The sequence below is a fragment of the Lytechinus variegatus genome, chromosome 19 (genome assembly GCF_018143015.1).
Source record: "Lytechinus variegatus isolate NC3 chromosome 19, Lvar_3.0, whole genome shotgun sequence".
Lineage (NCBI taxonomy): Eukaryota > Metazoa > Echinodermata > Echinoidea > Temnopleuroida > Toxopneustidae > Lytechinus > Lytechinus variegatus.
Window position 1 is genome coordinate 16,257,437 of NC_054758.1, and position 72,089 is coordinate 16,329,525.

Below are 72,089 nucleotides of genomic sequence, written 5' to 3' on the forward strand. Positions count from 1 at the left end.
AACTTGATATTATTAGACTTGAGGGAAAAATTGACATCAGTTGACTGGAGCGCACACTGCAAAAACTCTGATGTTGATTTAACACCAGCCCGGAATCTATATATGTACACACCAGAGAAGTATTGAAACAACACCAGTTTGAAATCAAACCGATGCTGTTTTAATACTAATTGGTGTTGTATAAACACTTGTCTGGTGTGGACATATATTGATTCCGGACTAGTGTTAAATCAGCACCGGAGTTATAACAGTGCAATATTTGATATACAAAACCTTAATGATTGTTTGAGAAGTTTATGGACATATTAATGTCAATTTACCAAGAAGTTCTAACATTAAGAAAATTTTCACGATCTAATCATAAAAATGCCCAGACTTCTTTAAATTTCTAATTCACCCCTCAAGTCGATAAATCGTAAAAACAACTTATACTGTAAATATTAAAAAGGATTAAGAAAATAGTCATTTGAACGCACTTTCATCATTCAGAGACAATAGTCATTGAACATGTTGAAGGACCCATACAGGTTTTGGAACAATCTTTCCAACGAAGTGGTAAAGTACCTCTTTGAATATTTTCAAACGAAAATTGAAATTGACGTTGATTAATTCCTATCATTTTCCCGTTTAAGTTATATTGTAAATTTGACTGTGCGCTGGCTGAGTAATATAGTTGCAAATAATGGCAAACACGTTTTTTTCTCTCTCTCTCTTCTTTTAATGTACATTCCCAATGCCGACAGTTGCAATACATTGGAATTTCTTTATGTAATAGTTTCATTTTATCGTCCTCTCCTACAAATCAAGACTTCATATTTTGGGATCCTGCAGACTCAACAAGCTTTGCCTTTATATTCAGGTTCCCTAATATTTAACCATATTTTAAATTGTCTTTAATTTCAAATCGCTGAATTATTCAATTTAGATACACTGTAAAAACTGCGGTGTTAACACTGACACCAATTGGTGTTAATAGAGGACCATTTAGGATCCGTAAGACTATTCTATAATACGTGCCGTTACTCATCAACGCCATTAGTATACTGCGTGTGACACCTCGAATCCTCAAAGGCTCTTTCTTGATAATCCATGTCCTCGAATAAGCCATCAAATTCGTCTTCTAGATTTGACAAGCTCTTAGAATTTTCCACTTATCAGATTATAAATCTAGATTAATTATACAATTAAGGGAGATTACGTATTGATGGATCGAACACGCATTTTTCCATCTTCTGGCGCAAACACGTTGGTTTCTAATAAAAAAACATATACATCAAGGATAAAAATAAAAATGATCGAGTCAAGATCCGACATAGGTGAATAGTGTATATGCTTCCTAAGAAAATGAAATCAAGTGAAATAATTACAAACGATCTTTGTTGTATATTTCTTTTAATAAAAATAATGAATATTCACACACAATAATCCAGACTCTGGTTGAAATAATACGAAACATTCATGACATTGTTCATGCTTTTAACATGGGCACATTAGGCTGTGATAATACTCCGTCATGAAAATTTGTGTAATTGTACTGGGGTCTGTTGCAGAAAGAGTTGCGTTTAAACGCAAGTCAAAAAAATCAATCGCAAGTCCCAAATACGCGCTGTTGATTGGTCCAAAATCAAGTTGCGCATGATTTTTAGAGTTGCGATTGATTGCAACTCTTTCTGCAACGGGCCCCAGAACTGTACAATTTCACAAATTTTCATGACGGAGTATTCGTCATAGAGTCTGTGTACAAGACTAACACATCGATCTCAATATGTTATTTACAATAATAAACATTCATGATTATATATTGTGATATCGACAAAAATAAATATTTGTATCAAAATACTGCACGGTATATATCTTTGGTTATAAGTTACCAGTAGTGTTGACTTTGACAGGCACACAGCAAAAACTTTGGCGTTACCATGGTTACTGAAAAAGTAATTTTCCGACCCATTTTACAGTGAAAATAGCGTTAAATTTACGAAAGGCCACATCGATCATGATAAAGCTCGAAATCGAAATCTACGATAAACCGTAAAATTTCTAGGATGAAAAATCGCGCAGCAAGTTGCCAGGACTTTACCGAAAGAAAACAAAAATACATTAAATTGCTAAAAATTTATAATGTAAAAATGCCGTTAAAACGGCAAAAATGTGCTCCCCCCTCCCTCCTTTGAAAGTCAACACCCTTTTTCCCCCTTCCACAGCGTTCTTCGTTTTCAAAAAGCATATAAACATTTACATTTTTTCAGACAATCAGTAAATAACCATGGTATATACATAATTCCTAATTCATAGACATATAGTCAAACTGACTTATCATACAATCAATAAGTTGTCACAACCAAAGCAAATTCGGCAAAAAAAGAGAGATCTGATACATAAATCTAAGAAACTAGAAATTTGACGTGTCCAAAGGACACGGATGCCCCCGCTTAACGCGATCAGAAATTCATTTAATATGATTGAACCTATATCGTGCAGTCGGGAAAATGTGCCCCCCCCCCTCCTTCGAAAAATCTTGGATCCGCCCCAGGGGAGAAAGAATAACGAAATGTAAAGTCACGCCTGCTTAGGTGAACTTCTGTATTATTAGAGAAGGAACACACCCCTCTTTATCTGTACAATTTGTATCATGCAAAACAAAAATCTGTTCACAACGATAAATTTTATTGTCTCTCTTGGACAGAATTTTGTACAAAAAAAGTTGACTGTAATTTGATTTTTTTTTGTAAATAGAAATTAAAATATAATACATATTAAATACATATATAAGTTTTTATATTGTTTTTTTAACTCTGAAATCACGAATATATTAATTTCTTTATTTTGTTTTATTTTCTTTTTTATTTTATCTTTTGTTCTTGTACAAAATATGTGCGCAGATATCAAACAATCAATGATTATAAAGGAATGGATATAATTATGTGCATTGGAAAGATGAAAGAGAAAAGGAGAATAAAACATTGCAGTATCATGTTCTGTTCAGTGTTACATATTGTGTCATCTATTTACATTGCAAATATTAATATTCAAACAGTAACGCCATCGCCAAGTTACTCATTGTTCTTCAATGTTATTATCAGGAGCAGACAGTTTAATGAGCGAATTTTATTTTTCCATTCTATTACGCTAAATAACGATTTTACCATTGTCAATACCCCGGAGGGGCCACTTACATTGACGGGTGGATACCATGCGCGACCAAAAAAAAACACGTAAAAAGGATGTCTTTTTCAAGATAGGGCACGTTACGTACGTAACGTGATAAGGGTGTCAAAAACACAAAAATAATGAAAAAAAGGTATCTATTTCGCTGGAAAATTACCTGTTTAGGGTCGAATTTGCGGGGATGATGAAACAAAATTAAAATGTTTTAAAAAGGATGTCCTTTTTGCCCCAACACTTCATGTTTAGAGTCCGATTTGCGCGAGGTGTTGAAGGTGGGATCGTACTAAACCAAACTACTGTAAAGCCGACGACCGAAGGACCCGTAATAATAAAACATTCCTGTACTCGTTTAGGGGTTCATTTCAGGGACTATTTGCCAAGAGTATCTGTTTCCAAAACTTGTTAAGGGTAGGGTTTCACACACCAATGCTTGTTAAGGGGTGCATTTTCAGAATATGGAAATTACGTGTTTAGGGTGCTTTTCGAGACCCCATGGTCGCGCATGGTATCCACTCGTGAATGGAAGTGCCCCCCGGAGTCAATACCCTATTCTAGAATCAACTCTAGAACTCCTCACGACCCAATATCCTGAACAAAATATAAATTAGTAATGTCGTGTATATTACATTTTACTATCCACACACCAAACACTCGATTGGCGAATCATGTCCATAACGTTGCATATATTGTTCAAGAAGTTCATCGTTGTAATAAAATCTAGACAGTATAAGCTAGTTCCTAGTTCCTTTCTGTGCATGATCAAAAGATTCTACGCATGATCAGAGGAAGGTAATTTGGACTAAAGTGACATGGTGGTTTAAAATCTAATGAGATAAGCACCAACTTTGATGTCTTGATTATTCATATATTCTTTTGAATTATGTTTTTCACTTTCATCCACAAAAAAAGCAACAATGAGTCCACGAACGACTGGTATTTCACAGTTTGCCAAGTACAATGTGCAACATGCTATGATATGCATTCAAAGTAGGAATGCAACAAAAACCTTCATTAAGTGTTCATTGGCGTGCTATTCTGGTCTATTCAATTTCTTCATCCTGCTATGTAAGGCAAGCTTACATAATAATTTGAAATCTGCCTATCATGATGAAAGAAAAGAACGGTCATTTGACCAAAATTGTCCATGAACTGATGAAGTAACTACGAACTGGACTTATTCATTATGCGTACAGTGCCCCCTCGAAACACTTTTATTAGTAATGGGCATTCTGTTCGAATGAAATGAAATTCAGCTTACTCCTTAGAATTGTCCCAGTACTTTTTTTCTTTTAAATATTGGAAATTTAACGAACCCCTAAAATTGAAATTAAATAAAGCGCTCCAACGTCTTACAAATCAATTATAAACATAACCACATCAATTTTTTGAATCGCTCATCCGTTAATGATACATGATACTAAAAGCTGACGTGAATATCTGCAACGAATTCATATCAGGGACCGCAGGGGAAAAAATGAATGTGGGCTGAACCAAAAGTGGTGGGAGGAGGGGGTGGGGGTGCAGACATGCATTAAATTAGAATTTGATGGTTATGTTCATGCTTACTGCAAAAAAAGTGTGGGGGCCTGGCCATTCGCAGCCCCCTCCCCTAAAAAGCTGTGCGCTATGAACGCCTAGCTTAGCCGGGTAATATAGGAGCGCCTTGAGCACCTAACAAGGTGGATATGTGCGCAATATAAATACCCTATATTATTATTATTAAAAAACTTTGAACTACTAGCACGGCCGATCCGGTTTAAGGGCCGTGGTGTATCATTAAGAAGGATTAATTGAAAAAGTTTCCGAAAAAAAAATCCTCGTAGAGAAAAAAATGTTTTTTTTTCAAAATGTAAAGTGCCATTTTTCATAATGATATACCCTTTTTGGTTAGAAAATCACAAAAATTTTGGCTCGCATCAATTATTGTTAAGGTACTAATTTTGTTCTTGGTTACAGTAAGTGCTTAGAATTTAAATATCACAAAGTTAAGACTGGCATTTCACGCTCGCATGCATGTGTTTATAATAAAATACTCATTTTGTTCTTGGTTACAAATGTGCTTAAAATGACCAGTTTTCAGGTTGGATTATCACAAATTTTCAACTTGCGCTTCGCGCTCGTATTATTCGATTGGTAAGATATGTATCCTATTAATCAGTCAGCAAATGCAGTCTTAATCAGGTCCCTTTTTCTGGTCGCGTCAATTCTTTAGTTACATGCACAACTTTTAATGATAACAAAAACTGCTTGGAATGTTTAATTATTAAATGAAATGTCCAAAAATTTGAACAGTAATCACTTTAAAAAGCCTTTGCTCAACTTGATGCAAAACACACAACTACCTCACGCAGCTCATGGTGAAAATATCCGTTTGCACCAAAACGCCAAGATTGACTTCTTTTTTGCCCCCCCCCCCAAAAAAAAAAAAAACGAAAATACGTTCTGCCGCCCCTGGCGTTAGGCCAGTAGGCCTATTATATGATGGTAAGATATCATCAAGGTAAGATATCTAATCGATTGCTGTTATCGGGTAATTCAACTGCCATTGATGACGGGAAGCCGCTTGTCTCATCGCCGCTACCAGACCCATCGCGGATGTCTTCTCTCCCGTTACTCTGCGCCGTGTTGTTTCCGGGCTGAGGGTGCACTCTCGAAGGATTCCCTCGCATGCTGTTTATCCACCAGACGAGCGAAGTCTCGGTCGTAATCGAGAACGCTCTCTTCGCGGCGACGCGGAATGTTTCACTGCGCAGCGCGTAGATGAATGGGTTGACCGCGCTGTTGAGGTATGTGAGCCAGCTCAGGACGGTGCGGGGAACGAGACCGGGCGCGTACTGAGGCGTGTAGAGATCAATGAACACGAGCGCGTTGCTTGGGATCCACGCGATGCAAGTAAACCCGAGGATGATGACGAGGGTTTTGATCGACTTGAGCTCAGAGCGTGGTCGATTCGCTTGCTGATTGCCCACCTGAGGCATGATGCGACGATCGGACTTAATCTTCTGCAGGACTATGATGAAGAGGTGAAAGTAGAGGACGATCATGATGATAAAGGGGATGATACCGTTGGCGATGAGGAAGAAATGGAGGTGGATGACATCGAAGACGGCACCGAACTCGAAGCAGAATACTTGCCCGGGGATGAGGGAATGGATGCCGGCGAACGGCAGCACCATGGCGATGAGGATGCTGTATATCCACACGCTGACGATAGCGATGAGGGCACCGCGCTCTGTGCCGATGGAGCGGTAGACGTAGGGGTGTGCGACCTTGATGTAGCGATCGAGTGTGATCATGGTCAGTGAAAGGCACGATATACTTGTTGAAAATATGATAGGGCACCACACCAGCAGACACGTGTACACTCCATTCGCAAAGGTAGGGTGGAGGGTTAGGTACACCCCTGGGATCATCGACAACGAGACGAGAACGTCGGCGAACGCGAGACTGACTACGAAAAAGTTCGACATCGTCCACAGCTGTTCGTTCTTGGCGACGAGGATCACGACCAGGGAATTTCCGAAAAATATCACGATGAGGAGAGTGATTTGGACGGCGATAGAGACATTGGTCATGATGATGATGTAAGCCGGTAGAACCCAGCCGACGTTGGCACCGTAATCACTGATGTCGGTTGAAGTGACATGTTCAGGAAGCACTGTTCCATTCATGACGTCGATAAACGGTGTAGAATGACTTTCCATTTTTATAGGTAAGAAGTACCCCGAAATACTTTCATAGACGTTGATATTAAATAAAAAGTCAAGTCTGGCAAATATACAAGATGTAGACAGACGTTCAGAAAGCATATAGGCCCCCTAAATTAAATACGAATCGAGACAGTAACGAATCTCCTGATAATGGTAATGCGAAAAACCCATTCAGCAAGTGATAAGGAATAAACGTATGATACCAACTCGGATGTCGCAAAGAAAAGAATGAAATCTGAAGAAATGGAAATAAAGATAGAGAGATTTGTCAATATTTATGTCGATTTATCTAGTTGAAAGTATGTCTTGCACGGCGGAGACCTCAATTCGTTAAAACTTGATTCATGGCGATGATGTTACAAGTGAGAAGCGCGACAAACACCGGCACCTATATTGGCGTATTGACAATGTACCGGTAATCAAGACGGGCATTCTCGTGAGGAGAGAAGTCAAGGGATATCGCGATTGGTCCATGCGATATGAATATATAATTAGCTAGAGCTAATTATCCAATGACAGGCGTCAGAAGAGTGAGGTGCCGCCCGCTTTGGCAAGATGGAGCAAGAAAGACAGACGAATTTTGCAGTTTTTAAGGTTTACCGGATATATATCACTTTTCTGTCACTTATTTTTTTGCCAAATTGAGAAATCGTCTTCAATGTACGCCCATCTCACTATTTAGTATATATCTCTCTATCACATTCTCTCTTTTCTCTTTTTCTCTCCACCACTACTGCATCTAATACTATAAATACTTATTCTTCTTCTTCTTCATCATCTACTTTTACTACTACTACTACTACTACTACTACTACTACTACTACTACGACATGTACGGCTACTATACTGCTGCTGCTGCTGCTTACTAAATTGTACTACTACTACTACTACTACTACTACTACTTCTTCTTCTACTACTACTACTACTACTACTACTAATTCTACTACTACTATTACTACTACTACTACTACTACTACTACTACTACTTCTACTACTACTACTACTACTACTACTACTACTTCTACTACTACTATTACTATTACTACTACTACTTCTACTTCTACTTCTACTACTACTACTACTACTACTACTACTACTACTACCACTTCTACTACCTTTGCTACTACTACTACTAGATTAAAGGTACATATTATGATAATTATAATGATGATGATAATGAGTGTGATGTGTACACCCTTCTGTGCCTCCTTTTTTCCTTCCTCTGTCTCCTACCCCGGCCTTCACCCACCATTACTGGTCAGGAACACCGTAAACAAGTTCAGAAAAGGTCCCCTAACCTCGCATCAGAGCATCACAATCTTCCACACTCAGGAATATTGTCTACCCAAAACAGGGGCGGCCCTTATTGATTGATTGATAACGAATTTATTCATTCCAAAATTTCAACAAGGTTACAAAATAAAGCAAAATATGATATAACATTATGAAATGAAATATAATCGTTCTGAAAAGCAAAGCTTGACTTTATTGAAGGTTTCCTTGTTATTTGAACGGGAGGGGACCTATAATGTTTTTTGTTAGTTTTCATCCTCCTTTGAATTGCATTATTATGGAGCGTTGTGGCCCAGTGGATTAGACTTTGAAACAGAGGGTCGTGGGTTCGAATCCCAGCCATGGCGTAATTTCCTTCAGCAAGAAACTGATCCACAGTGTGCTGCACTCAACCCCGCCAGGTGAGGTAAATGGGTACCGGCAGGAAGTAATTCCTTAAAAAGCTGTGTGCGCTATGACGCCTAGCTTTTAGCCTGGTAATATAGGAGCGCCTTGAGCACCTAACAAGGTGGATATGTGCGCAATATAAATACCCTATATTATTATATAGAATTACATCATCTACCATTTGTATCTTTTCTCTCTCTTCTCCATTTTTCTTTTCGATTTCTTCCCATTTCTCTCTTTCTCTAGTCTGAAAATCTTCGGGGGCGGGGAATAGTTGCCCCTGTCCCCACCCGAAGTGCCGCCTCTGAGCCAATACCTTTTAGTACCTGTCTGAAATATTCAAATATTCCGGAATATGGAGAAAAAATATCCTGCAGTAATCCGTAATCCGTCTACTTGTACACTTATCTGGTGTATTGAAATCAAATATGTATGAATTTCTTGAATAAGGGCGATCAATGAATACTTAATGAGCTGTACTTTATGAGAGGTTCTTATCAAAGGTAATTTCTTCAAGAGACGTAGATGACCGTTTTCTTTTTCGATATGATCCCCCAAATGAGTTCTTATAACAATCATGTCTGTCAAAATATAATACGACACTCCAGGCACGTCTCGATATTGTTACTCCGACTCTGCACTTGAACCATGCAATGTCTGGCCAAACATGCTAAGAGTCTTCAGTGCAACAACGAGAATTTGAACCCGATATAGGCTAGTTTTCTACTTAGTCTAATCAAGCTAATAGCAAATGGTCTCATGCTCAGATGGGCCTACCCTACCAGCAATATTGCCTTACAAAGAGTGGAGTACTTCGGGCTAATACTGGTTAATTTTTCTGTATACACGTATACCAAGATTATGGTCCACTATATAAAAGGCGAGGGTATCGACTATCATATAAAAAAACAACAACAGGTTTCCATGGTTAAAATGACTTCAGCACATCGAGCAATTTGCAGAGTGTATACGTGAGCTCTGTAAGTTGCTTTATTAGCATAATAATAATTTACCATTTCTTTACTCTCGCGCGAGTGAAGCGAGCCAGCCAAAATGACTAGGATGCCGAAACTTTTCATAGATCGTCTTTTGAATAATTGATTGATTGATTCTATTCGTCAAGAATATCACAGGAGACTACATTGAAATTGAAGAATACCTTGACAGGATAGCCCATGAAAGTCGAAAGGCTTATTTCCAATATAAAACATTTAACAAAAAGTATAAACTACGACAAGTACTGGAATATGGTAAAAAATGACAAAAAATATTACAAAATGCTACCCTCAATAATTCGTCTAAAAATTGTTTTCCCGTCATCACCTTGATCACTTTCAATATCGTAGGCCTATTGTAGAACATTGTTTTAATGAAGAAATTGTGAAATGTGTTTCCTGGAATGATTCTAAAGCCACGTCCGTCCCCCAAAATATATGTTTTTGCAAAGATGGAAAGTAATGTTCTATTAAACTTTAAAGGACTTGCCAGGTATGGCGGCCCTGAAGGGACATCGCAAATAGACCGAATTGCGAATATTGACGACGAAATTTGCGACATCGTGCATTTCGTCGCCATTTTCGTCGAGAATTATTCATGACGTCGCGAATTTCGTCGTGACTTTGTTTTGCTTGCATTGGCGGTCCTCGTACAAGCGCCAGAAGACCATGATTTCGAGTATAACACGTGCATTTTGGCATGGGCTTGGCATTGAATTAAGAAACGAGACATATCGATCTATAGCCTACCTAAATCTTCAACAACTTACTTAGAATTATATAATATATACACGGTATAGGTGGTGGCAGCTTTAGATCTAACAAATCTATAACTCATTCCACTTAGTACAAAAGGGTCGAAGATTTGAAGTTAATAACCATTTCATTTTCACAGAAAGCATGGTTAAAAGTCTCGGCAAGACTTCCATATGCATGTACTGGAAGCGTCGTGGTGTAGCGGTTCTGACTCTCGCCTTGATTTTAGAGGGTCGTGTGTTCGAGTCCCACCATGGCCTAGCGTCCTTTGGCAAGGCATTAATCCACACTTTGCCACTCTCCACCCAGGTGTTAAATGAGTACCCGGTATAGGATGTGAAAGCCTATATGTAGTATGCCTAGCATTGAGTCTTGGAACTCTTGTTAGAATGCTCCCCAGGGAGTGGAGAAGGTGCATACATTGTATGCGGGCATGCAAAGATCCGATGACCGGGGTAATAACATGTCTGTAAAGCGCTTAGAGACGCGTCGTTCCGATGTACTATTAAGCGCTATATAAATGCGGAATATTGTTATTTATTATTACCGCCCAAGCAAGCAAAATAAATTATCGACGAAGTTCGCGACAGCCAGTAAAGTCTGCCCATAAACTTCATATCAAGAGAAGATCCATCTTCTAGTTCATCAGCTAGAGTTTGCATGGATAGATCCTATTTTTAGCAAGGAAGGGGGTCCAGATCACCCCCCCCCCCTCCCCCCAGAAAAAATTATCTGATTTGGCAAAGATGGAAAGCGATATTTTATGAAAGAAGAAGTTTGAAGAACTATAGCCGCGGAAAGCTGCTCTACTGCACACAAACTTAATATCCAGAGAAGATCGCAATGTTTATCATGCAGCTAATGTTTACATGATCCAATTGTCACCGGAGCACTTCATGGAACCCTATTCTCGAATGGTAGGGTAGCGCGATTATACTAGGCGCGTTGTAGAGACCCGATAGAACGAGACAAGTGTGGAGAATTATTGGTCACAGTACTGGAGTCCTTTGCGGAAAGAGTTGCAATCAAACTTAAAGGACAATACCATCCCCCCAAAATAATTGATTTGAATAAAAAGAGGATAAAATCCCCAACAATCAAAACACTGAAAATTTCATCAAAATCGGATGTAAAATAAGAAAGTTATGACATTATAAAATTTCGCTTAATTTCACAAAACAGTTGTATGCACACTCCGGTTGGTATATAAATGAGAGAACTGATGACATCACTCACTCACTATTTCTTTTGTATTTTATTTATGAAATATCAAATATTCTAATTTTCTCTTCATTTTCTTGTGATTTTTTTTTCATTTCTCACTGTGAACATGTGGAATTACCATTATTTAACATCATATGGTTCAGTCAAGTTGGTCCTCATTGTCAAATCTGTAATAATTGAAATATCATATAATTCAAACAATAACAAACAAAAGAAATAGTGCATGAGTGAGTGATGTCATCGATTCTCGCATTTGCACGTGACTGAATCGCGCATGTATACTATTTATAATAAAAAAAATAAAAGAAACTCAAAAATATCATAACTTTCTTATTTTACATCCGATTTAGATACAATTTTCAGTAATATGCTTGTCTGATTTTTCTCTATTGATTCAAATCAACATTTTTCTGAGGTGGACTTGACATTTAATTCCAAAGATCGAACGAAAGTTGATTTTCATCAAATGAAGTGCGAGTATAAGAGACGTCCGCTTCATTCCATCAGGGCCCCGTCTTACAAAGAGTTGCGATTGATCCGATCAATCGTAACTATGGAAAGCCAGCTATGTCAACATTTTTACGCATGTTTATACAAAAATATTTTCTAACTATTATGTATATTCATGAATTTATTGTTCGCTGTGTTTCTCTTTGCATACAAAGGACATTGTGCAAAAAAATGTTCATAGAAAAAATTATGACACTGTTGGATTTCCATAGAGTTACGATTGATTGGATCGATCGTAACTCTTTGTATAAGACGGGGCCCGGGTCTTCTTATCGCGGATCGTATAATCGCACAACCCGACCATTCGAGAAAATGGTTCCATGACATTTGCTCCGACGACAATTGCTCCGCTGTGAATTCAAAACGCTAATGGAATGACCAACTTCAATCCTGGATTTATACCCTACCCTAAACCTAACATAAAACCCTATTTCAACACTAACCCTATATCTTAGACGAAATAAATCCCGGAGCAAAATGTCACCGAGAACAGTCCCCATAATTTCCCAATGGTCGGAATAGTTAAATAAATATTGGGATGAGGCAAACCAACTATCCCTTGTGCTACAGTCACAGAAGCGGATCTAAAGGGGGGGGGGGTTGGGGTTGCACCCCCCCCCAAAAAAAAAAAAAAAAAAAAAAAAAATCCGGGACAACTTTTTTAAATCTTTTTTTTTTTTAAACTTGTAATTTTATTTTATTCTATTTCTATGTATTTATATTAAAATTATAATTTTTTTTAGGCTAACAGTGATTATTCCAAGGTTCCCAATTCTTTGTATCTGTGTTGTTAACTGGCCTTACATTGCAGGAAAATGCAACTTAATTTTACAAATTTTCATGGGGGTTAATTTGGCAACGACCTCTATGCCAAAAATAGTGTTGTTTTAGATGCAAGAAAACGCCATTTTCACACACAGATTTTCAAAAATTTTCCCTACTGAGAGAGGGGGGGGGGGACACCCCCTCCCACATCCTCCCCCCTCACTCGCTCCGCTCACTTGGAATCGGTCGCTACGCTCCCTCGCATACCACCCCCCCCCCTTTATAAAAAGCTGGATCCGCCCCTGAGTCACACCGCTGGTGAAGCCTACTCCAGACCGATCAAAGGTTTTATATGTGCAGGTGCCGTGGCCGAGTGGTCTAAGGCGCCTGGCTATACATGGAAAGTCCGGAGTGCGATCCTCGCGGCACCTATGCCCGTGAGCAAGGCATTTAATCTACAACGCTCTTTTATCCTGCTTCCAAATAAATGGAAATGCTTTATGCATTATTGGTAACTAGGTGTGCACTTAAAAAAAAAAATATATATATATATTATTTTCAATGACATATAATCGGTCGGTTTGGAATCGGATTCGGTTACAGTAACATCAACGAAACCGACTCCAGACCCATCAAAGCTATTGCGTTATTTCCAATGACATAACATCGTTCGGTTTGGAGTCGGTTTCGGTTACAGTAACATCAACGAAACCGACTCCAGACCGATTAAAGCTATTACGTTATTACCAATGACATAACATCGGTCGGTCTGGTTTCGGTTACAGTAACATCAACGAAACCGACTCCAGACCCATCAAAGCTATTGCGTTATTTCCAATGACATAACATCGTTCGGTTTGGAGTCGTTTTCGGTTACAGTAACATCAACAAAACCGACTCCAGACCGATTAAAGCTATTGCGTTATTTCCAATGACATAACATCGGTCGGTCTGGAGTCGTTTTTTTCGGTTACAGTATAACATCAACTTAACCGAATCCAGACCGATTAAAGCTATTGCGTTATTTCCAATGACATAACATCGGTCGGTCTGGAGTCGTTTTCGGTTACAGTAACATCAACGAAACCGACTCTAGACCAATTAAAGCTATTACGTTATTACCAATGACATAACATCGGTCGGTCTGGAGTCGTTTTCGGTGACAGTAACATCAACGAAACCGACTCTAGACCAATTAAAGCTATTACGTTATTACCAATGACATATAATCGGTCTGTTTGGAATCGGATTCGGTTACAGTAACATCAACGAAACCGACTCTAGACCAATTAAAGCTATTACGTTATTACCAATGACATAACATCGGTCGGTCTGGAGTCGTTTTCGGTTACAGTAACATCAACGAAACCGACTCCAGACCGATTAAAGCTATTGCGTTATTTCCAATGACGTAACATCGGTCGGTCTGGAGTCGTTTTCGGTTACAGTATAACATCAACTTAACCGAAATCAGACCGATTAAAGCTTTTGCGTTATTTCCAATGACATAACATCGGTCGGTCTGGAGTCGTTTTCGGTTACAGTAACATCAACGAAACCGACTCCAGACCGATTAATGCTATTACGTTATTACCAATGACATAACATCGGTCGGTCTGGAGTCGTTTTCGGTTACAGTATAACATCAACGTAACCGAATCCAGACCGATTAAAGCTATTGCGTTATTTCCAATGACATAACATCGGTCGGTCTGGAGTCGTTTTCGGTGACAGTAACATCAACGAAACCGACTCCAGACCGATTAAAGCTATTACGTTATTACCAATGACATAACATCGGTCGGTTTGGAGTCGTTTTCGGTTACAGTAACATCAACGTAACCGAATCCAGACCGATCAAAGTTATTACATTATTACCAATGACAGATCATCGGTCGGTTTGAAATCAGATTCATAAGTGTGACTGTATATAGTATTGATAAGGGTCATCAGAATTTTGATAACGATAATATATACCTGCTGGGTGTTTCATAAAGCTGTTTGTAAGTTAAAAGCGACCTTAAGAACGACTGGTGATCCTTTATTATACGCGCTAAGCCATCGCCAATGAATATACCATTTACAACAAGACGGGATTACCAGTCCTTCTTAGAGTCGCTCTTAACTTACACGAACAGCTTTATGAAACACCCGCCAGGCTTTTAGAAATTATTGTTGGAAATCATACCCTCATCAATCTAGATCGTCACGAGAACAGTTCAAGCAAGAAAAGAACATATCATACATACCCACCCACTCTCACACATTTTGAATTTATACAGTGTAACTCCTTCGATTATAATAAACCCAAACTGAAAAGGCTCTATAAAAGATAAATCTCTACCCTGTTTCATGAACATTGTTGTTATAACAAGTTTTATGAAACGGGCCATTGCTTTCTGAGTTTATGTATTATCTAAAGAAGGCGTCGAGGGGTCCAGGGGGAACTATATAAATAGTCCTTTATCTTACATACTATAGTCATTTTTTTTTCGTAATCAAAGTAAAGAATTTTGCTCTCAACATCAGCTAGATTCAGAGAGATCTTTCATAAATCCTGTTCTGTTTGGCGAGTTAATCAAACGCCCAATAATTTATCAAGGTGTCTTCAAATAATCCTGATGACGAGGAATATGAATTTATTTTGATGGTTTAGCTGCACACTTGTGCAGAGTAATGTATGCCAAATTAACAAAATTGTCTTCATATTTGTAATGATATGTTTTGGTTTTACCGTTCTAATGGTAAAGTGGTTAGAGCATTGGACTCATAATCGCAAGGTTGTGAGTTCGAATCCCAACTCTGCCATTGTCTCCACTTTGATAAAAAGGCCCAAGAGTGATATCTGTCGTCTATTACGTCAGCCACTATGACTGATTAACCTAGACGTGAAATGTTTCCAAGGTAATTGGTTATATACCAGCTTGGCGTTTACCAGCAAAAAATGTTGTCCTGCCGAGTTCCTACGGGAGTTACCACAAACAGAAACAGAAATAAACAGGTTGTAGGCTTGTTGTTCAATGTGATAACCCGATAACACTGAAATCGTAGCGCATTGATAATCCCAAGCAACGTCAAGAAACTTACCAGGTTAATTTTGATTTTTCTAAACCTAGGGCGGCCTCACTCTCAATTTTCGATTGAGGGGGGGGGGGCGTCTTTCCTCAACTGATTTGCAGGCACATGATAGAGGTAACAGAGTTAGCGACCTATTTTTCTCTTGTTCCTCTTGTGTCCGATCATCCGACCGTCATTTGCTTGGTGAAAACACACTCTCTTCCTTCCCCCCCACCTCCTTTTTTGGAGGGCGGGGGGGGGGGGGGGTGCGGGGGTTCACGATTTCTGCGAAACATGATAAATGAACGCATCCGCAATAAATTGAAATACGAATCAATGATAAACGAAACACTCAATTGAATTGACAACATCGATTTTCAGATAGAAAAAAAAATAATGAGAAATAATTTTATTCATTCATTTCATTCATTGCAAAATTTGGAAAGCATTTACTGATTTGATAATCAAGCTCCTTCTGAAAACTGCATTCCAAGGAAAATATGGAATAAATTAAAACAGTTGTACATAAGACGGTATACGGCATATTGACTTAGTTAAACATTCACAATGTGTTTAAACATAATTATCTGGGGCTCGTTGCGGAAAGAGTTGTGTTTAAACGTAAGCCAAGAAATCAATCGCACGTCCCAAATGCGCGCTGTTGATAGGTTGAAAATCAAGTTGCGCATGATTTTTAGAGTTGCGATTGATTGCAACTCTTTCTGCAACGGGCCCCTGATCTAATGCAGCAAAGGAGAAACAGGACGGCACAATGGAGATAGAAGGGACCACCAAAAATAAAGATCGTGATAATTATTTTAAGGGAACAAAGCAGGGGCGTCTGAGGGGCATCAACCACCTGCACTATACAAGAAAAATTGGGTACAATTTTAACTAGCATGAGGGTAAGTATATGCCCAACCAATTTGGGGCAGTATCATACCCAATGCGGGAAGCATATTATCCAGTAAGGTTAAAAAATAAGCAGTAGTTACTGTAGAATTGGCAAAATGTTCATCCCACTAGATAAATTTAAAAAATGCCCAATGTTGGTTGAAGACATTATTACCCTCAGGGAGCATTTTTTGCCCAATATTTTTAGAAAGTGTCGCCTCACTATTTTATCAATAAACTGATAAACCTGAACAAAATCGTAGGAAAATCATCTGCTTCGATTTCATAATAACCCCCCCCCCATCGCACACACACTTTTGGCCCTTTTGAAAGTCCCCTTTCTAAACCGTTTCACAGCCCCTTCAAAGAAGATATTTTAAAACAATATTAAGGTGGGTCTGTAGAAGAAACTCGCTCACAGTGATCGGGAAAATTATAATCAATTTGAATTGATTCAGTTGTGCTCAGATTCACTTTGCAGTGAATCTTATTGTATTCTGATACAATGTATCTTGCTAATGATTCACTTGCTCATATTACCTCAACTTTTCCATAAACATCACACTATAGAACTCTTGTTAGAAACCCCATGACCTTCGTTGCACTACCCAACGAGAGTTGTAGGAAACTAGTAGCAAAGGATTATGAGATGAGGGTCGTTTATGCAGAGTAAGCAAATGTACTGTCCAATTATGGTTTACTGAAGTACGGCATTTTTCAATCAATCAATCAATCAGGTAGAGAAAAGAAACAATAAGCTTTAAAATCATTTTGTTTTAATTTCCCTTTCGGAAACTATTTATATGCTTTGTTCTAAGATGTGATAAGAACTCCTTGGATGTCATTGCAAGTCGCCTACACGTACTGTTTCTCATTTGACTTTGTTTAACCACGTATTCCGCTAGACCAGTATATTTCATCGAACCTCGCGAGATCTCGCGAATACTCGTCCCGTCCATGCACTGATCTTTCACCTTGTCGCACATGTCTTTTAATTCGGCCACCTCCGCCTCCATTTTCGTCTTTCCATACGCGTCAATCTTCTCCCATAGAGTTCTATTAAAGTGCGTATAAAGATTCACATCTCCTCTATTCCACCAATCCAGACGCTTTACTACATATTCCGCTGCTCTCTCGTCGTCAATAGACTGCGCTGCTGAATGTGGGTCCAGCGAAACTTTAATCTTGTTATGTACGTGTACAAGACTGCGCATATCCCAACAGAACAGATTCTTCAGCAGAATCAACGACTCGAAGAAGTATTCCATGATTAGGACCAAATGGAATTTCGAGTCCAGGAACTGGATGTAGTCCTGGACCAGCTTAGGGTTCTCGCTGAAACTACGCTCCATCCCGAGGTCAAAGAGCATCGGGTCCCGTCCATTGTGACGTTTGTATTTAACAGATCCGTATTTTTTGTAGAAGAATTCCGGATTGAGTGAGTACTGTTCCAGCGTAGCCATGTAAGTGTTCTCCATTACGAAGTAAGAATACATGCTCCGGAACTGATCGGCGGATTTCCGGATAATCGTGATGTATTTGGTATCCGGCGGCATCACATTTTTTATACCTGCCAGACAGAAAAGTAAACAGATTGGAGTCAAGGGCAATCAATAATAAAGTAGTTTGTATAAAGTGAGAGAGTCTATCTAAATCATCAAAATAGCGCATGCATACACATCAATCAACCGCGAGCGTAACGATGAAAGTGTAATCAAGCAATTCAATAAAGCGACAAATCACCAGAAATTATTTACGGAACAGTGATGGCCTTCCGATGACAGAGTAAATATGCAACACACCACAAATTATCGGATTATTTATTTATAAACATTATTTACGAAACGATTGACAGTTATCTTTTCTCCGTAGGCCTGGGGAGCGTTTCATCAACATTTTTGTCCCGACAAGTTGTCAGTTCTGACAACTTTCCCTGATTGTGATTGGCTGACAGGTACTGTTACTATGGTAATTGTCGGATAAAATCCTTTCATGAAACGCTCCCTAGATTGTAGAATCACAAAACACGATTAATGAATCCATTAAAGGCATTAATTATTGATCTACATAATTGTATTGATCAAATTTGAATCAATTTGTTTTGTTTTTCTATTGATTTTGACATAATATTCAGAAGATAATATAATAATAAAATAGGGTATTTATATTGCGCACATATCCACCTTGTTAGGTGCTCAAGGCGCTCCTATATTACCCGGCTAAGCTAGGCGTTCATAGCTTCTTCAGGAATTACTTCCTACCGGTACCCATTTACCTCACCTGGGTTGAGTGCTGCACACTGTGGATTAGTTTCTTGCTGAGGGAAATTACGCCATGCCTGGGATTCGAACCCACGACCCTCTGTTTCAAAGTCCGAAGACAAATCCACTGGGCCACAACGCTCTACATTTACCTCCCTTTTTCTTTCATTTTCTTTTTTGTTTCGTTTTGGTCATGGAGCTTTTAGGGTCCATGAGCGTCCATGATCCAAAGCTGGCTATCTGCACGCCCTATGCCAGGGCTCAAAGCCTCAAACCATGAACGCTCATGGTAAGTGAAAAGATGATCCCAACGAATTCTCTCGATTTTTCAGTTTTCCCAGTGGCCTTCGTAATTATTTACCACATTGTATGACTCACACACCAGACATGGCAAATATTGTCTGGCTTTGTGATGACCTTGTATTGCGTCAGTTTAGAGTATTTTGAAAACATCCCTTTATATAGTATTTAGAGAGTTTAAAGGCGACCGCACACCTTACGATTAGTCTGCGACTCGATTTTGGAATATACGTACATGTAGTAGAATTTGATGCCAATATTGAAACTTGGAATATCTTACTGTGTAATGTTCGAAATCATCTTACGAATAGTTATATTCAAATCTGTGACTATGCTATCATCCTTCTTAGAATAAAAGCAAATTTAATATCTAGTCGTAATGACGTCATATAGCAGTCGTACGATTGGCTAAGATTTGAAACTAATTTGGCCTCTACTCCAAAATAAAGGATTGCAATCATTCAAAATGGTTGTATTAGTATTCTTTCAATTTATTTTAACCTTAAATAAAAGCATATGTTTGTTACTCCTTGTATGAGGGGGCCCAGGTTCTGAAAGGAAATGTATTCATACAAACACAAAAAATAGACACGACTTACTCTCATAAAAGAATCTCTGATGGTTGGCCATGATGTTGAATGATTTTCCCTGACGTACTGGCAAGATACTGTTTGGTTCAAACTCGCGCACTGATTGGATGTAAACACCACGTGACGGGAGTGCAAAGGTCAACCTCCTCTCATCCCCATAACGGTATATAATATTCTGTAGCGTCGAGCTACCTGTTTTATGAGTCTTTACATAAACTATATTTGACTGGGGCTTGCACGTTCTTTGGTCATCTGTCGAGTAATCTGTTCGCTTTTCCTCAACCATTCTAGCACCAAAAGAATCGTCTCTGATAGATATCATGTTTACCCGGCTACGATCCGTGTTAGATTCGTACACCGGTTTGAAGGCGATTTTAGACTTGCTCCTGTCCTTGGGATATATCCGACGAACGGCCGGAGCCGGATGCCCGAACGGATGTGAGAAAACCGGGTAGGAGGATTCGTCGTCGCCCGCGTTGTCACCGCTAACCGAAGATTCTCTGTCGTCTTCGCCCGCGTCATAGATGACGTCATTCTTAGTATTGGACTCGTCGAGGCGATTTTTGGAGCGATGGATAATCGGCTGAGGGTGAAGATGGTCTAGCCACCTGTAGAAGAAGAATAAGGACAATGTCTGGTATGAAACCTACAAAGTTGAGTGTTCAGGTATCGGGTACAAATAACCGAGGGGAAAAGGTGGATAATGATGTTAGGGGGTTTCGCGCATCGACGTACGGAGAAGGGTTGAAGAACGCAGAAAAAAGTGTTGAAAATGTATGTCAAACAACAAAGAACAGCTGGGAGGTCTTTGTCGAAAATTGCCGAACCGGAACAGCAGTTTCGTCCTAAGTTTCGGGGCTAACGAAAAAATGCAAATAGGTGATTTTTCCCAGAGTGAGTGACAAAACTGCTGTTTTTAATTCCCCAACTTAAGAGAAAGACTTCTTCGTTTCTTCTTTGTCATGAAGGACAATTGACAATTTTCTCTATTCTTAAATCCTCTGGACGTCTCGAAGCAAAACTCCGAAATGAATCTTTGTGCCGTGGCCCCCACCACAGGCGACCACCCGCTATCATTTTTATTTCAAAATGTGAGAAAAAAACGAGGAAGGAAATTGGAAAGAGAAGGACGAATAACATGAAAAAGGAGGTCGGGATCGTACATAACTTTATTATTACCCAACTAATAAAACAAGAAAAGAATGATGTCACCTTGAAATCACCTTGCCCCCCTCCCCATATCAAAATGTCCATGAGCCGCCCCTGATCACGCGTATCCGCTCCCTATAGTGTCAGCTTTAATCCGGCTTAACCCGGTAGCCACCCGGACGCAAAACTGTATCAAGGAATGGACTAAATATACACTTCCAGGTAACCTGTATGATTTAATAGCTTAACTATGTCTCGACTTCATCTGCAGAACCAGAATAGAATTTAAGCCTGACATATAGAACAAATTTGATCTGCTGGGAATTAAAAGTGCTTGGTTGAAGTAAGTTGATGGAGAAGGGGAGGAGAATAATGATAAGTTCAAGTAGAAGTAGCAGCAGCAGCAGCAGTATAGTACATGGAGAAGTAACAGGTAAATGTGAAGAAGAAGAAGCATAAGTAGTAGTAGAAGTAGTAGTAGTAGTAATAGTAGAAGTAGCAGTAGTAGTAGTAATATAACTAGTATTAATACCAACTGTGGTAGAAGAAGTAGTAGTAGTAGTAGTAGAAGAAGTAGTAGAAGTAGTAGTAGTAGTAGTTGTAGTAGTATTCAGTGGCGGATCCAGAGGGGGGCGCCCCGGGCGCGCCCCCCCCCCTATTTTCGCCGGATTTTTTTTTTTTTTGGATGGTTACTGGATTGGTACAATGTAGTCAATTTCAAGGGCTAGATCTAGTCAAAACTATATTTTAACTTACGCTCATGGCCTTTGTGTTCGCACAAATGCACTTCTGTCATATTGTATTGCAATATGTAAATTCCGGAATTCCAGGGCGCGCAAGTCGATTGGTTGGAAAGTTGCACCACTTGTAATCGGGAGTTGCAGTGCAGTGACCAGTGTGAAGATGTTGGATTGGATATCATTTTTTCCAGAAATTTTGTGTTTTTTGTAACATGCGTTTGTCCGTCTTTATGGCAAATACATGTAAATTGTAAGTAACAGATCGCGAGAGAAAGTGTCAACGATGCGAATGATAATGTCTATCCCGAGATTATTCTTCACTCAAAGATGAAGCCCTATATCGGGCGCCACGTGCGCAGCATTATCATTCTGCCTTGGTCATGTACGTTTTCACTGAAATGTATAGGTCAGACATATTTGTATTTAATGTAAACTAACTTTTACACTTTCTGGTAGATTCAGAGGCATATTATCCAGGGCGCCCCAACTAAGTTTCGCCGAAGCAATCATTCCAACGAATTATCAAGGAGCAAAATTGTATTAATGATGAGAATCCCCTTAAGAAGCATTATATTACTTTCAGGTTGTGCAGAATGACTGGATTATTGAAGATGATTTGAAAATAATACAAGGGAAAAGGTTGATTACCAGAAGATGATGTCGTTTTTTCTGTAGTTTGTAACAATTTACTGTGCATTTTGTGGAAAAAAGAACCAAATTTTATGCATGTTGCCATACGACTAAACAATTCTCGTTTGAAACACACAATGTAAATACACAAATGACAATAAACAGAATGGATTATTCGGAACTTATCGATTACAAGTCTCAGTTTCGTATCATTTAAATTTGACGTTTCAATCACACGATGCAAGCAAGTGAAGAGCCTTTGCCAAATGTATGTTTTGAATGACCGCTTATACGGTGTGTGACTGGAAACCAGCTCCTAAATGAGTCAGTATGTGTCTTTTATTCATGAAGTTACAGTGATTTAAGTGTGCATTTTTCTTCTAAAGGTGCTCTCAAAATACGACTTTTGGACATGATTTTTTGAAAAAGTCCTTGCCGTGGGAGGGGGTATCCCCCTCCCACACCCTCCCCCGCTCGGTCGCTTCGCTCCCTCGCCGCTGGCGCCCCCCCTATTTCAAAATCCTGGATCCGCCCCTGGTATTAGTAGTAGTAGTAGTTGTAGTAGTAGTAGTATTAGTAGTAGTAGTTGTAGTAGTAGTAGAAGTAGTAGTAGTTGTAGTAGTAGTAGTAGCAGTAGTAGTATAGTAGTAGTAGTAGTAGTATTAGTTGTAGTAGTAGTAGTAGTAGTTGTAGTAGTAGTAGTAGTTGTTGTTGTAGTAGTAGCAGTAGTAGTAGTATAGTAGTAGTAGTAGTAGTAGTAGTAGTAGTATTAGTTGTAGTAGTAGTAGTAGTAGTAGTAGTTGTAGTAGTAGTAGTAGTAGTTGTAGTAGTAGTAGCTAGTAGTAGTAGTAGTTGTAGTAGTAGTAGTAGTTGTAGTAGTAGTAGTAGTAGTTGTAGTAGTAGTAGCTAGTAGTAGTAGTAGTTGTAGTAGTAGTAGTAGTAGTTGTAGTAGTAGTAGTAGTAGTTGTAGTAGTAGTAGTAGTAGTATAGTAGTAGTAGTAGTTGTTGTAGTAGTAGTAGTAGTAGCTGTTGTAGTAGTAGTAGTTGTTGTTGTTGTTGTTGTTGTAGTAACATTGGATTTCCCGGCGAAATTCACGCGATTTTCATTTGAATCCATATTTTTGGCATTTAAATTTAACATAGGTCGGATTTGCCGTGCAAATTGTCATTTAGTATATTTTTTCCTTAAGATTTAGGATGTCTGTCGAAGGTTTGTGTGTTCTTTTAATCTAGAAACGAGCCAGTTAGCATTCAAAATGTCAGTGATTATCGAAGCGTCACATCGAGCTTTTAGATTAGAGATTGGAATTCTTTTTTTTTGGGAAGGGATCATTCAAGCTAAGAATGCAGGAGAATAAATGCTAGAAGTGTTTACAAATTTAAGAATGTGCCGAAAATGCCTGTTTGACGTTGTGATCTACTATGTTATTTCACCTATTCGTTTGCAAGAACCAAGTATATGGGTCTATTCAGAATTTTAGCTCAGAATAAGGGGAGTAATAAATGCACATTCTGCACAGACATGTCGATAGCATATTGAGTCAGAAAATTTGGTCACATCTGCGTTACCCTCAACTGCCCCCTCCGTTGTACAAACCACAGTCTCATGAATCACAAATATATAAATAGATAGATCATTTTTTTCCTTTCATTTTATGTGGTGATGGATTAAATAACATTAGATAAATTCTTAAGTTGAGCATTATAATTGAGAAACCGAGCATTAATCACACATTGTATAAGAATTCATACAAAAGGAAAAACCAAAACAAAAATGAAATAAAGATGAAGAAAAAAAAGAAGAACACTCTCTAAAATAGATGAAGAGATAATAAAAATTAAAGGAAAGAAATCGATGAGCACTGCAAAAAACGGCTAAAGGCAAATTATAATGCACATTGTGCCAATTTGATTGAGCACTTTAAACGAAATTAAATGATAAAATCATGCCGTCGCGAGAACCGAAAGCCGATTTGTGCTAAATAGAATGACCAATACTCTTCCGGGTAACCTATGTGATTTAATAGCTTATCTATGTCTCGACTACATCTGCAGAACCAGAATAGAATTCAAGCCTGACATATATAACAAATTTTATCTGCTGCTTATGGGAATTAAAGGTGCTTGGTTGAAGTAAGTTGATGGAGAAGGGGAGGAGGAGAATAATGATTAGAAGTTCAAGTAGAAGTAGCAGCAGTAGCAGCAGTATAGTACATGCAGAAGAAAAGGGTAAATGAGAAGAAGAAAAGGCAGAAGAAGAATAAAAAGTAGTATCAGCAGTGGTAGTAGGAGTAGTAGTAGTAGTAGTTGTTGTTGTAATAGTAATAGCATACATGGTATAAGTAGTAGTAGAACTAGGAGCAGTAGTAGTAGTAGAACTAGGAGCAGTAGTAGTAGTAGTAGTAGTAGTAGTAGTAGTAGTAGTAGTAGTAGTAGTAGTAGTAGTAGTAGTAGTAGTAGTAGTAGTAGTAGTAGTAGTAGTTTTTCTTTCATTCTTACCCATCGGCGTTGAATTCTCGCCGAGTCCACGGGCCGTCACGTGACCCAAAGCTAGCGTGCTGATTGGATGACAGAAGAAGAAGGACGTAGATGCAAAGTCCGATAGAAGCGGAGAGAGCTAGGATCTTCCCGCTGGTCAACTTACGGAGATACCTCATTCTGACGAAGGGCAATTATCTTCACCTATACAAGAATTCAACAAACAGACAATATTGTTTTTGTTAACTGAAATTAGATAAATGTTGTTAAAGGACAAGTCCATCCCAACAAAAAAGTTGATTTGAATAAAATCTGAAAAAGCCAACAAGCATAACACTGAAAATTTCATCAAAATCGGATGTAAATAAAGTTATGACATTTTTAATTTTGGCTTAATTTCACAAAACAGTTATATGCACATCTTGGTCGGTATGCAAATGAGGAGACTGATGACGTCATCCACTCACTATTTCTTTGATTTTGATGAAATTTTAAGTGTTATGTTCGTTTGATTTTTCTCGATATATTCAAATTAACGTTTTTTTTCTGGGACGGACTTGAACTTGAAGTATTGGCAAAAGACATTGAAAGTAAAACGGCGTTGATGTGAGATGAAAAAAAAACGTGTAAAAAGTCTTTTGGAGAAACATAGAACTATGTGTACTGTGCGATAATACAAGGCTGATACGCACAATATTCACAAGGAGCATACGATTAAAAAAATGCATTCAAGTTGATCGTGTTAAATCATTATGCACGATAACACGAATAAGGTGATGTCGTGGTAAATGAAATAATACACTATCACGCCATTGCTGATGTAAAAGCGTGTATAGTTTGCGCTATATCCCCGTTTGCAAGCAATCGTCAGATAAGTCGGATAGCCGAGTATCCGACTAATGTATAACCGGGATCGTGACATGATTCATAGAGTTCATTTTCAAACGTTTAATCCACTTCTGCTAATAATTCAGCGAAAGGCCGTTCATTCCTCTAATCAATGAGGAATTAGTAACCGTAGTCTGGAATATAGTTCCGTACAAAGGATCCCGTTTCATACAGACCTTTTAAGGCCAATCAGCCAATCAGAATGAAGGATTTCAGTAGCTTTTAACTGTTATTGAAAATTTGTCATTATAACACGTTTTGTGAAAATGGCACCAGTGATAAGAAATGCACAATAAATAATCAAAGAGTCCTTGTTCAAACTTCGAGACTCCTGACATAAGAGGAAATCCGAATCAAGAATCAAGTCAATAATAAAGATACTTCACACGATCACCGGATAGATTACATACCGGTTTCCTTCCTATATATCCGGATCGAGTAGCTGATGATATAACAGGATGAGAAGCAAGGTGTCATATTGAGGGTCAGTCATTCACCTTCGTCATATACATTGACAAGTCTTTGCCACAATTGCCAAAATCAAATAGTAGAATCAAATTACGGTTTTCACTCATCTTCAATTCAATTCGTTTTATTCAATGATTTAAAATCAATACACATCAATTTATTTAAAATCAATGTTATTCACCGTTGGTTGTTTTTATAATATGTTATTTCTATTACGGTATTTCTATTTTGGTTTCCATGTAGCCTTCTCTTTTCTCCTGGCTGCTATTATTTCAAGCTTTCAGCTTACGATAGCTGGCCTCTGCATTTAAATTGACTTATTATTGTTTACATGAATTATGTCTATATCTACTTAACTACTACAATTGTCACCTTTGTAATTTGATTATTATGTGTGTTTGATGTTATATCATTGTTATTAATTTGCAATTTTGATTTATTAATAAATGCAGAAATACCTGTTAAAAAATGTTGGTTATCTGAATCAGGCCTGCCTGCTGTTTTTTTTCTCGAATGTATATGTGGCAATTAATGTAAAGGTTATGAAGGAATCTGCAAGATAAGAGAGGAATCAATGCTCTTGTGAGATAAGTAAGGTTTTAGGGTGTAGTGAGGGCACCAGCAACGGCAAGCGTTTAATTTATTGGAAAATAAGTACATAGTTCATCATTTATAATTATAATAGTATAATTGCTGGAAAGAACAGTGTCACAAAGTGTGTTCACAGTGTTTATAGTGTGTTTATAGTGGTAACAGTGTGTTCACAGCGTCCACAGTGTGTCCTCAATGCGTACACAGTGTGTTCATTGTGTGTTTATAGTGGTAACAGTGTGTTTACAGCGTCCACGGTGTGTCCTCAATGCGTACACAGTGTGTTCATTGTGTGTTTATAGTGGTAACAGTGTGTTCACAGCGTCCACAGTGTGTCCTCAATGCGTACACAGTGTGTTCATTGTGTGTTTATAGTGGTAACAGTGTGTTCACAGCGTCCACAGTGTGTCCTCAATGCGTACACAGTGTGTTCATTGTGTGTTTATAGTGGTAACAGTGTGTTCACAGCGTCCACAGTGTGTCCTCAATGCGTACACAGTGTGTTCATAGCGTCCTTGGTGTGTCCTCAATGCGTACACAGTGTGTTCATTGTGTGTTTATAGTGGTAACAGTGTGTTCACAGCGTCCACAGTGTGTCCTCAATGCGTACACAGTGTGTTCATTTTGTGTTTATAGTGGTAACAGTGTGTTCACAGCGTCCACAGTGTGTCCTCAATGCGTACACAGTGTGTTCATTGTGTGTTTATAGTGGTAACAGTGTGTTCACAGCGTCCACAGTGTGTCCTCAATGCGTACACAGTGTGTTCATAGCGTCCTTGGTGTGTCCTCAATGCGTACACAGTGTGTTCATTGTGTGTTTATAGTGGTAACAGTGTGTTCACAGCGTCCACAGTGTGTCCTCAATGCGTACACAGTGTGTTCATAGCGTCCTTGGTGTGTCCTCAATGCGTACACAGTGTGTTCATTGTGTGTTTATAGTGGTAACAGTGTGTTCACAGCGTCCACAGTGTGTCCTCAATGCGTACACAGTGTGTTCATTTTGTGTTTATAGTGGTAACAGTGTGTTCACAGCGTCCACAGTGTGTCCTCAATGCGTACACAGTGTGTTCATTGTGTGTTTATAGTGGTAACAGTGTGTTCACAGCGTCCACAGTGTGTCCTCAATGCGTACACAGTGTGTTCATAGCGTCCTTGGTGTGTCCTCAATGCGTACACAGTGTGTTCATTGTGTGTTTATAGTGGTAACAGTGTGTTCACAGCGTCCACAGTGTGTCCTCAATGCGTACACAGTGTGTATATTATGTGTTTATAGTGTTAACAGTGTGTTCACAGCGTCCACAGTGTGTCCTCAATGCGTACACAGTGTGTTTATTGTGTGTTTATAGTGGTAACAGTGTGTTCACAGCGTCCACAGTGTGTCCTCAATGCGTACACAGTGTGTTCATAGCGTCCTTGGTGTGTCCTCAATGCGTACACAGTGTGTTCATTGTGTGTTTATAGTGTTAACAGTGTGTTCACAGCGTCCACAGTGTGTCCTCAATGCGTACACAGTGTGTTCATTGTGTGTTTATAGTGGTAACAGTGTGTTCACAGCGTCCACGGTGTGTCCTCAATGCGTACACAGTGTGTTTATTGTGTGTTTATAGTGGTAACAGTGTGTTCACAGCGTCCTTGGTGTGTCATCAATGCGTACACAGTGTGTTCATAGCGTCCACAGTGTGTCCTCAATGCGTACACAGTGTGTTAATAGCGCGCTCAACGTGCGTCCACAGTGTGTTCACAGTGCGTTCATACTGTGTTTACAGTGTGTTCACAGTACGTTCATACTGTGTCAACAATGTGTTCACAGTGCGTTCACAGTGTATTCACAGTGTGGAATATTGGAAAATGTTCACTTTAGCCACATGTTACAATCATAATCACCTATTGAGATTACAATGTCTTCATGATCGGTTTTTTAAAAGGTCCGTATGACATTAATTTTTCTGTTTTACCCCTCATTTTTCACATTCATGTAGACCAGATGGTAATATGCTAATTCAAAGGCGGCGGAAGCGGGGGGATGGGGGGACGTGTCCCCCCTAAATTTTAGGACGGGGGACGGTCCCCCCCCCCCTTTTTTTTTTGGCTTGTCAATTTTTTTCCTGCGTCCCCCCTAAATTCACGTGGACCCCCCCCCCCCTGAAACGTGTGTTGTCCCCTAAAATTTAGGTTGATGACCTTTTTTTGGGGGGGGGCTTGTCCAAATTTTTACCTGTCTCCATCCCAAAATTTCAGGTGGACTCCCCCTAAATTCTTTGGCTTCCGCCGCCATTGCAATTCATCTATTGCCACAAATCGTCCACTCATCGCATGGTCGAACTTTATTTAGTCTAATGCCATTCCGTCCATCAACATTTCCTCTAAAAACTATTTAGTCCAATCATCACTGGTCTAATCACCAATTCGTCTATTACAATTTCGTCTCATAACCATTTGGTCGAATACCCATTTCATTTTCCTTCATTAAACACTTATTCAAATTAGACTAAATGGTATATGGACTAAATGGCTATTGGACCAATTGGTTATTAGACAAAATTGTGAGTGGACAAAATGGTAATTAGACCATGTAGATAGTGGACGAACTGATGGTAGACCAAATGATAATAGACGAGTTGGCAATCGGACGAATTGGCATTAGACCAATAAATAATAAACAGACCAAATTATTGTCTCACTTTGTAGAAATAACATGATTTTAAAATTGATATAAATAAAATAAAATCAGTCACGTCCCCCTTAAAGAGGAATGAAACATTTTGGAACGTTTGGACTTGTGTGGAAACAGAAAAAAATCAAGGAATAAGAACCAAAAAATGACAAAAATCAGACATTAATGAAAAATTATGAGCATTTGAACATTGCGATCACTATGAGACGAAAATGTGTGATGTCACATGTGAGCAACTTCCCTACTACTTTTGCATATATTTCATCAATCACATGTATTGATCAGTAGATCATTTATTCTTTCTATAAGAGGGCATGTACAGCTTTTCAAATAATGTATTATGAATAAAGGGTTTGTGTCACCAGAAGAAAGAGCAAAAAGAGACATTTGGGGGTACTTTATATTCCATTAAAGGGAAAGCTGTTATCACACATCATTGTCGCATTGTCAATTGGAGGATCTCCATAGCAATAGTGATCGCAATATTCAATTGCTCATAACTTTGTCACTATTTGTCATATTTGTCTGATTTTTCACACGCTTTCGTTGACCTCTAACTACGTTTTTTTTCTGTTTCCACACAAACTCTCTTGTTCCAAAAGTTTTGTTTTCCTTTAACAAAGTCATCTTCACTTGACATGATCAATATGCATGCCATGATTTTCTTCGTTTATGAATTTGCGCTTGTTGATCTTTTATTTAATCTCGTTTTTCGATTCGTTTCATTTCATTCTTATTGTTGAAAATTTGCACTGTCAGGATCAGCTCATACTCAAGGCTAAAGTATACTTGATGTGAGAAGAGAAATCATGCACTTCAACTAATTTCTTTCTCTCCTTTTATCCATATTTCACAGTCCGTTTCAACCGAGATTAATGTAAATCAAAATAAACCATACGTGCGTAACAGATATCGGGGTCGGCGCAATACAAACGAAAAAGTGAGCTTGATAATTCATCAAATCATGCCAGGTATAACTTTTTTTTAGAAATCAGCATAACTGTAAAATATCATAACTTTCCAATTCAACACCCAAATTTTATAACAACATCATTACTATGATTGTCTGATTTTTCTCCGTATTTCATTCAAGTCAACCTATTGTAGCTATGGACCTGGCCTTTAATCAAACAAATTCGAGCCCAACAATCGACCGCTCAGGTTGCACAAAACCATGAAAATGGATGAATGAATACCAATAGTTATTGTTTGTATTGATCAGGCGATAATCACATTTCAGCTGACACGCTGTCAGATAGAATATTGAATACAGTAAAGCGTGTAATATTGTGAATACACGCATTTCGCGAATGTCTCCCAGGGATTCTTAAAGGGATGGTCCAGGCTGAAAGTTTAAAATTTTAAAATTTAGCAATATTTTGTGAGAACAGACGTCATTAATATTCATTAGGTGGGCTGATGATGTCACATCTCCACTTGTTCTTATATATTTTATTATATAAAATTAGGTTTCTTCAAATTTTTTCCTCCAAGAACTAGGTAAATTGGATTGAAAACTGATATAGTGCATTAGATATTTATTGCTGCAACTTATTTCTTTATAAGGGTGACATATTATTCACACAAGTTTGAATTAATGAAAAATTATGATTTTATGTAATAACATAAGAAAACGGAAAGTGGAGATGTGACATCATCAGCCAGAATATTTATGATGACTGTTTTCACAAAGTATTGCTGAACTTTAAACTTCAATAACTTTATTATTTGTCATCCGATTTTGATGAAATTTTCAGCATTTTGCTCAGTAAATTCTACTCTATGTATTAAGGTATAAATATTTTCAGCCCGGACCATCTCTTTAAATGCTATTTATGGAAAACTAGATTTCCCGCTTGAGCTTATGAATATGGGCCAACGTGAAACGTTAAAGGGAATAGTTCACCCTGACATGTTTTTTTTAAATGCCGGGAAAAGATACAAAATCGGTGAAGGTTGGAGGAAAATCCATCAAAGATTCAGAGTTATTAGAATTTGGAATTTCAGTTTGTGACGTAATATACGAGCGCTACCATATACCACCGGAATGCATACTTTGCACATAATCGAAGCCCCCCCCCCCCCCCCGTAACCCGTTTGAGATCTCGGCCTTCGACTGAACCGTCGCGTCGAAAATTGGCACGCACGCTGCCCGTGACCTAATCAGCAAAGATGTATAGTTATTTCTACCATGATAACTAATCTTGGTTATTAATGTATGCGAAAACATATATTTTTGGCTTCAACTCTTAAAGAGAAAAATGTAGGATTTTTTTCAGCAGAAACCCCTTGTGATGTTCTCAACATATATATTTTGAAAAAAGAAAACATCACGATATCATTTTCCTAATTCTTACAAAAGTTTAAAAACAAATGCACACACGTATATATACTACCATATTTCAAATACTTAACATTGAAGAATAATGTGTCCATTATTCACCTTGCAACAAATTCAGAATGTCTACATTTTTGCTCTGTATATGTTTTCTTTGAATGTTTTTTTTTTGCTGTCTCTAGTTTAGTTTCCTCCAAAATTAATGATAACAACCTATTTTCCGCTACTCTTTCATACAATGCTATGCCCTGGAATGAAAAAAAAATCCACAGTAAAATCTATGAAGCATTTTTCTTTTTACTTAAATGGTCATAATATAGTTCTCATCAAAAGTTCGAATGTTTTTCACATAATTCCCGACTATCAGTACAGCACACGGGCCATTAGTGGCCACCCCCCCCCCCCCCTCCCCGATGATTAAAGCTACATAAAGAAAAAACTAACGAAAACAAATAATAAATAATACATAACATCAGAATATGTAAATCTAGTGCGTAGCAATGAAAAATTGTCAATTACTACTGATTAATTGCCAAACAAAACGAAACAAAAAAGGAAAATTAAGAGCCTGGAGAGGGGGAATTACTTCGTAAATGGCCTCCTGAGAGGATAGTCTCCCTTTAACATTAGTCAAACCATGAACCTAGCATGGATCCACGGTCAAACCATGCAGGGAGTTGGGAGTAGAACTCTCTTTGGTCAAACAAAGCAAGACAATGGTGTTATGGGAAGTGGGCCGGGTCATTCAGAGCAAGGAGCTTCTAACACAGAGGAATCAGAGCGCAAGAATATAATCTCTGTCTCCCACGGGGCGCATTGCAGTCTGTGAGAGACATGCAATCAAACTCTATAAAAATCATACATATCTTGATTCTCAACCAATGAAATACGTGCATTTCGCTTGCTTTTACGCTTGATTCGTTTGACTTGTGTTTAATCGCAACTATTTATGCAACCGACCCCCTGAAGATTGGAATGTCACATAATATGATGCTCTGCGAGCATGATGGACATGGGCGGAAATCCCAGGGAGGGGGGAGGGGGGGGGACACAATATCACATGTCCCCCTACTATTTTTAAGCTTTTAGGATGGAGAAAAATACATCATTCAAAGTCGAAATAATCCATCATAATAATAATATTCCGCATTTATATAGCGCTTAACACAGCGGGTCTCTAATATATATTACCCCGGTCATCGGATTCTTGCATGCCTGCATACAATGTATGCACTTTTCCACTCCCTGGGGAGCATTCCAACCAGAGTTCCAAGACTCAATTGCTAGGCATACTACATTGGCTTTCGCATCCTACCGGGTACCCATTTAACGCCTGGGTGGACAATTGACAATAATTATGGATTAATTACCCCAGACCACGTTGGGATTCGAACACACGACCCTCTGTTTACAAGGGGAGAGCCAGAACCACTACACCACGGCTCCTCTACATGTATTTCAAATGACCGTACATTTGGGGTGAAAACCTTTGTTTGTTTGTTTTTTGTTTTTTTTTTGCTTGTCAATTTATAATGACCTTACATTTATAATAGGTGATACCTTTTGTTTGGAGGGGGGGGGGTTGTCAAATTTTCCAGCCCCTGGTCCCCCTACTTTTGGGGACAGATTTCCGTCCATGAGCATGGTGATGGTAAGGTGTGTTTGATTTGGTTGGGGCTTTAACCGTGACTCTGACACCGAACGTGACAACTATCCGGCTGAACGCGTCCTTGACAACGACCGTATATAACAAACCTTCAATCTACCGTGTTCAATCTTGTTCTAACTACATGTGCTCGTTCTCCCAAGATATAGCAAGTCCTAGTAGCAGGCGCGCCGGAACACTTTCAGTTTTGGGGGGGCAAAATCCCGAAGGGGGCACAATATTTTTGACAGCGTGAGATACCGAAGCGATCGAGCGGGAGAGGGCGTGGGACCCCCCCCCCCCCACGGTAAGGACTTTGTGTAAAAATGGAGTTTAAAAGTTACGTTTCTATTAAAGAGAATTCAAAAATAAATTTCTTGAGAATTAAACATAGAATTCACTACGAAAGACTATATTCAGAGTTTATGAGAACCTACGCGCAAAACGATCTTATAATTCGGAATGTGGTTTTCGTGTCTGATCAATTAAATTACGTAATACGCTTATATTGACTCAAAATACCAGAAATTACATTTTTCATGCAATATCCTTTCAGAAATATTTATTTATGTACATTTGCATACACGGACGACGCGAGAGAGCACAATTATTATAAGTTTCAAGGAGTGTATTAAGCAGAAGAAGCGTAACAACAGAACCAAAATACATTCTAATCAATGTCTTTTTTAATTCAAAATGTCAAACTGTTCTGACGTGGCAGACGACGATAAGCGCTTAAATCCCCATTCTATTTAAATAATTTCTGACCTCAGCATTGGAGAGAGTCCCTGATTATCCATGCATAGGAAAACGTTTCATATTTTGTAACTGGAGGAAAAAGAAATATGACCTGCTTAATTATTGTCCAACAATTTAAAACTTTTCTGAAAATTTAAAACATCACTCGATTTATGTGTTTCCTTTGGCTGCAAGCACTTTTGGATGGCCCCTTCAAAATCTTCTTTTTTCTTTACATATTTTCTGGGGAAAATGTGACCATAACTAGGAAATGATGAATATCAAATTCCAGGAAATATTCATTTGTAAATAATCATGAACTAACAAACTACGGCAGTTTATAATGTACATTATGTAACATTATTTAGAAGAAAACAATTACATTCCAACAGCGGATGTGGTTGACGGTACACCATGTGGAGTTTTCGAAAAAAAAAAGTGGATAGAGGAAGAAGTAAAATTGATAGGAGGAAGTAAACAGTTGATAGTCGAGTAATTTTTTGTTCAAACGGGCGTAGTCTTGATAAAGACAGTAAACCAGAAAAGGTTGAAGAAGAGGCTTGATTAGTTGATAGATGAGTACTCCTGCTCTGCACTCCTTTCGCCGACTCGATCAAGCTAGCATCTTCTCATTTATCCAATAAGCAATTACTCAATCCTCTATAACTCTTTAAACTTTTCGGTTTTACAGCTATTTTCAGATTCCATATATTGCTCGAGTAACTAGCGTTCACGCGCGTTGGTGATATCTGGTCCGGGGAGCGTTTCATGAAAGGACTTGTAGGACGTTTTATCCGACAAGTCCTGTTTTATCCGACAGTTACTATGGTAACAGTGCTTCTCAACCAATCAGAATACAGAAAAGTTGTCAGATCTTACAACTTGTCGGACGAAAATATTGATGAAACACCACCCCGGTCTGAGCGTTTCTGGGCGACCTCGCGTTTGTTAGCCGACACAGCCAGCATGCAATTTTTTTAGTCTGAAATGTATTCATTATAATAGGCCCCCCATTCCACAGAACGGAGACCATTGAAAGACCACTGAAAGACTTAAAATTGGTGAGGTCTTACAGCGGTTTTGAAGATCAATGAAATTGTTCATCTCTGTGGAATGGCTCAGAAAGACCCCTCAAAGAACTCTGAAAGACTGATGGATATTTCTTGTCGTACTGGTCTTAGACTAGTCCTCTCGAGATCTTTAATTGGTCTTTCAGAGATCTTTAAGCAATAAGTGATCTTTCAGAATTATTGAGAGACTGCCGAAAGATAAATGAAAGACTATGAAGACCTTTGAAAGTTCATCGAAAGACCGCTGAAAGACTGCTGAAAGACCACTGAAAGACAATATTCCTGTAAGACCGTTGTAAGACTGTTTTGAACCGTTTCAAAAAGTTTTGGAGCCCATGAAGACCACGAAGATCACTGAAAGATTGGTCAAAACTCGTGTAAGACCTCAAAGACCATTGTAGGTTCATTGAGAGACCTCTGAAAGATCAACCAAAATTCATGGTCTTTCAAAAGTATTCCAGCGGTCTTGTTCTCTGTGGAATGGGGGTATTAAAGGTTAAACGTTATCACACTGTAATTAGATGAAAAAAGGGGCTTATCAAAGGTATGTTTCATAGAGGGACATGTTCGTCAAAAGACACAAGGCTTACTAAGATGTGTAATTGCCCCGTCAGGGGCGAAATTTTTTCATTTTTGACAAAAGATATGACAATTCTTAAGCAGAAAAGTGCCTTTATCGTTTACTTTTGTCCTTAAATAATATCATTTTTCTACTTTTAGGGGGGCACATTGGGGGGGCAAAATCTCGTTTTGCCCCCCCAAAATTTTCTTTGGGGGGGCAAGTGCCCCCCCTGCCCCCCCGCTTCCGGCACCCTTGCCCAGTAGCGTACCTAAGGAGGGGCAGACTGCTGCCCACCCCCCCCCCCCCCGGCCCGTGACGAGTCACAACCCATGCAAGGGACGTATTCCTCCCTCCCCCCCCCCCCCCCTTGACGAGTCAAAACTGGTCACTGACGAGCCACTACCGGCCCTCTCTTTCGAACACCTTTTTTGCTTGCTTGCTTGCTTGTCAAATTTTTGGGCGGACGAATTTGGCCCCCTCCCCTTTGCAAAATCCTAGCTACACCATTACTGCCAAGACCCCGTTATAATCATAACCCAGGTGGCCAGTAGGGACAAGAGGTACTTTTTATTAATTCATCCATCCATCCATCCATCCATCCATCCATCTATCTATCTATCTAAAATAAATGAATAAATAAGTAAAAACATAAATAGTATTATGTTTTTACTTATTTATTCATTTATTTACATGTATAAATATATGTTTTGCTGACTGCAAAAATGATAGTCGTCATACAATGGACGTATAATTATTCCAAAAACCGAACAAACAAACAATTATGTCGCTGTAATGTGGAATTCAACATTGCTCATGGCAAATGTTATGCACTACTGCACTTTGATAAGAGGTACGTAGACACAAGAGCGCCAGAAATGCTTCACCAAACTGTTTTTCACTGATTCCCGTAAACATCGCAAAAAAAAACTTCGCAAAAATAAAGAAGGATCGTCGTCAATAACCGTAACGCACCCTTTTGTGAGTGGCTTATATTTTATATCATTCACTGAAAATACGGCAGATGCCTATAGAATCACAGAAAAGTCAATATAAAGTCGAAATGGGAGAGGCCTTTGTGGGCATTCATCTCACCTTGCCATGTAATTGGTACTTGACGTCTTTGAAGCTCCAAACTGTCGCCATAAAACCACTTCAATATTATGCAAACCTCAAACAGTCAAACGAAATATAAAAAGTTATAAAATGGTACCGGTAGTGAGGAAAATACATTCCTGTAGAACAATACTTGTACACGCGCTCTGGATCTTTGACAGTTCAGACTCCTTGACCTCTACCCCAGATGATAGACTCACAGATGTTTTATCGATCCAGGATCATGATGTATGACATCTTGCTTCATGACCTTCGATCTTCAACCTTAATTAAAGGACAAGTCCACCCCAACCAAAAGTGGATTTGAATGAAGAGAGAAAAATCTAACAAGCATAGCACTGAAAATTTCATCGAAATCGGATGTAGAATAAGACGGTGTTATGACATTAAAAGTTTCGCTTATTTTTCACAAAATAGTTATATGTACAACTCGGCAACACGCAAATGAGAGAGTCGATGATGTCCCTCACTCACTATTTCATTTGCTTTTTATTGTTTGAGTCATACAATATTTCAATTTTTCAGATTTGACGATAAGGACCAGTTTTACTGAACCATAAAATGTTAGAACAATTGTAATTCCCCATGTTCATGGAGAAAGAAAACTTATTTCACCTTCCAATGAGGAGAAAATTAACATATTTCATATAATAAAATACAAAAGAAATATTGAGTGAGTGACATCATTAGCGCCTCATTTGCATACCGAACAGGATGTGCATATAATTGTTTTGTGAAATTTAGCAAAATGTCATAATTTTCCTATTTTACATCCGATTTTGATGAAATTTTCAGTGTTATGATTCTTGGATCTTTTTCTATTTGTTCAAATCAAATTTATGTTGGGGTGAACTTGTCCTTTAACATTTCGGTGCATGTGTGCAACGGGAAATGCGCGGATGCTGTAGAAACATTCCACTCATTTGCTTTCCTTATCTCAGTTTATAACTTTCGATGGCATTCTTGGGGTTCCGAGTCCCAACATGCCCAAGCTCCCATCTCTTGCTAAAAAAAAGTGCAATAGCGAGATTTGACGTTTTGAACCTGATAGGCAGGTTTGTTAGCAGATGGTCTGATCTCTGAGCTAGGCCAGATGCAGAAAGAGTTGCAATTATGAAATGATTAAATGAAAAATTTCATTTGCAGCGCGCATTTGGGACTTGCGATTGATTTTTTGGCTTGCGTTTTTAAAAACGCACCTCTTTCTGCAACGGGCCCATGATCGTCTTACACCAATATGACTTAACCCACTTAATTGGTTCACTAGTAGATGATCTACTTCGAAAATCCAGATTGATAAGCCCACTTGCTGTATATACTAATAGATTGTCTGAATCTCTGATCATCTAACACCATCATGGCTTAACCCACTTAACTGGTATACTAGTAGATGATCTACTTCGAAAATTCAGATTGATAAGCCCACTTGGTGTACTACCGGATGGTTTAATTTCTCATATACACCAACATGGCTAACACTCTTGGTCTACTGGCAGATGGTCCAATTTTAGATCGTCTACAAAACCAACCCGCTTGGTCTACTAGCAGACGGTTTAATTCTCATAAACACCACCATGGCTAACACACTTGGTCTACCGGCAGATGGTCCAATTTCAGATCGTCTAAAACCATCATTGCAAAACCCTTTTGGTCTACTAGCAGATATGGTCCAAGACAAACCAACTGGTCTACTATAAGGTCTGATTACCTTGCTTTCCAATCGCTTAGTCTAACCATACGTCCATGGTCCAACTTTTCATGCCCAACTGGTCTCATTTCCCCCTCGTCTTCTTATTATAGTAAACGATTTGAATAATACAAATGAAAATGTATGAATCGAAAGTTCATTTATCACAGACAAGTCACAAAATATTACACGAAATGGGAAGGTCCATATATAAGACAAAGCCTCACTAGAAATTAAACAGATTGGGAATGGGCTAAATAGCAATTCGTGCCACTTACACTGCAAAACTCCGGTGTTGATTTAACACCTGCCCGGAATCTATATATGTCTAAACCAGAGAAGTATTGAAACGACACCAGTTTGGAATCAAGCCGATGCAGTGTTAATACTAATTGGTGTTGTATAAACACCTATCTGGTGTTAGACCAAAACAAAACTGTTGTTTTAACACTTCTCTAATGTGGACATATATAGATTCCGGGCTGGTGTTAAATCAACACCAGAGTTTTTGCAGTGCACTAGGATTAGACCACGTGGGATGGGACCAATCGGATATTGGACAATGGGTCTTTTCACACGTGAATTTTGAATCATCATTGTAATGATGATTGCTATTGTAATCGTGACTGTGATTAGCGTTCGTGATTCTAATCATGTTCTAGTTTGGTTTTACACGTGCTAAATATATATCCGTCATTAGCCTTATTTTTACTGGAATCATCAATAACTTTTTTTTTACAAAGGGTTTTTTAGCGCGATTATTGCTAAAGTCTTTGACAACTTTACAGTAATTTAGTGCCTTTTCACACGTAAATCTTGAATCATCATTGAAATGATAATCGCAATTCGTCTTTAGAATCATCGGACCTTTCATATGGAAAATTCGTACCGTAATTCACCTCTCGAGTTCAATTCGTGATTATGTTCGTGATTCTACTTTGGTTTCACACGTGCTGAAATTCGTCATTAGCCTCTTTTTTTTAATGGAATCATCATTCAAATTACGATTATTTTCCCGTGTGAAAGGGCGGACTGTTATACAATTTTCTCTCAAAGTGAACTATATATTTTGGTAATCAAAGCTTTAAATTGATACAAATCTGCCTATACATTGAAGATAATAAAGAGTATTAGATTGATGACACCACCCCCCCCCCCCCCCCCGTTTTCCATTAAAAAAATGGCTAGTAAAATATTGGGACCACCAACTGTGTATACAATCCGATTTGTGCACGCAACTTTTAAAATGACTATTTACACTGGTTTGTTTAAAGTAAAAACGTCAACAGAATTCATTCAACAAAGTGTGGGGTGAACTGGGCAAACTTTCCAATATCACTGTTCCAATAAACCTTGAAAAGAGACAATAAAAGAATGACAAACAATAAAAATTGGTATTTGTGATGTCATTCCGACCCCCCCCAAAAAAAAGAATAGAATTAAGTGTGTCGATGATCATTTCACTGCAGACCTATAGGCTCAGGGGCGGATCCAGCTTTTTATAAAGGGGGGGTGGGGTGGTATGCAAGAGAGCGTAGCGACCGAGTCCAAGCGAGCGGAGCGAGCGAGGGGGGAGGGTGTGGGAGTGGGTGTCCCCCCTCCCACAGTAGGGAAAATTTTTGAAAATCTGTGTGTGAAAATGGCGTTTCTTGCATCTAAAACACCGCCGTTATTGGTATAGAGGTCGTTGCCAAATTAACCCCCATGAAAATTTGTAAAATTAAGTTGCATTTTCCTGCAATGTAAGGCCAGTTAACAACACAGATACAAAGAATTGGGGACCTTGGAATAAGCACTGTTAGCCTAATACTTTTATTATGAACAGCTTGTTACTGATAAGCTGATACCGTGTCCTCAAAATAGCTGATGGGGGGGGGGGCAAGGGACTCTGTGACATTTGTTCGCCCCCCCCCCCCCTCCCCCCAAAAAGAAATAACAATAAACGAAATAAATACATAGAAATAGAATGAAATAAAATTACAAGTTTAAAAAAAATAAGATTTTAAAAAATGGTCCCCGGATTTTTTTTGGGGGGGTTGCACCCCCCCCCCCTCTAGATCCGTTTCTGAGGCTATATATCTGACCAGTGCATTCTAGGTTTCGAAACAGAAAGAGAAAGTATCCCTGGCGTACAGATGGGGGGGGCTTGTGTTTATGCATGGGCTCCCAAAAATAATTTTCACGACCAATTGAAAAGGGGAGAACAAGAAAGAAAGGGAATGGGGAGAAATATGCTATTATTTCCTGAAATGACCTGAATATTACGTCAAACTCTGTCACAGAATTAAAATTTTTTGCATATTAAAATGTAAAAAAAAAAGTTCATTCGCACTCACTGAGCTCTTAAGAAGTTTTGCCCCATACGCCAATTGAAAAGGGGAGAACAAGAAAGAAAGGGAATGGGGAGAAATATGCTATTATTTCCTGAAATGACCAGAATATTACGTCTAAATCTGTCACAGAATTAGATTTTTTGTATTTTAAAATGTAAAAAAAAAAAATCATTCGCACTCACTGAGCTCTTAAGAAGTTTTGCCCCATACGCCATGTCTGCCCCCCCCCCCATTATTTTTTATTATTTCATTTTTTATATTTTTGGTTATTGTTCATTGCGCCACTTAAAATATAGAAAGAATTTGGTCTTTATACTGACTCCTAAATTACTTGCATTATATCCTGGCCTTAGAATAATGCAAGGTACGATAATACGCCAGTGCCGGACTGTACCAGACTGGAAGAAGAAAAAGTAAAACCCCTGCAATAGAAAAATACAATTATTCATGTTCCCCAGTACCAGAGAGAGAGGGGCTGCTTCTAAGATGGGGTTATGCAATTAAGTTAATGAACTGCACCCTATTATGGTCATTCATGTCATTATTGATTTTCAATTCTATTTCCCAAATCGATTTTGCGATAATAAAGTAGCAGCATGCACAAAAGATACAATTCACGCTTCGTCCTTTATATAAACTAAGGAATGTCATTCTTCATCTTAATTACCCTTATTGTGAACTCAGTTATATAACCTAATTCACATAACTCAATTGATATTTTCGCCCGTGTAATTCTGTCAGAAATTTTCAAAACTTTGTTTATCACGTACGTTTCTTCATGTTCCTATTGGATTTTTATCTTCGAAATAATGCTACAGGCCCATATTCATGTAGTTAAATCCCTAGAAAATTTCTTCATGCGTGCGCGCGAGCTTGGCGATCGAGCAAGAAGTTTTGGTACGTTGAGTTATCGATATTCTGCGTACGATTGCTCCTTGGAAGGAGTGAAACCCTTGATACTAAAACGCTCCTTTCACAAGAAATCGTGTGTTTTTTCCCCTTCATAAAAATTATGACTTCCGTTCTAACTTTGTTCTTAAATCTCTATCATCGGATTTGCAATCAAGTTATGGATTCCAGGAAGGGATCAACCAAGAGAGAGAAAGAGAGGGAGAGAGAGAGTGCAACGGTTGCAAAAATACAAAACGATTGCATATGTACGGTGAAAGTTCCCCCGATCCTACCGCCCAGGTAATGAAGTGATTCCAATGGAGACCCCCCCCCCCCACATTCCCCATGCACCCTTCAAAAATTATTTCAATTCTGCAGAAAAAAAAGTTTCCAGCAAATAATTTTACAACAAAGTGAGAGGAGACAAGTAATGATAGCATTCATCAATTATTTGGTATGTTCTTGTGTTGGATGAGAAAAATGGAACTTAGCATTCGAGAAGAATGGACTAAATTTCTTGGGAAAATTGCTCAAAATTCCATGGAGATATTACATAGAAACGGTGGCACAGATCGCTTAGACGTCATGGCTACATGCGGATTTTCATTATGACGTAGATGGTATTGAATTGGCATTGAACGCCCTAAAAAAAACTTTTCAGTTATGTTTGCTGATCTTCTCAAATGGATAATTATCCCGTTCTATTGAAAGCAGAGAGTGTGAGAAAAAAAGGAGTTTCGGGATGCAGGTTATATCAATAGAAAAGTCGAGAAATTAAGAAGAAAGGGTTGTAAGGAATATTATTAACGGATACGGAATAATGAATTATATTTGGAATGGCGCAAGAATGACAATGGTCCTTGTCTAGTATTGCGCTTGGACGTGTAACACGAAATGTAACTGAAACCTTGGCTTTCCTCATAGCAAGCAGTCAATATTCACATAATTGCCTCTCATCACGTTAATGCTATAATTAGGACCAATCTTCCAAACAAAAATATACGCCCGATTATACACTTACAACAGTTAATGCCAATTATAAACTAATAACTCCATTGTTTATGTAACGAAGAACAATTGACAGGGATAGGATATGCCTATGAAATAATAATGCCTACTTATGTTATACCGAAATTATTCATACTGCATGTGCTGATTTATTGTGCATCTTTTTAGGACATTCCGTATCATTTACTGTTAAAATTACTAAATTCGTTCGCGTTTACATCATTAATCATTAATCCCCTCCTTCTTAGATTTTGGAAAATTATTGTTTTATATATATCATACGACAGAACCCCGCGATGCATCCCCCCCCCCCTCCCCGTCCATGCATAAACACATGTGCGTATATATAGGGGCGTATAGCGCCAAACGTTCTAAAATAGTTACGGCGTTATATTATCTTTCATTTTCTAGTGCATTAAGTTATATCATCACAAATAAACACGATCGAAATGAATGAATGACCTACTTACCTAATTCATAGCTTGCCGTTGTCTTGTAAAATTAGTTCTCGTGCTGACATCAGCATCATCTCTCAATTTACTTCCACTTTGTTAACAGAGTAAAACGTTTAGTTCTATATAAATTTTAAGGTAAACTCGACTGTAGGACACATTTTGAGTGCAACATATCTACAATCCGATGGAACTTGGTAACCGAGAACAATAATCACATTATACCTAGTTCCCATAACCCGCTCCCGCAGACAAAAAAAAACACAACCAGTCGGATGCGCGCGGAGTCACACTGTGGATGATAATAATAGCCACCAGATTTCGAGAAACTGGTAGTTATTATCCAACGTAAAGTAGCACGGTACCCTCTTTTTATTCCTCTTCGCACACAATGCAAAGTTATTTTTTTTATCTGTCACTGCATGTGCGTGAGGCTGTGTGGATGCCCCCCTATGCGTAACGACTTTCGCCTATTCATCTTTTCTGCCCTGCAAACTTTTGTTGACTTTTGGCATAGTCTTAATCATCCAGACTCAACTCATCAATCTGTCACTCAAAAAAGGAATGTATGAATCCCAATACGTCCGGCAGTGGCGTACCGTGGGTCATGGCATGGGGGGGGGGCACCAGCAAAAATTTTTGAGTTACTAAGTGAGCGCGCAAAGCGGCGCCCAGTTGCCAGGTATACTGACCTAATAGAGAAATTTTAAGGGCAGTGCCATTAAACGGATATGTGTCTCACTGGTCAAATAATGCGAGCGCGAAGCGCGAGCTTAAAATTTTTGATATTCAGACCTAAAAAGGGACATTATAATCAATCTCTTGTAATCATGATACGTACCTGTCTAAATAATGCGAGTGCGAAGCTCGAGCTAAAATTTTTGTAAATATTGACCCCCAAGCAGAAAGATTTTAAGGACTATATTTTAGGAATCCATTAAGAATATACACATCTCACCATAGTCATATAATGCGAGTGCCAATAAGCGCTTGCTGATTTTGTCAGAATTACATCTAAACATGATTAACATACCCATCTTACTAATCGAAGCGCGAGCTGAAAATTTTGAATATTCAGATTAGAAAAAGGGACATTTCAAGTTAAGGACTGATTCTAGGAATTTATGGAGAGCAGACATATTTCACCAATTCACTACTGCGAACGTAAGCACGGATAGGAAATGGTTTATATTAAGAAGAAGCATACTATTGTACATAAAACAATTATAACTCGAAGTGCGAGGAAATATATTTGGCTTGACTTGAGAACGGGAGGTTTTAGTATAACAGGATTATAGTTCTCGGTAAACAGACAATGCGGGCACCAGGAACAATGACGACATAGGCCCTGAGCAAATTATGTTTAATAAAGTTATGAAAAAAATGTTTCTTATGTAATATACATAACATAATTATGATATGATATAACATTACAATGGACAATAATGTTTTTTCCCACTACGTTTCTCTTCCTTTCTCCCTCTTTTTCCTTTTCCCCGTTTTTTTTTGCCAGTCGATTGGAGGGCACGTGCCCCCCATGCCCCCCGGTAGTTACGCCACTGGCGTCCGGCATTGGCGGCGGAAGTAAAAAAAATAGGGGGGTCCATCAGATATTTTATCTAGTATTATGTTGAAGAATGAAAAATAAATTGAATTGAATGGAAATTTTGGGATGGACACAGGTAAAAAAATTGACAAGCAAAAAAAAAAGATCATCAACATAAATTTTAGGGGGGACCACAAACATTTTCATTTGGGGGTCCATCAGAAATTTTATCTTGTATTATGTTGAAGAATGAAAAATAAATTGAATTGAATTGAAATTTATGGGGGAACGCAGGAAACAAAATTGACAAGCAAAAAAAAATTAGGGGGGACAGGTCCCCCCCCCCCTTCCGCCGCCTATGACGTCCGGTGTCACTTTTTTTTTCTTGCAAATTTGATTTTTTTGTATTCAATATTGAATATTCCATTGAATGTTTATCTGCAAGGGTTGACATTTGTGTTTATTTATCAGCATACATCTATATACAGAATCGAAAAAATAAATAAATAAATAGATGAATAAATTTAGACAGAAAAATCACATTATGACAATGACTATAGTTAATGCGTTTAAATGAAATTACACTGAAAATGGTATTGTCATTTAGTATTGTGAAACGATCCATGAATTTCGAAAACTTCCACTAAGAAGCTTTATTTTACAATGAACAATATGGATGTAAAAACGAGTGAAGATGTACATAACCATTCAATATTATTATTGAGTATGGAATGATTAGCTGTAACCGTGCTGAACAAAGAATAGAGTGTCTTCCTCAAGAGAAATAATGAGAGCGAGAGAAATACCCGGTACGAAAAGATGTAAGAAAATGCGCGCACATATAGTTTGGTTTTTGATAATCCGAACAAATTCAAACTACGCATTTGTCATATTTCATCTGTAAGGCATAAAACAAATGAAGTCATATAAAATAAGCTCTATGAAAGCAGACAATGTTGTAACATGTATTCCGAGTAGATCAATCATTTTTTTTTTTTCTATTCTACAGTATGAATTTATATCATTTCATTTTCTACTCTAACGTAGCCCCTGACATAATCATTGCTTTATAGACGATTTTTTTTTAATATAACCTATGACTCAATGTCATCTCAATCATACTCAGAATCTAAGTATAGGTTACACGCTGTTGATACATACTTTGCAACAAGTTTGATGAGGTTGTCACATGAAAAATCTGTATGAAAGATATTTAGGATTGATTGTAACGTGTTTGTATTATGTGGATTTGCCGTGGAGGTACAGTGACACTTAGGGTGTGTTGCAAGAAAATATTTGCGATCGATTGCAAATATTCTGTTGCAAATTTACATCTGATAGATCAAAGCTAGCTGTAGCAAATCAGAATAAACTTTTTTTTGTTTCAAGGAGCAAATTATCTATCAATCATAAATACGCAATTAACTGCATGACATTTATGATTGATTTAGGAACCAGAAATTGACTTGCAATTGATCGCAAGTTTCTTGCAAGACCCCATTAATCATACAATTGATAGTATATTTCATGCAACCGGGCCCTCTGGTATTACAAATCTACAAGCATGTCGTGGACGAGAGGTGGGGAAAATGGCTTGATTACACTCAATTATCATATCAAGATCCAATTATTTTCAATCAACACCAATGTCATAAATGTAGATATCTGATAACGAATCGTTTTCTGAAGTATGGCTCCCACGAGGTGGTTTTCGATCTGTTGTCGACAAATTACCCCAATTCCTTGTCACTATACTCAGGCCTAAGTGATCATTATGAAAGACGGGGAACATTATGATAATTGAAGTATATATGAGAGCCTCCCGAGACTTAAAGGAAACCAAAATCCAAGAAGAGAAGCAATCTTACTGGAAAGAGTAAAATAAGAGGAACAATTTAAAAAAAGTTTCATCGAAATCGGTTATGAAATAAGCAAGTTATGGATGATTAAAAAGTCTTGTTGTACTTACTATGTGGATCCTCAAATTGGCAAGCGTGCTTAAAAATGGCTGATTTTGTGGACAACTCTATATTTGGTACACACATTTTCAGATTTTCCCCTTTATTTTACATATTTCACATTATCTCCTCCTGACCTTGACATATATGGTGTGGATTATATTTTCCCATGACATATGTTGTGCTCAGAAGGAGGCAAGATTTAATTTGAAAGATAATGAGGAAAATCTGAAAATTTGTGTACAAAACAAATGGAGAGTTGTCCACAAAATCAGCCATTTTGAAGCACGTCTGCCAATTTGAGGATGCCCATAGAAAATACAACAAGAGTTTTCAAATTCCCATAACTTGCTTATTTTTTAACTGATTTTGATGAACTTTGTTAAAAATTGTTTCTCTCATTTTACTCTTTCCAATAAGATTACTTCTCTTCTTGGGTTTTGGTTTCCTTTAAATCTGTCTGCGTAATTGCTACAAAGTTTCACTTCCAAGGCCTACGACGGGATCAAGAACATAGAAAATGTATTGTCAGGTGCCCTTTAATTATGACAATGAAAAAGCAAGAAGTCTTTAATGAAAATTTTGAATCAAAACAGCAGTTTCGTCCTATACTCATGGGCCTGTATTCTGAAGTCAGGTTGAACTTAGACCATGGTCTAACTCGGTGCTAAAATTATGGTATGGTCAGTTCCCCCATGTCTGCGCGGTTTTCCAAGTCTGCATGCGCACCCGCGTATCTGCGCGACTCTAGTAAAAGAAGATACGCAACGAACACGAACTTTACACATGCAATACATAGAGGTATTCATAAAAAAATCCGACTCAAAATGGTGGGAAAATAATGAATTTAGGGCATTTCATGTGACGGCCTCAAAGTGCAGCCTTTTTCATCAAAATCCCCAAATCGTGTGCAAAGTGAATGAGTGCGCAGACATGGGGTACCATTTTTTTTTCAATCTGAAAATGACTGCCCGAGGTTTTTTCAAGAAAACCTTAAATTTTCTTTCATTTTTTTAATGAGAAATTTGGTACACTTACTCTTAACAATATCAGGAACACTATGAACTAAAAGATTTTGTGAAATAAGAAGAAATTCATGTTAAATCTTAACTCAAATTGTTAGGTGCGCAGACTTGGGGCCCATCATCATATTAAAGTAAAAAATGTCAAGCTTTTTATAAAGTTGTATGTTTATTATTGTGTACTTTGCTCTTTCCTGATTCATTGATGGTGAAGACAATCGTCCATTTATACTTCCTAAACAATTATGAATGATTTGAGAGCCAAATGAGCTAAAATATGATATCTCTATCGTTAGTGATTTATGTAACAATTGGCTATCCATACTTAAACTACAACTTTAAACCCGAGTCTAAGTTAAACCCGACTTTAGAATACGGGCCATGGCCTGTATTCTAAAGTCAGGTTTAACTTAGACCATGGTCTAACTCGGTGCTAAAATTATGGGAAGCCAAAAGTGTCAATTTTTGAGTTGTATGTTATTGTGTACTTTGCTCTTTCCTGATTCATTAATGGTGAACACAATGATCTATTTATACTTCCTAAACAATTATGAATGATTTGAGAGTCAAATGAGCTAAAAATACGATATCTCTATCGTTGGTGATTTATGTAACAATTGGCTATCCATACTTAAAGTGATTTGTTAGCATTGGTTTGACTTTTTAGAAATCTGAGCTAGAAGGTCACACTTGTCACCTGTGTCTGTGATATGTTACAAATAATAATGCCCATAAAAAATTGCGTTCGAAAATAATTATTCAGTGCTTCAAAAATTGAAATATAAAGTGACCGGAAACACCATCTTAATTTCATCCCATACACTTATATGTACTATTCAGGCGTCTATAAGACGGCCATTTACAAAATCGGGCTTTGCCTTGTAGTTTTAGCTTTTCATTCCCAATAATGGTTGTTTTCAGGGTTTATTAGTTCTAATACATGCACTTGTACCCATGTTTCATCTTGGTTTGAGAATTTTTTAAATCAGCTGCTCACAAAGTTAAACAATACCTTTAAGCCACAACTTTAAGCCTGAGTTTAACTTAAACCCGACTTCAGAATATGGGACATGGAGATGAGTGCGTGTGCGTGCAATGAATTATCATTATTAATGCTGCTATTCCAAAATGCATAAACTTGTTTTGTTCTTTTTACATATTTTGTAACTTTTGTTTTACGGACTTGCTGGAAAAAACAGCCTTGTCGGCTGATGGCAAGATTTTTGTAACCGTATTGAAATCAATAGAACAAACAAACGACATTATTTGCAATTTTTCGTTATCTCCGAAACCTAGGACGAACTGTTAATGTTCACCAATTTTCGACAATGACCTCCCAGCTGTTCATTGTCGTTTGACAGGCATTTTCGATACATTTACCGTGTTCTGAATTTATGGTTCGCTTATGGAAGCGAACTGATTATTTTAAACGCTCGCTACATTATAATGGTTCGTTAACTTGGAACAACTTTACCGTCCGGTATCCGTGCAGTAACCTCAGCTCATGTATTTAAGAGGCATTGTAGGCTTTTTATACCATGGTCACATTTGTTCTACGGCGGCCGTACGGCGAGTAGAAAACAGCCGTTTTATCAATTTTGATTCAAACCACCTATATGTAGTTGGACAAAAAATGTTGAAACGGCTGTTTTCGACTCGCCGTACGGCCGCCGTAGAACAAATGTGACCATGGCTTTACTCTCAAACCAGATTGATATTTTTATTGTTGTTTTCTTCTGTTGTTGTTGTTGTTTTTTAATGTAATATATTTATTTTTGTGTAGGCGTATGTGTGTGTGAGGTTGTGTGCTCGTGTTTGTGGATGTGTATGCGTGAATGTGATTTATATCCGAAGTATAATACTATTTTTGTTTTGTTTATTATTATGTATTATGTACGGTTTTACTTTGTAACTTATTGTGTATATTTTAAATGGTTTTATCTGTATAGACAGGGCCCCTTGGCAGAACAATACTCGATATTGAAAGGGCTACCCTGTATAAAGAAGACCTAATAAATAAATAACTTACAAAGCGATGCATGCAATCTGATTCTGGATAAGGTTTCGTTTTAGAAAAAAAGTATAAATCTTCTTCAAAGCAGCGAAGCAGCAGGAATATGATTCTCCGTTCATGCTTATAAAATGATTTTATTGTCTTGACAAAAAGGAAGTAAAAAACAATACAATTCTGCGCCCTTGAATAAGATACAGTACTGTTTCTTTTTTTATTTTCATTTTCAACTCTTGAGAGTTTTTTTTTAATATCAACTTCCTGATCTTGCCTCAGTCTTATAGATATTATATGTATTATCCATTCTACTATTTCTGATACTTGTAACACAGGGGCACCATAATTATTTTGAAAGCTGTATAGGGGGGGGGGGCTAAAATGCATAACATTACAATTTTAATGGTGATACCAGTAGTTCCCATATCTTGTACACGTTTAATGAAAAAATTGGGGCAGCTGAAGCGGCTCTTGGTAATAAATATTGTATTTTAATTTGTCATTACTTTTGTTATAGTAAAAGATTAAATGAAATATCATATAAACTGCATTTATGAGCTGTTTCTGGAATATATTCTTGGATTGAATTGAATATGTACTACACTCTCAAAAATAGTTGGCAACATACTGTCCACACAACATTTACTAGTAAATTAAAACTTCATCCAAATCTGGGTAATTTTAATCCAATAATGTGTGCTTTGGGTGAAAACTACAAAGTATTGGTTGAAAACTACCCAGAGTTGGATAAATTGTTTAACCAATATTGTTGTGTGGACAGTATGTTGCCCAACCATTTTTGAAAGTGTACACTGGCGCCATGAAATAGGAAGACAGCGCATGGTTAATGATAATTAATATGTGTTTAATTTGATTTTTATTAGTTTTAATAAAATCGAGAGCTTGTCCCTCTAACACTTCTGAAGAAAAGGTGCAATGGACCATGGACCTATCCACGGAGGATTATCTATTGTTACTGGGGGTGCTGTGACAATGCTCAACACCCCCAGTAACAATAAAATAATCCTCTGTGGATAGGTCCATGTAATAGACCACAATTACGCTACCTATAATTTCATTCATTAGATAACATCTAATTCTATTTAATTGATGACAAATGATATTCAAAATGTTTGATGATCCATATCAGTGATTTGACCATGATGGTTTCATCGAGCAAGGCCAGCAGACAAACCTAATAATTCATTATTCATAATGACTTGCAAATAGATATATTTTCATAGAAATTCTGATTGACGTTAATCCCGGATCTATCTTGCACGACGGGGAGTATTTTTTTCTTCAAAAAGTAACGATTTATCCCAAATACACGTACGATGTGTCATCATTCCATCCAGTGACGTGTATGAATAGTTCAAGTTTGATTTGTTTTATTTCGCAACTTAATCATGGGAAATGATTACCCCGATATAAAATGATATACAAATGAATACAGACTTGAATAGACATTGTAAACAATATGACTATGCAAGAGAAATAAGTGTTTATGGTAAACACTAACAATGGGATAATCATATATCAATAAAGATATAAATGTAGAACATTCTCGATGAAAACAATTTGCAAGGCTACATTTATATAAAATGATCATGTTTTTTCCATGAAATAAAAGTCGAGGAATTTGGGGTCGACTAAAACGAAGGGATTTTTGAGTGTGGATTCCTTAAAGAATTGGTCAAAAAGATTTGTATGTATATCCCTGAGAAGAGAACAAAATAATCAATTTGATGTGATGATTGATATAATAACTTAAAGGACAAGTCCATCCCAACAAAATCAGAAGAAAAAGAAAAAAAAAACATCAAGCATAACACTGAAAATTTCATCAAAATCGGATGTAAAATAAGAAAGTTATGAAAATTTTAAGTTTCGCTTATTTTCACAAAACAGTTATGTGCACATCCTGATCGGTATGCAAATGAGGGAACTGCTGACATCACTTATTCACTATCTTATATATATATTGTATTTCATTACATGAAATATGCTAATTTTCTTCTCATTTTTCTGTGAAAAAAAATTATTCCTCCCCGAACATGTGGTATTAACATTGTTATAACATTTTATTGTATATTAAGTTGGTCCTTAATGTCAAATTGATGAAAATGAAATAGTGTATGATTCAAACAATAAAAAACAAAAGAAATAGTGAGTAATGGTAACCATCGACTCTGTCATTTGCATGTCACTGAGTTGAGAATAGACTGTTTTTTGGACGTGTTGAAAATATGCAAAACTTCAAAATGTCACAATTTTCTTATTTTACATCCGATTTCGATGCATCATGCTTGTTGGATTTTTCTCTCTTGATTCAAATCAACATTGATTTTATATGGGGTGAACTTGACCTTTAACAATGCCAGAAGAATTTAAAAAACAACATGGCAACTAACTAACTATGGCAAGTTTTGACAAGTCGAGCTAGCGATTGAAGATTTCCACATTTTCAAAGTGAAAATATAGTTTTGTGATATATTTTTTACTAGTATTTAGAAAACAACATCATGTTTCACATTTTTTGTAATACTTCTATATATTTTTTTTCTTCCTTTTGGTCTTCTTTGTTCGAGGATGTATGCACTGTAAAAACTGTGGTGTTAAAACTGACACCAATTTATGTTAATAGAGGACCACACCCTGAGGTGTTAAAATTACACCCTAGAGATTGAACATAACACCAAAGAGTGTAAATGTAACAACCAAAGGTGTTGTAATAACACCTATAGGTGTAAAACTAACACCATCAATTTAACACCGGTGTAAAAGAACTGGTGTGGTCCTCTCTGTACACCGGTTAACACCACAGGTTTTGCTGTGTGGTGGAGTTTCAAGTGATCCATTACCTTATCATGTGTCAGCCTGAAACATCGTTTTTTCGTTTAGTAATAACAAATCAATCATTCATGAATAATACCCAGAAACGGGCCATAAGGGAATACAATAATCATAATTGCACTGTTTGTCTAGTTTTCCTTCCCCTTTCCTTTTGAGGCCTTTATCAAGTTCAAGCTCTAAGCTTAATATGCAGGTCTCCCATATTTCAAAATGTATTATATCGATATATGTATATATTTTTTTTCTGCTATTTGTTTTATTGTTTTAATAATTCTAAAAAAGGAAATTTATAAGGTATAAATACATATTATTTTGATTATTAGAATGTATAAATATGCATATGCTATTAATTATGTCCTTTGCTTATTGTTATGTTATGCCAAGAAAAAATGATTACACTTGTATAAACTTTTGTTATTGGAATGTGAAAATAAATGAATCAAATCAAATCAAATAATAAATCGAGAAAACACACCTCGCTTACGCAAACACTCTCTTAAAAGCAGTGCTGCATGACATGAAGCTATGCGATGAATTACAAAATATGAAAGAGCAACTCCGATTGGTTCCTGGTCAGTGTTTTGAACAAAATGTGCATGTAACGATGATCTTGATTGGTGATTGGCATTTAGTAATTATTGTAAACTTGCGGAGCCTAATGGGGCGTTGCAAGAAACTTGCGATCAATTGCAAGTCTATTTTCGTTCCCGAAATCAATCATATGCCGTGCAAATTAATTTCAAATTTGCGATTGATTGCTAATCTGCTCCATGAAACAAGGAGTGTAATCTGATTCGCTATAGTTAAAAGTGATCAATCAATCGTAAAATTGAAACAGAATATTTGTGATTGATCGCAAATATTTACTTGCAACACCCTCTAAGGCTCAGTATACAAGCTAACAAAACTTGACCCATTTCATCAGGTGATGCAACAACAAAACATTGTCGTAAAAAAGGTAATAATGATCACATCGACATAAAACGTAGGATTTTGTTTCATTTAACTTTATATCACCAGGGGATTTTTTTTAAAAATCCGGAAAGATTATATTTTCCCCCACAATTTTGACAAGTTTGATTTGTTAATCCTATTAGAAAGGATTTGGCCAGATGAAGGTTTTCTCACTTTGTGCGATTTATTCCCTCCGCCCGTTATACAACTGAATGTATAAAAAATGTGGGGGAAAGTGTAATGAAATTAACCTCTCAAAGTTGCGTTAAAAATTGTTTTAATGTTTTTGACGGAAGAAAAAGAATCCTCTCCCCCAAAGCAGACAAGGAGATGGTATATTTGATTTGATTTATTGTTTTCTTCTGCATCCATAAAATTCGTATAATACATTTTTCATAACATAATAAACATAATATGCTAGCATTTTTGGCATGAATCATAAATAAAGACTACTAAGAATATAATTCCAGACAAAAGTTATTAACTATATGATATTCACAATTTGCAGGAGAAGGATTGTCATCATAAGCAGATTGCTTGAAAAAAGTGACAATCCCTATTGGCAATGACACACCGATAAAACCTGCCCCAGACTTCCAAATCTATTATGTATACTGTCAATGACGTAATTATACCATCAGCCGGTTTTTGAGTCGGTTTCGGTTGCAGTCACACCCTAGAAACCGATTCCAAATAAAGATCAGACACTACTTCCAATGACATATCATCGGTCGGTTTTGAGTCGGTTTCGGTTGCAGTCACACCCTAGAAACCGATTCCAAACCGATCAAAGCTATTACATTATTTCGAATGACATACCATGGGTCGGTTTTGAGTCGGTTTCGGTTACAGTCACACCAACGAAACCGATTCCAGAATGACCAAAACTTTAACATTACTTCCAATGATATACCATCGGTCGGTTTGGAATCGGTTTGGCAGGTGTAACGATAACCGTGTGATGATAGTCTCGAATAAGAAAAGCGATATCCGGACCCGTCTTACAATGAGTTACAATTGATCCGATAAACTATGGAAAGCCAGCACCCTCAACATTTAAAATGGGTGTTTGTTCGAATTGGGCTTACAATGGACATTGTCATAATTTCAGGTAGGATGAAATCATGACAAAATAAAACTCAAAAAGGACTTTATATGAGTTTTTAATATAAAATAAAATCAAGGAAAGTTGTCAGAATTATCAACATACGGGCGTCAGCGGAAAAGTTTGTATGATTTTGTATACGTGGTATAGGGATTCTTTTCCAAAATTTGATCATGACTGTGGTCACTCTGTGACCAGGCGCGGATCCATGGGGGGCCGAGGGGGCCTTGGCCCCCCCCCCCCTTCGGCCAAAAAAAAAGAGAGAGAGGGAAGGAAAGAGAAAAAAGGGGAAGAGGGGAAAGAAAAGAAGAAAAGAGAGAGAGGAGAGGGGGAAGAAGAGGGGAAAAAGAGAGAGGAGAGGGGGAAAGAAAAGAAGAAAAAGGGAAGAGGGGGAAGGAAGGGAAGGAAAAGAGAGAGGAAAAGGGGAAAGAAAGAGAAGGAAAAAGAGAGGGAAAGGAAAAGGAAGAGAAGAAAAGAGAGAGAGAGGAAAAAGAGGGAAGAAAAGGAGGAAGAGAAGAAAAGAAAGGGGGAGGGAGGGGGAGGAAAAAAGAGAAGAAAAAAGAGAGGGGAAAGAAAAGAAGAAGGAAAGAAAAAAGAAAAAAGAGAGAAGAGCGGAAAGAAAGAGAAAAAAAAGAAGAGGGGGAAGGAAGAGAAGAAAAAGGGAGGGGGAGGGAGAAGACAAAAAGAGGAAAAGGAGGGAAGAGAGAGGAAAAGGAGAAAAAAGGAAAGAGAGGAAGAGGGAAGAAAGAAGAGGGGGAAAAAGAGAGGGGAAAGAAAAGAGGAAAAGAAGAGGGGAAAGAAAGAGAAAAAAGAGGAAGGGAAGAGAAGAAAAGGGAGGGGAGAGGAGAAAAAAGAGGAAGAGGGTGAAAAGAGAGAGGAAGAGGGGAAAGGAGAAAGAGGAAGAGGGGAAGGACGAGAAGAAAAAAAGAGGAAGAGGAGGAAAGAAAATGATGTTTGAACCAAAAGGGCGCCGAAATGATGTTCGAAGTGATGTCAAAATGCTGTTCGAACTAGGGGCAGAATTGATGTTTGAACGGGGGGGGGGGGGGGGGGGCGAACTAATGTTCGACGTAGGGGCGCCAAATTGATGTTGGAACTAGGGGCGCCAAATTGATAATCGAGCTAGGGGGGGGGGCCAAATGGTATTCGAACTAGGGGCGCCAAATTGATGTTGGATCTACATGTAGGGGCGCCGAATTGATATTCGAACTAGGAGGGCGCCGAAATGATGTTCGAAGGGATGTTAAAATGATGTTCGAACTGGGGGCCGAATTGATGTTCGAACGGGGGGGGGGGCGAAGTGATGATCGACCTACATGTAGGGGCGCCGAATTGATATTCGAACTAGGAGGGCGCCGAAATGATGTTCGAAGGGATGTTAAAATGATGTTCGAACTGGGGGCGCAAAATTAATACTCGAACTGGGGAGGGGGGCGCCACTTGATACTCAAACTAGGGGGGGGGGGCGCCGAATTGATGTTCCCAACTAGGGGGCGCAAAATTGATACTCGAGCTAGGGGGGGGGGTATGATATTCGAACTAGGGAAGTCAAATTGAGTTCGAAGGGATGCCAAAATGATGTTCGAACTGGGGGCCGAATTTATGTTCGAACGGGGGGGGGGCGAATTGATGATCAACCTACATGTAGGGGCGCCGAATTCATACTCGAACTAGGGAGGGGGGCCGAATCGATGTTCGAGGTAGGGGGGCGCCAAATTGATACTCAAACTAGGGGGCGCCGAATTGATGTTCAAACTAGGGGCGCAAAATTGATACTCGAGCTAGGGGGGTATGATATTCGAACTAGGGATCGGAAGGCAAATTGAGTTCGAAGGGATGCCAAAATGATGTTCGAACTGGGGCCGAATTTATGTTCGAACGGGGGGGGCGCCAAATTGATGTTGGACCTACATGTAGGGGCGTCGAATTCATACTTGAATTAGGGAGGGGGGCCGATTCGATGTTCGAGGTAGGGAGCGCCAAATTGATACTCAAACTAGGGGGCGCCGAATTGATGTTCAAACTAGGGGGCGCAAAATTGATACTCGAGCTATAGGGGGGGCGAAATAATATTCGAACTAGGAAAGGCAAATTGAGTTCGAAGGAATGCCAAAATGATGTTCGAACTGGGGGCCGAATATTGTTCGAACGGGGGGGGGGGGGAATTGATGATCGACCTACATGTAGGGGCGCCGAACTGATATTCGAACTAGGAGGGCGCCGAAATGATGTTCGAAGTGGGGGCGCCAAATTCATACTCGAACTAGGGAGGGGGGCCGAATCGATGTTCGAGGCAGGGGGAGCCAAATTGATACTCAAACTAGGGGCGCCGAATTGATGTTCAAACTAGGGGGCGCAAAATTGATACTCGAGCTAGGGGGGCGAAATAATATTCGAACTAGGAAAGGCAAATTGAGTTCGAAGGAATGCCAAAATGATGCTCGAACTGGGGGCCGAATATTGTTCGAACGGGGGGGGGGGGCAAATTGATGATCGACCTACATGTAGGGGCGCCGAACTGATATTCGAACTAGGAGGGCGCCGAAATGATGTTTGAAGTGGGGGCGCTGCATTGATAGTCGAACTATAGGGAGGGGGGCCGAATGGATTTTCGGGGTAGGGGGCGCCAAATTGATACTCAAACTAGGGGGCGCCGAATCGATGTTCAAACTTGGGGGGCGCAAAATTGATACTCGAGCTAGGGAGGCGAAATGATATTCGAACTAGGGAAGGCAAATTGAGTTCGAAGGGATGCTAAAATGATGTTCGAACTGGGGGCCGAATTGATGTTCGAACGGGGGGGGGGGGAGGGGGCAAATTGATGATCGACCTACATGTAGGGGCGCCGAACTGATATTCGAACTGCCGCCTTGTTGTTGGCTCATTGTTCCATATATTGAAAGTTTGAAATTCCTTGGCCTTGAGGTTTTTAGGCCTTGGGTTTCCATGCCTTGGCCTTGGGGAGTAAAGCCTTGGTCTTGGGTATTAAAGCCTTGGCCTTGGAGGTTTGAGCCTTGACTTACAACACTGATGGATATATTGACAGATATTATTTACAGAAATTTCGAAGTTTATTGCACACACTAAGAAATAAATGTTCAGAATTGAACCCCGAAAGGTTGATGCAAAATCAGCACCCTATGGGTTCAAAAATTGAACCCCTGATTTGGGGTTCAAAAGTTGAACCCTGCGGTTGGGGTTCATTTTTGCACCCTGCGGGTTCAAAATTGCACCCCTAGGGGTTCAATTTGAAATTTAGGGGTGCAGTTTTGAACCCCAACCGCAGTGTTCAATTTTTAAACATAATTCTAGCAGGGCCTACTCTGATGAGAATTTAAACGAAATTGAAAGCATCAAATGGTTAAAATAGAAATCGATCGAGTTTCCCGCTCGCATTGATTATTTTTTAAAGTGATATTACATTATTCATGAACACATCATTTTAAAACCATTATTCAATTGCCTCTTCTTCATGCATAGGCGGATCCAGGTGGGGACCCGAGGGGCCCGGACCCCCTATGGGTAGAGCAAAAAAAGGTGGGAAAGAAAGAAAAAGGAAGGAAAAGAAAAGAGAAAAAAGGAAAGGAGGAAGACGAATTAATAAAATAAAATGAGAGGAAGACTTGGACAAAATATTTCATGTAACTATATAAAATTTTCGCTTGCGCTTAGCGCTCGCATTGCCTGTTAAGTGATCCACATCTTGTTCAACACGGAGATTAAATATCAAGTTTGGAAGTCAGTATACAAAACATAGTTCTCCTTGGAAATCGAACTTTCATTAATTTTTTTGATTTATATATTGATTTTTAAAAAGTGCTCTGTAAAAATGTCAGTTTTATGGTCTGAATATTAACATTTTCCAATTGCGCTGCGCGTTCGCGAATTGTGATGTAACAGGTACCTATTATTTTCATGTATTCCATAAAGTTTTCAAAATATCTCTTTTCAGGTCTGATTGTCAAAACGCATCAGCTAGCGCTGCTATGCTTGCATTTTTGATTGGCGGGTTATGTATGTCTCAATATTGATTGTATAACAAACTACTTAAAATCCCCTTTTCATGACAGTTTATCAAAAATTTCGGCTCGCGATTTGCGCTCGCATTAATGGTTAAAATATATCAACTAATTAATGATGCATCCTATTCATAAATAAAAAGGTGCTTGAAATGTTCAGTGTTCAGGCCATAATATCATCAGATTCCGCGCCCTCATTATGCATTAATACTAATATATCAATTTGATAATTAAATTGTCACTTTTGTGTTATCTCGCGCTTAGCAAGATGAATAGGAAGATATATAGTCATCATATTCATATGATAACATGTCCTAAGGATGTCAAGGTCCTATGTCTCAAAATTAAAGTAATAATGAAACATATCAGCTCTTTATCAAGTGCGATTTATATCCACCTTACAAGTTTCCTACAAAGTGTTTGAAATATCAGATCGGAAAATCAAATATTTTAAGCTCGCGCTTCGCGCTCGCTTTTATTTTCATGATAAAAGATTGTTTAGAATGCCTAGATTCTAGGTCTAAATCTGAAACACGCGCGCGCATTTTCATTCAGTTATCCAGTTTCAGATCACAATATCAAAAAATTCTGCTCGCCCTTTGTGCTCGTATTATTAATGTAGGAAGATCCCCTTTCTCATCCCTTTCATGATTTACAAAGAATAGAGAATCCCGTTCAAGGTCGAAATCTCGACTTTTTTTACGTTCGAGCTTCGCGCTCGCATAATTTGATTGTGAAATATGTAATGTCTTCATGGCTAAATGCAAGCAGTCCTTAAAAGGCACTTTTCGATCAGTTCAAAACGTATATAAACATTTTCTGCTCGCGCTTTGCGCTCGCATTATTAATGTAGGAAGATCCCCTCTTTTTCATGATTTAGGAAACATGAATAGAGTGTCCCGTTCTAGGTCTAAAACTAGAATTTTTCCGCTCGTACTTCGCGTTCGCATCAATTGTTTATCTATCTTGTTCATGATTACAAAAACTGATTAAAGTTTTCCATTCTTTATGTAGAAATGTCAAAAATTTTCAGCTCTCGCTTCGCGCTCGCATAATTTGATTGTGAAATATGTAATGTCTTCATGGCTAAATGCAAGCAGTCCTTAAAAGGCACTTTTCGATCAGTTCAAAACGTATGCAAACATTTTCTGCTCGCGCTTTGCGCTCGCATTATTAATGTAGGAAGATCCCCTCTTTTTCATGATTTAGGAAACATGAATAGAGTGTCCCGTTCTAGGTCTAAATCTAAAATTTTTTCGCTCGCACTTTGCGCTCGCATAAAATTGTTTAGTTATACTGTATAGCTATCCTGTTCATGATTACAAAAACTGATTAAATTTTTCCATTCTTTATGTAGAAATGTCAAAAAATTCAGCTCGCGCTTCGCGCTCGCATTATTTGATTGATGAAATATGTCATGTCTTCATGGCTAAATGCAAGCAGTCCTTAAAAGGCACTTTTCGATCAGTTAAAACGTATACAAACATTTTCTGTTCGCGCTTTGCGCTCGCATTATTAATGTAGGAAGATCCCCTCTTTTTCATGATTTAGGAAACATGAATAGATTGTCCCGTTCTAGGTCTAAATCTAAAATTTTTCCGCTCGCATAAAATTGTTTAGTTATACTGTATAGCTATCCTGTTCATGATTACAAAAACTGATTAAATTTTTCCATTCTTTATGTAGAAATGTCAAAAAATTCAGCTCGCGCTTCGCGCTCGCATTATTTGATTGATGAAATATGTCATGTCTTCATGGCTAAATGCAAGCAGTCCTTAAAAGGCACTTTTCGATCAGTTAAAACGTATACAAACATTTTCTGTTCGCGCTTTTCGCTCGCAGTATTAATGTAGGAAGATCCCCTCTTTTTCACGATTTAGGAAACATAAAAAGATTGTCCCGTTCTAGGTCTAAATCTAAAATTTTTCCGCTCGCACTTTGCGCTCGCATAAAATTGTTTAGTTATACTGTATAGCTATCCTGTTCATGATTACAAAAACTGATTAAATTTTTCCATTCTTTATGTAGAAATGTCAAAAAATTCAGCTCGCGCTTCGCGCTCGCATTATTTGATTGATGAAATATGTCATGTCTTCATGGCTAAATGCAAGTAGTCCTTAAAAGGCACTTTTCGATCAGTTCAAAACGTATGCAAACATTTTCTGTTCGCGCTTTGCGCTCGCAGTATTAATGTAGGAAGATCCCCTCTTTTTCACGATTTAGGAAACATAAATAGATTGTCCCGTTCTAGGTCTAAATCTAAAATTTTTCCGCTCGCACTTTGCGCTCGCATAAAATTGTTTAGTTATACTGTATAGCTATTCTGTTCATGATTACAAAAACTGATTAAATTTTTCCATTCTTTATGTAGAAATGTCAAAAAATTTCAGCTCGCGCTTCGCGCTCGCATTATTTGATTGATGAAATATGTCATGTCTTCATGGCTAAATGCAAGTAGTCCTTAAAAGGCACTTTTCGATCAGTTCAAAACGTATGCAAACATTTTCTGCTCGCGCTTTGCGCTCGCATTAGTAATGTAGGAAGATCCCCTCTTTTTCATGATTTAGGAAACATGAATAGAGTGTCCCGTTCTAGGTCTAAATCTAAAATTTTTGCGCTCGCATAAAATTGTTTAGTTATACTGTATAGCTATCCTGTTCATGATTACAAAAACTGATTAAAGTTTTTCATTCTTTATGTAGAAGTGTCAAAATTTTTCAGCTCGCGCTTCGCGCTCGCATTATTTGATTGTTGAAATATTTAACGTCTTCATGGCTAACTGTATGCAATCTTTAACAGGACTGTTAGGCATAGCTTTCCGATCAGTTCAAAACGTTTATCAAAAATTTCTACTCGCGCTTCGCGTTCGTAGTAATTATTGCAGGCACATCTTTTTTCAGAATGTTCAAATTTTAAGAAAAAATAAATACAATTGCAAAAAAAATTGCTCGCGCTTCGAGCAGGCATTATAAAATAAGGATTATGATAGTATACATTTATGCTGATTTAAAGAATAAAGCTAAGAAGTGACTTATAGGACTACCCCCTTCAAAGAAACAAACGAAAACAAAAACATCTTCGAGCGGCCGATCGGGGAAAATATGGCTGAAAAAAAAATCAGAAGGCTGGATCCGCCCCTGATTCATGTGCCTATGAAATAAGATAATTTAACATGCATTTAAGGCACATATGATTGCCTGGGGGAGGGAGGGGCCGCCATTTTTCCGAAAAGTACACAGGGGCGCCAAAATCAGGTCGAATTTGGGCCCCCCTCCCTACGAAATCCTGGATCCGCGCCTGCTCTGATCCGAAAGGTTTTTGAATCATGATAATATTCCTTGACCCTAAACTATAATGTAGCTCAGTACAGGAGACCAAACAGTTGACTTCAGCACTTAAAAGATTAAGTTTCAAGTTTCCTTTATCTCATTTCGGATCAACATATCAGAGGAATATTTTTAAAATTTCGACTTTACTTTTCAAATCAGCATGCAATGCACACTTTTGTGAAACATTATATAGCCTTGATTATAGGATTAATGACTTGACGATCCTTTTTTCTGAGTCTGTTTGATTCACTGAACTGGAAAGTCATGGTCTGATTGGTCCGGAGAAAGCAAACATTGTTTTACTTTCTGACTAAGAGGGCGCTCTTTGGATTTCATTTTTTCGTGTTTGTTCGGATTGATTTACAACACTTGATTTATCCGTTTTTAATTTGAAATGATATAAGTTTCTTTGGATGAATATTATTATTGACTATACTGTTATTCTTCCTTGGCTTTATTTTTTTTCTTCGTTTCTTTCCTTTTTCCCTCTTTCTAAATTGTCGCTTTCTCTGTTCTTTCTTTCTTTCTTTAATTTTTCTCTCTCTCCCCCTATTTTTCTCTCTCCCTTTCTTTCTTTCGTTCCTTTAGTTTTTCTTTCTTTCTTTCTCTTTTTCTCCCTTCCTATATTCGTTATCTTTTTCCATTTCTTTTTTCTTTCTTTCTTTCTTTCTCGTTCTCTATCTTTCTTTCTTTCTTTCTTCCTTCCTTCCTTCCTTTCTTTCTTTCTTTCTTTCTTCCTTCCTTCCTTCCTTCTTTTCTATTTTCCCTTTATTTATTCTTTTCTTTATATACTTTCCCTTCCTTTATTTATTCTTTCTATTAAAGGTCGATTCCACCTCAGAAAAATGTTGATGTGAACAAATAGCGAAAAATAAAAAAAGCACAGCACTGAAAATTTCTTCAAAATCGGATGTAAAATAAGGAAGTTGTGGCAAATAAATATTCCCTTATTTTTCACAAAACAGTTATATACACAACTCAGTGACATGTAATGAGAGAGTTGATGTAGCCCAAAACTATTTCTTTTCTTTTTTTATTGTTTGAATTATACAATATTTCAATTATTACCGATGTGACAATAAGGACCAATTTAACTGAACCATAAATTGTTGAGTGATAGTAATTATATAGCTCATGGAGGAACAAAACTTTGCTTCGTAGAAGAATGAAGAGAAAATAATAACATGCAAAAAATAGTGAGTAGGTGACGTCATCAGTCATCTCATTTGCATACTGACACGGTGTGCATATAACTGTTGTATGAAATTAAGCGAAACCTCAAAATGTCAACACTTTTTTTTTCACATCACAGATCTCCCCTCTTAGAGGGGAGATCAGTGTTTTACATCCGATTTTCATGAAATTTTCTGTGTTATGCTTGTTGGAGTTTTCTCTTTTTATTCAAATCAACTTTTTTATTGGGGTGGACTTGTAGTTTAATATTCATTCATTCCTGAAAAATCAGTGTTTAATATATTCATCGTTTTAGCTGATCGAATTTGATTTATACATGTACAAAAGAACTTCCATAAATGCACACAATCGAGTATACATTTGCTCAATCTCTCAGATTTAATAAGGCAAAGCAAAAATCATCCAACGGTAAATAAAAAATATAAATCAGGCTTATCTGAATGCCCATGACCAGAGCCCAGTAACACAAAAATTAGTGACTGATTATGAGGCTTTGTTTACGATTGATCGTACACGTTAATCAATGCAATTAATCATGAAATCAAGACCCATGATCGATCGCTAAGCTTCGTGTTACATGCCCCTATAATGAAAGATAGTTTTATTACTTACAAACACATCAGAGCAAAATATTGCACAAAAGAAGATTGATTGAAATCAGAAATGGTTGACCCAATTCATCCTTGCTCGAATCATTCCAAAACATTAATTTTCAAAAGGATTTTACGGGCTAGAACATTACTCTTAATATGCGTAAGATGTTTAAGTACATTGACATGGAAAACAACATGAAATAATTTATCAAAATGGAATCCTACTCTGGCATCAACTGTCAAGTTGCTTATATAGAAAGAAGAAATATGAGCGAAACATGAAAAGTAACGAAAGTAGGTGGAAAAATCCACCAACGAATACAAAAAATAAAAATTTGTCTTAAAATTATATTTTTTGACATCACAAACGAGCAGCTCCCAATAATATATTCATAACTTCTACACCTTTCAGCCTTTTTATGTTTCATATGGACTGAATATTTTTTTCTCATTAAAGCGTGTTGGGAATGATGTCTTTGATTAATCATTGAATGCAAAAGCAATGTAATTTCATATATGGTATGATAAAATTCGAACTTCATGGGATTTCCATTTGGGAGATTTGCTCTCAGGAGACGTCGTAAGATTAAGCTATATATTAATAAAACATCAAACGTTATTTATTACTGGATTTTGCCAAACTTCCATCGTATGTTTCTCTAACTCTATTGCTATCAAGACAAACTTGAATTCAATGGGAGCCCCCCCCCCTCCCCTTCAGGATCAGAAGAGGAAAAAATCATTAAGTTGTTTTTTAACGAAATGGGAAAATGGAAAAGCGATGATATGTCATAACAATTTAAAATCTTTAAAGCACTTCCCGATCTAGGAAGCATATGCATTTCAATAGCCTTGAATGGGCTTTGAGCCCCAATGAAACCCATAAATTTCATCTTTTAAATAAATCAACTTTTAATCTTGGCTATTTGAAACTCATTGAGGCATGAATTCATGAACATCATCATACAGTTAAATTCATTATAAAGAATCGTTATCAAGGGCTGAAGGAAAAAATCCCTTACGGCATTCTCACACCAAAAGAGCGTGTGCTGATGCAAAAAATAGAAAATAACTGAATTAATTATCCATCTAGGAATACAATTTATTGCCGTTATTTCAATAATATGGGAACTTCTGTTCGATGAGAAGAGAAGAGTTGGAAATTGAGACCGTCTGCATAAATCTTACTTGGTGTTAAAAGTGCTGTACCTCAAAATGATAATTAAAAACTGCAAAAAGAAAGGAAAAAAACCCCACTCACTCCAGATCAAAAGTTGATTTTAAAGGTAATGTGCAGATACCTTAGATTCAGTCTTTAAAATCATATAAAGTAAACGTTGTGGGTATGAATTGGGTCGGAGTCTCATTACATTTTTACCAAATACGTATTATTCATTCATCCATTCATTCATTCATTCATTCTTTCATTTATTCATTCATTCATTTATAACTTTCATTTATTTATTTATTCATTTATTTATTCATCTATCTATTTATCTATTTATTTATTTATCTATTTATTTATTCATTTATTTATACTTATTTATCTATTTCGATTGTTTTCATTTTTTTGTATATTCATGTTTTTGTATATTCATTCATTTATTTTAGTTAATTATATCAGATTTCGTAAAAGAAAATATGGAAAATAGTTCATTTCTATTTCTTTTTCACTTCATATATCTCTTCATTTTTCACTTCCAATGCCCTTTCTCTTAACCATGTTAACCGCTTAGATGAAATTTTCAATTTGCGGTGTATAAAATGATGATTATAATAATCATTATTTTAATGGGGACTCCCCAGATTGCGATGAACCGTGTACCTTACCAAGAATATTCAGTCCCTCAAAATATTTGATCTATTCCCCTAAATTTTGGAAGTTGAAAATGGGACCGGTGGGACTCAAATATGGTAATTGACAGAACGAATGGTGGGACTCAAATATAGCTGATTGACTGAACGTATCCAGTGCAGATCCCTATTGCAAACCGTGCGAAGTTGGTGCTACAAGAACGATCCACGTACACACTTGGAGCATGGATCAAATGCGATAGATGTATATCATGACTCATGAATTCAATTGAAACGACAAATTCAATGCACTTGTTATAACTCATCATGATAATTATGATAATGATATTAATAAGAACTGTGATAGTAATACCATGTTCTCATGTTAATCCAGAGCATTAATGATCCTTTCCGTGTGCCAAAAGTTTATTCCCCGCCTTGGTATGTAAAACAAAAACTTGGATGTGATCTGAAGATTACTTTAAGAAAATTATTTTAAATTTTAATGAATGTCTCAGCGATAATTATATTATCTTGATTATAGATGCATGAGATTTGGATCCGGGATTTCGAGGGGCGAATGAGACATTTGACATGAATGCCTGCAATTGTTGTATTTCTAAAGCTGATCGAATCGTTAAAGGGATGGTCTGGGTTGAAAGTATTTATCTTAGTACTTAGGGTAGAATTCACTAAGCAAAATGCCGAAAATTTCATCAAAAACGGATAACAAATAACAAAGTTACTGAATTTTAAAGTTTAGCAATATTTTGTGAAAACAGTCATCATGAATATTCATTAGGTGGGCTCATGATGTCACACCCCCACTTGTTCTTTTGCATTTTATTATATGAAATTAGGTTTATTCAAATTATTTCCTGCAAGAACTAGAAAAATTGGATTGACAACTGATTTAGTGCATAACATATTTATTGCTGCAACTTATTTCATTATAAGGGAGACATATTATTCACACAAGTATGGAATAATGAAAAATTATGATTTTATGTAATAACATAAAGAAAACGGAAGGTGGAGATGTGACATCATCAGCCCACCTAATGAATATTCATGACGGTTGTTCTCACAAAATATTGCTAAACTTTAAAAACTTCAATAACTTTATTATTTGTTATCCGATCTTCATGAAATTTTCGGCATTTTGCTCTGTGAATTCTACTCTATGTACTAAAATATAAATATTTTCAGCCCGGACCATCCCTTTAAGTTCTATTTCATGTATAATTCACAACAACGGAACTGACTCCAAACCTACCGAAGATTATGTCATTTGTTTTGATGTTATAGGTGATATCGGTCTGAAGTCGAGTGTACTGGTGTACCTATGACTTTAGGATTGCCAATAAGTTAATTAGGAAGGCCGGCAATATGCACACACACACACACACACAATCCTGATGATTTCGCACTGAAGTTTTAAAAACTACCATATTGAACCCAAGCGCTCGAAAACTGCAATGGGTATATCAACAACCAATTTCATATTGATTTAATTGCAATTATGACTGATTTGGGAACTAGAATTTGATTGCAAGTTTTGTCCAACGTCCCATATGTTATTCGTACTGTTATCAATACAATATGAGCCTAGGTTACGCCTTGCTTTGGTTAAAGGCAGGACTGACAAAGACCACGTGTTTTGTGGTCATAGGAGATCTCTTGGCCATGAGACCCGAGGCTGCGCCGATGGTCCTTGATCTCCTAGAGCGCTTGTCCCGACTTTTGAGATGTCTTGATGGCAGTCGAGCCATCATTCTTTCCAAAGAACGACTAGAGACGGTTGTCATCTGACTCTCCAGACCGTTAACGTCGGAAATCTCAAGCTTCTTGATAGAGGTCTTAAGATCTTTTCGGATTTTGTTGTTATTGCTGTCGTTGGTCTCTGTTCCATTGCCATGCTTGATTCCTTCTTTGTATTCAGAGTAATCACTTTTACCTTCAAGAACTTCACTCTTAAGAGAAAATGTTTCTGCAGCGTCATTTTCACAATTTTCATTGCCCGGTTCTGCCTTTGGGTGACCTGCGTCAGCGTTGCTGCCAGAATTACCACTGTCTTTGGACTCCTTGCTGATACTCTCTTTGGAATCGGCCTTTAGGCAACTCGTTTCCGCTTCGATTGTTACTATATTTACAGACTCACCCTGAACGTTCTTTTTAGGCTCCGAAGTTCCAGGTACCTTTGTCGGGACAGGAATACTTTGACCTCCCTTTGGCTCTTTATCGAGTGTTTCTTCGCTTATCCTGTAAACCGTCGCTCCCTCAGCCATCTGTGCAAGGATCTCGGGTAAAGACACACTGGCAATGGTTGCATCCACAGGTGTCGTTGGTGGTTGATGGGGGACTGCGTACAAACGCGGTAGAACGTTGTCCGGTGTGACGTCATTGAGTGTTTGTTGCTCTAGGTACTGTCTTTGCAATTCCGCAAGTGCTTCAATCTCGTCCGAGGCACTTGCTTTGGTCGGAATCCTTCCACCGGTAATACAAATGGCATTGTAGCCAAGGCGACTGTTCAACCTACGTGGTTTTGATTTGCGTTTCTGTTGGCCGGTGTGCGTAACATCCGACTCTAAAGTGATCTCTCTGGGTTCATTCGTCATCGGCCTCTCTACGTCTCCATGGAATGACACTTGAGATGGCAAGGATTTGGACGTGAACTGATTCGACGCGTACTGTCGTTCATTCTCTCGCTTGAAATTATACATCGGATATTGCATGCGTAGCTTATGGCGTTCCTGATCAAGGAAATCAGTCGGAAGGTACTCATCTAGCGATTGTCCAATATCGAGTGTAGGTACTCTGCTTGAAGATCTGGTATACAATCTCTCAAGCTCCGGAGGAAGTGGTTGACTGCACACCTTCGCGCTGTCTCCTGGTGTGATGACACCTGTCATGTCTGGACGTTCCCTGCCTTTGTGTCGTATATGAGTGTTATCCCTTGAATTTAATTGACTCCGGCCACCATCAATCTCGAGGCGTTTTGGCAAATGCTCCTCCTCAAACATCCCCTCAAGACTTCGAGTCCTTGGACGCTTCTCTCTAGCAGCCGAGGACCAGTCCAGGCTCCGACTTTGAAACATGTCCTGCTTGCTGGTCATCGTATCCGACCTCTGAAGCATTGACATGAGCGAAACCTTACGAAGGTACTCACTGTAGGTCATTTTACCAGTACGGACCGATGCAGCCCACCTTCCAAGAAGAATCTTCCTCGTCATCTCATCAGGTACATCCTTTGGGGTGGCAGCCTCGGATGTGCAGGTGTGGGTCAATGCCTGTTGACAACGCGGTCGCAGGTCCGGCAGGGTGATACCTTGATCATCGTAGCCGTCTTCAGAGTAGTCATCAAGAACTGGCACCCGAACCTGTAATATAGGGGTATTCTGTCTTAAGACTGCATCAATAGCATTCGAATCGATTCCTTGACATTGACTTGTATTTGAAAACGCGAGACCCTTTTCCCTAGGGGAATTTATTGGGCCGTTGAGTAGTTGCAGCTTTTGCGTAGATATTGCAGGATAAGACTTCCAGTCAGGCCCTATTTGACTTTCCTTTAGCCGTTGTCTAGACTTATTCGAAGCGTCCTGGATGATTTTCCAATTGTTGCCTGTCCGATCACGAATCTCCATGATGTGAGGAAGTCGGAGCTCTTCCGTTTGTTCAACCAAACCCGAATCTCCCAAAGGTTTACAGAACCTTGGGGACACCTGGACACTTCCGGTATCACTTACATGCTTTTTAAGCTGGTGCTTCAGGTCTCTTGTTGCTTCCTTGATGATGTCCTCCGATGCCTTTGACGTTGCAACCGGTGGGAGCTTCACCTCAACATTCTGTCGCAAGGGACCAGGCTTCTTTGCGTTGGTCACCTTCAACTGGTCGTTAGGACCAAACAATCCGGGGTTGCTCTTGGCAAAGAGTTCCTTGGAGTCATAGCTTTTCCCTTTGCATGTACAGTGTTGCTTATGCAGTGCAGTGTTGACACTATTCGTGAAGAGCTGAAGGAATGCCCCCGTCTGCATATCCTTGGGGTCAGGGAGGGGAGGATTCTTGGTCCGTGAGTGGTCCGGACGTTCTGCTATCTGCTTCCATTGTCGAGTAAGATCCTCTTGATAGCTGAAAGATAAAAAAAAAAAGGGAGAGAGAAGGTGAAAAGAGTTTTGCTTATTTACACCTTGCAAGCACTATCAGTTACATCTACAATTACATGATATTATATTAGGTTATCAAATGGCTTTCTGTTATCACTCCAAAGAAATAAATGACGATATTATGATAATGATGGTGCTGACAATGATGATGATGATTATTATACTACTACTAATAATGAAACGATAATGCCATGATGATGATGATAATTATATAGTAATAATAATAATAATAATGATAATTATAATGATGATAATGATAGTAGTAATAATAATAATAGCACAAACTACTACTACAGAAGGGGTAATAATATGATACCAAATATCAAGCTCAGTAAATTTGTTTCAAATCATCATATCGATATTTTGATGTTTATAGATGCTCTGAGATGTTATCTTTGAAATGCCATTTAAAAAAAATAATTTTGTTCATGCTTGTGCAAACATGGGACTCTTTGTCGGGGGTTCAAGAAGAGGCTTGCGCCAAAATGGCAGAAATTAGAAATTTGATGGTTAGACTTGTGGCTTATCAGCAGACTTGATCTTAATCTTTTCATTGTATTTGCCATAATTTTTTAATTATGCTGTCAAATTTGGTTTACAAATTTATTTATTTACCTGAAATAATTTTTAATTTTAACTTCTTTTACCTTTGAATTTTCCTTCATAAGTAAGAAAAGAAGACTTCTTTGTCAACTCAAGTGAGAAGATTTGCATTATTAATTGGGAGATTTCGTAATTATTCAAATCCTTTTATTATGTGAAACAAATTATGTTATGGTACCTATAAAAGACATGAATCCTATTTTCAAGGGGTTATGGAATCCTTCACCAAGTTTATGTGCTTGACAGGACAAACAGGAAAGGATTCATGTCCTTCAATGGCAATGGTGTATTGAGTCAATTTTGAAGGAGCAAGATATGGCAGATCGGGTAAAATGAATTAAAAAGTTGTAAAGCCATCAAGCGAAAATTTCCACTTTTTTATTATAATATTTTGTGATTTTGACATAATATTATGAAAATTATATCATATTTCGCTTTCTATGTTTTCTGTCATTTTCACTTTTTTGGTCATGATTTCATTTATTTATTTATTTTTTTTTTTGGGGGAAGTACCCCAAGCCCCCACCCATCAGTATGCCACTGTTCAAAGGAACCATAACCTTTGTAGCACACAATCAAAGGATTTGACAAAAAAAACACTCGCTCTCCCATACTTCGGTATTAAAAAAAAATGTTCTTGCCTAAAGAAGGAATATTCAAAGCAAAAAGAGAACATATTAAAAAGAAATAAAAGAAGAATTCAAGCAAATAAGTATATTTGGAAATGAAGTTTGACCGCTTTATTCGAAACTTATGGCAAAGATAATGAAAAGCTTAAGAGAAAGTCTGCTGATTTACAAGAAGTCCAAACATCATTTTATGCCATTTTGGCGCAAGCATCCTTTTAACCCCAGACAAAAACATTCCGTGTTCGCTCAAGCATGAACGAAACTAAATTATTTTAATGGCATTGAAAGGATAAGACTACAGAGCACATATTGACACCAAAATATATAGATCATAATTTAAAACAAAAATTCTATAGACCTTTCAAATCTGTCCCGTTTTTTATACGCACTGTATATATGCAATTATAATTGCTGCGCTTTACAAATGGAACATAATTGCTAATAAAACTACTACTACTACTACTACTACTACTACTACTGCTGCTGCTGCTGCTACTGCTGCTGCTGCTGCTGCTACTGCTACTACTACTACTACTACTACTACTACTACTACTACTACTACTACTACTAATACTACTACTAATACGACTACTATTACTACTATACTACTACTACTACTACTGCTGCTACACACGCATACTACTACACATGACTACTACTATACTACTATACTGCTACACACGCATGACTACTACTACTAGTACTACTACTACCACTACTACTACTACTACTACTACTACTACTACTAATACTAACCATGCTAACACTACTAATACTACTACACTTCTATTATTACTGCTAATAGTAATGTTTTAATTGATATTCATGCACATGAAACACGTATTCTGGAAAACGGGTGCGCAAATCGGATGCAAATAATGGATCTTTGCTAGGCAACAAACAATGTAATTTTTCAGAAGCACAGATTGACGGATGATAGTGAAAAGTGG

At 37.9% G+C, this 72,089-nt stretch overlaps 3 protein-coding genes across 5 annotated transcripts in view; all 3 read right to left on the reverse strand.

The window, feature by feature from the left end:
• Nucleotides 1–5,563: 5,563 nt before the first annotated feature.
• LOC121406110 (adenosine receptor A1-like) lies at nucleotides 5,564–7,453 on the reverse strand. Its single transcript, XM_041597126.1, has one exon. It carries the CDS (start codon nucleotides 6,975–6,977, stop codon nucleotides 5,664–5,666), a length of 1,314 nt encoding a protein of 437 aa, XP_041453060.1. The 5' UTR covers nucleotides 6,978–7,453; the 3' UTR covers nucleotides 5,564–5,663.
• An 8,816-nt stretch (nucleotides 7,454–16,269) lies between these two features.
• Nucleotides 16,270–43,736, reverse strand: LOC121405831 (galactosylceramide sulfotransferase-like). Of its 2 annotated transcripts, none has more exons than XM_041596796.1 (4): nucleotides 43,385–43,736; nucleotides 24,930–25,112; nucleotides 19,921–20,519; nucleotides 16,270–18,330 (listed from the first exon to the last, which is right to left on the reverse strand). In XM_041596796.1, the coding sequence occupies exons 2-4, from the start codon at nucleotides 25,085–25,087 to the stop codon at nucleotides 17,537–17,539; spliced, it is 1,551 nt and encodes a 516-aa protein (XP_041452730.1). In that variant the 5' UTR covers nucleotides 25,088–25,112; nucleotides 43,385–43,736; the 3' UTR covers nucleotides 16,270–17,536. The 2 variants fall into 2 exon arrangements, with proteins under 2 accessions (XP_041452730.1, XP_041452731.1); XM_041596797.1 differs by lacking the exon at nucleotides 43,385–43,736 and adding an exon at nucleotides 36,975–37,272.
• A 23,170-nt stretch (nucleotides 43,737–66,906) lies between these two features.
• The window catches only part of LOC121406155, a 14,687-nt gene continuing 9,504 nt past the window's right edge, over nucleotides 66,907–72,089 (reverse strand). For both annotated transcript variants that reach the window (XM_041597173.1, XM_041597172.1), the window contains exon 2: nucleotides 66,907–69,872. In XM_041597173.1, coding sequence (XP_041453107.1) covers nucleotides 67,358–69,778 — 2,421 coding nt within the window. In that variant the 5' untranslated portion in view covers nucleotides 69,779–69,872 and the 3' untranslated portion in view covers nucleotides 66,907–67,357. The remainder of the gene's footprint in view (nucleotides 69,873–72,089) is intronic.

Bases quoted from the DNA above. Each gene is read 5' to 3' on its own strand.
- LOC121406110 (XM_041597126.1), bottom strand. From the start codon at position 6,977: ATGCTTTCTGAACGTCTGTCTACATCTTGTATATTTGCCAGACTTGAC.
- LOC121405831 (XM_041596796.1), bottom strand. From the start codon at position 25,087: ATGAGGTATCTCCGTAAGTTGACCAGCGGGAAGATCCTAGCTCTCTCC. The intron at 20,520-24,929 runs GTAAGAATGAAA...CTTCTTCTACAG, and splicing joins CGAGAATTCAACGCCGATGG to GTGGCTAGACCATCTTCACC. The intron at 18,331-19,920 runs GTAAGTCGTGTC...TCTGTCTGGCAG, and splicing joins TCAGAGATTCTTTTATGAGA to GTATAAAAAATGTGATGCCG.